We start from the raw sequence: 72,089 nt of genomic DNA, 5'->3' as shown, positions 1-72,089 counted from the left end.
ATATCACTATAGGCCTATGAAGTAACCAATACAAAATGCAAAATATTCTCCTAACATTTGTAAACGTTCACTTAGAAAAACTTTCTTGGCCGGGCGCGGTGGATCACGCCTGTAATCCCAGCACTCTGGGAAGCTGAGGTGGGTGGATCACGAGGTCAGGAGATCGAGACCATCCTGGCTAACATGGTGAAACCCCGTCTCTACTAAAAATACAAAAAATTAGCTGGGCGTGGTGGCGGGTGCCTGTAGTCCCAGCTACTCAGGAGGCTGAGGCAGGAGAATGGCATGAACCTGGGAGGCAGAGCTTGCAGTGAGTCGAGATCGTACCACTGCACTCCAGCCTGGGCAACAGAGCGAGACTCCGTCTCAAAAAAAAAAAAAAACAAAACAAAAAAAACCAACTTCTCATTCACTGAACTCTTTTCATACCCCGAGAAAAAATAATGGTAAATGTTTTTAAAAGCAAGTTTATATTTACTTTTTATAAGTGGATTTCTCTAGAAGTCTTAGTACATATCAGAGAAAAAAACATGTTCTAAAACTTCTCAATGTTTGCTAACAAATTCCTTTCTGCGTTAAACCCTTCCAATTACTAAAAAGAAAATAGTTTATAATCCTTTTGATCAAACTATAATTTCTTACAAGTGTTTTTCTGTGTAAAAATTTTTCACTCACTTTAATAAAAGTTAATGATATATTCTAAGAAAACTCTTTCTTACATTTGTCTTTTATTGCTGGATGTCTTTATTGGTAGATGAAGGCCAGAAGAAGTAAAAAGAAGTTCAAATTTTATATATATATGTGTGTATATATATGTGTATATATGTGTATATATATGTATATATGTATATATATGTGTATATATGTATATATGTATATATGTATATATATAATTGATTAGAAATTAGTTTTATTGTACAACTCATTCATGCACTGAAAGAAAACAGTTAATAACAAATTTTGATAAAAGCAAGCTTGACATTGACTATAGGTGGATTGCTCTATCGTCCTCCAGGCCAGGGGTCCCCAATCTCTGGGTCATGGACCAGTACTGCTCTGTGGCCTGTTAGGAACTGGGCTGCACAGCAAGAGGTGAGTGGAGGGTCAGTGAGCAAAGCTGAACTCCAACTCCTATTGTGAACTGCCCCTGCGAAGGTTCTAGGTTGCACACTTCTTATGAGATTCTAATACCTGATGGTCTGTCACTGTCTCCTATCACCCCCAGATGAGACCATCTAGTTGCAGAAAAACAATCTCAGGCCTCCCACTGATTCTATATTATGGTGAGTATGTAATGATAATAGAAATAAAGTGCACCATAAATGTAATGAGTTTGAATTATTCTGAAATTATCTCTCCACTATATGTGGAAAAACTTTCTTCCAAGAAACTGGTCCCTGGTGCGAAAAATTTGGGGACCACTGCTCTAGATAGCTATTAGCAAAAGGAATATGTTCTAATACACATTCCTCAATATTTGCTTACAAATGCCATTTTGGGACAAATTCTATTCACTGACAGGAAAGAGTATATGATGAATCCTAGGGGAGGATGATTTCAAATGTATTTTATATCTAAATATCTCTCTAGGTCTATAAGCACTGAATGAGAAAAAAATATATTCATATAACAAGTTCTAAATTTTCACTTTGTAAAACATCTTATTCATCCAACTTTTCCATTAACTGAAAGAAAAGTTAACGAAGAATCATGAAAACTGCAAGCTTACATTTACTTTGTATGCATAGATTTCTCTATTGGCCCCCTGACATAAATGGACAAGGATACATGTTCTAATAACCTATTTTCCAAATTTGCCTAAATATGCCTTTCTGTGTCAAACTCTTCTATGTACTAAAAAAAAAAATATTTTATGATGCATCCTTAAAGAAGCATAATTACATTTTCCTTTTATTGCTGGGTATCTGCGTTGGCTGATGAGGGCTCCAAAAACCCAGACATATATTAGAATACTGTATTAGTCCATTTTCACACTGCTGATAAAGAGTACCTGAGACTGGGAAAAAAGAAAGGTTTAATTGGACTTACAGTTCCACATGGCTGGGGAGGCCTCAGAATCGTGGCGGGAGGTGAAAGGTATTTCTTATATGGTGGTGGCAAGACAAAATGAGAAAGAAGCAAAAGTAGAAACCCCTGATAAACCCATCAAATCTCATGACACTTATTCGCGATCATGAGAATAGCATGGGAAAGACCGGCCCCCATGATTCAATTACCTCCCCCTGGGTCCCTCCTACACATGTAGGAATTCTGGGAGATACAATTCAAGTTGAGATTTGGGTGGGGACACAGCCACACCATATCATTCCACCCCTGGCCCCTCCAAATCTCATGTCCTCAAATTTCAAAACCAATCATGCCTTCTGAACAGTCCCCCAAAATCTTAACTCATTTCAGTACTAACTCGAAAGTCCACAGTCCAAAGTCTCATCGGAGAAAAGGCAAGTCCCTTATGCCTATGAACACATAAAATCAAAAGCAAGTTAGCTACTTCCTAGATACAATAGGGGTACAGGCATTGGGTAAATACAGCCATTCCAAATGAGAGAAATTGGTAAAAACAAAGGTGCTGCAGGCCCCATGCAAGTCCAAAATCCAGCAAGGCAGTCAAATCTTAAAGTTTCAAAATGATCTCCTTTGAATCCATGTCTCACATCCAGGTCAAGGTAGGTTTACATGGGCTTGGGCAGCTCCGCCCCTGTGGTTTGGCAGGATACAGCCTCCCTCCCAGCTGCTTTTATGGGCTGGTGTTGAGTGTCTGTGGCTTTTCCAGGTGCACGGTGCAAGCTGTCAGTGGATCTACCATTCTGGGGTCTGTAGGATGGTGGCTCTTTTCTCATAGCTCCACTAGGCAGGGCCCCAGTGGGGACTCTGTGTGGGGTTTCCCACCGCACATTTCCCTTCCTCACTGCCCTAGCAGAGGTTCTCCATGAGGGCCCCAGCCCTGCAGCAAACTTCTGACTGGACATCCAGGTATTTCCATACATCCTCTGAAACCTAGGTGAAGGTTCCCAAGCCTGAATTCTTGACTTCTGTGCACCAACAGGCTCAACACCACATGGAAGCTGCCAAGGCTTGAGGCTTGCACCCACTGAAGCCACAGCCTGAGCTCTACATTGGCCTCTTTCAGCCACAGCTGGAGTGGCTGGGACACAGGGCACCAAGTCCCTAGAATGCATACAGCATGGGGACCCTGGGCCTGGCCCAGGAAACCATCTTTTCCTCCTAGGCCTCTGAGCCTGTGATGGGAGAGGCTGCTGTGAAGACCTCTGACATGCCCTGGAGACATTTTCCCCATTGCCTTGGGTATTAACATTACTTATGCAAATTTCTGCAGCCCACTTGAATTTCTCCTCAGAAAATGGGTTTTTCTTTTCTACTGCATTGTCAGGCTGCAAATTTTAAAAAACTTTTATGCTCTGTTTCCCTTTTGAAACTGAATGCCTTTAATAGCACCCAAGTCACCTCTCGAATGCTTTGCTGCTTAGAAATGTCTTCTGCCAGATACCCCAAATCATTTCTCTCAAGTTCAAAGTTCCTCAAATCTCTAGAGCAGGAGAAAAATGCTGCCAGTCTCTTTGCTAAATTGTAACAAGGGACACTTTTACTCCAGTTCCCAACAAGTTATTCATCTCCATCTGAGACCACCTCAGCCTGGACTTTATTGTTCATATCACTATCAGCATTTTTGTCAAAGCTATTGAACAAGTCTCTAGGAAGTTCCAAACTTTCCCACATTTTCCTGGCTTCTTCTGAGACCTCCAAACTGTTCCAACATCTGCCTGTTACCCAGTTCCAAAGTCGCTTCCACATTTTCAGGTATCTTTTCAGCAACACCCACTCTGGGTACCAATTTACTGTATTAGTCTGTTTTCACACTGCTGATAAAGACATACCCGAGACTGGTGGAAAGAGAGGTTTAATCGGACTTACAGTTCCACATGGCTGGGGAGGCCTCAGAAACATGACGGGAGGTGAAAGGCATTTCTTATGCAGCAGGAGCAAGAGAAAAAGAGGAAGAAGCAAAAGCAGAAACCCTCAATAAACCCATTATATCGCATGAGACTTATTCACTATCACAAGAATAGCATGGGAAAGACCGGCCCCCATGATTCAATTTCCTCCCCCTGGGTCCCTCCCACAACACATGGGAATTCTGAGAGATACAGTTCAAGCTGAGATTTGGGTGGAGACACAGCCAAACAATATAAAATACCATAATTAAATTTTTAGTTAAAAATTATCTCATTCATCCAACTATTTTATTCACTGAGATAAAGCAGTTGATGATAAAGTTTGAAAAAAGTTAACTTACGTTTACTGTTTAAATTTATGAATATCTTTTCTGGCTGTTGGTGTCTATTGGAGAAAGAAGCATGTCCCAATAATGTCTTCTCAGTGTCTAATTACAAATTATTTTTGTGTTAAACTCCTCTATTCACTATCTTAAAAAGCAGTTCTTGATGCATCCTATGGAAAGCATGCTTACATTTGCCTTTGATTGCTTGACATCTCTCTAAGCCCATAAGAGCCCAACAGGGAATAAAAATGTTCAAATTATATAACACAAACCTTTGCTTAGAAAACGATCTTCTTCTTCAAGTTCTTTTATTCACTGAAAGAAAACAGTTAATTATGAATCTTAAAGAAAGCAAGCTTACATTTACTCTTTATAGGTGGATTTTCTGTTGGCCCCTTGCTTTCTACTAGAAAAAGAAACATAATAATTTCTTCTTTGTGTTTGCTTAAAGATGATTTTTTTTCAAACTCTCCCAGTTACTGAATGAAAAAATACTGTGATGCATCTTAAGGAAATTATAATTAAATTTGCTTTTTTTTTTTCTGGATAGCTCTACTGGCCAATGAAGGTCCAAAGAAGAAAGAAAAATGTTTCAATAGCATATTCTCAGTTTTTGCTTAGAAAATTATCTTACTCATAAAAACTTACACTGACTAAAAGAAACAGTGAACGATGAATCATAAAGAAATACGCTTACATTTACTTTTTATACGTGTATTTTTCTATTGGCTTATTGGTGCCTTTTGGAGACAGAAATATGTTCTAATAACTTCTCAACATTTGCTTACAAACACCTTTCTTTTTGAAACACTTCAATAAAAAAGGAGTTTATTATGCATTCTAAGAAAACCATAATTACACTACTCTTTTATTGCTAAAAATGTCTTTAGGCCTACATGGATACAATGGGCATAGAAAAATATTCAAATAACATGTTCTAAACTTTTGGTTAGAAATGCATCTCATTTATCAAATTCTTCTATTAACTGAAAGAAAACGGTTAATGATTAATCTTGCAGAAAACAACCTTACATTTTATAGTTGGATTTCTCTATCAGCCTCGGTGCTCATTGGAGAAAAACCATGTTCTAATAATTTCTTCTAAATGTTTACTTACAAATGCCTTTTAGTGTCAAACTCTTTTATTCACTGAATGAAAACAGTTTACAGTGTTTCTTATGGGAAGCATGATTACATTTGCCTTTTATTGCTGGATATTTCTGTATGTCTATGAAATCTCAGTGGAAAGAGAAAAATGTTCAATAACATGTTCTAAACTTCACTGAGAAAAGCATCACAGTCACCAAACATTTCAGTTCATTGAAATAAAACAGTAAATAATCAATCTTGCAGAAAGCAAGGGTACCTTTCCTTTCTATGGGTGGAGGTTTCTTTTTTCTTGGACTTGGCACCTGTTAGAGAAAGAAACATGACCTTCTCAACATTTGGTTATAAGCTCCCTTTTTGTCAAACTATCATTCATGGAAAGAAAAACAGGTTATAATGCTTTTTATGGAAAGTATGATTCCACTTGCCTCTTGTTACTGCATATCTCTATAGGCCTATGAGGTGTCAGTAGGAAGAATAACATTAAAATAATACGTTCTACAATGAGAACACATGGACACTGGGCAAGGAACATCACACACCGGGGCATGTTGGGGGGTTGGGGGCTGGGGGAGGGACAGCATTAGGAGAAATACCTAATGTAAATGATGAGTTGATGGGTGCAGCAAACCAACATGGCACATGTATACCTATGTAACAACCTGCATGTTATGCACAGGTACCCTAGGACTTAAAGTATTATATATATAATACTTTAAGTGATATATATCTATATATAGTCAAGTGCTTCCATTTGTTGAAAGAAAACAGTTAATGGTAAATCTTGAAGAAAGTAAGTTTACATTTACTGTTTTTTCGTAACTTTTTTTGCATCTTGGCATCTATTACAAAAGACACAAGTACTAATTTATTCTCAATGTTTGTTTACAAACTCCTTTTCTTTCAAGCTCTTTTATCCACTGGAAAAAAGAGTTAATCATGTACCCTTAAAAAAGCATTATTACTTTTTTTTTTTGGAGATGGAGTCTCACTCTGTTGCCCAGGCTGGAGTGCAGTAGCACTATCTCGGCTCACTGCAACCTCCGCCTCATGGGCCCAAGTGATTCTTCCACCTCAACCTCCCGAGTAGCTGGGACCACAGGCTCACAATGCCATGCCTGGCTAATTTTTTGTATTTTTTTTTAGTAGAGATGGGGGTTTCACCGTGTTGCCCAGGCTGGTCTCGAACTCCTGAACTCAGGCAATCTTTCCCCTTCGGCCTCCCAAAGTGCTAGGATTACAGGTGTGAGCCACCACACCCAACTGCATTATTACATTTTTTAAAAGCTAGATATATTCATAGGTCCACGAGGGCACAAATGGGAAAAAAAATGTTCAAATAACATGCCCAAAATTTTTTTAAAAAGACATTAGAGAGGAGAAAAACCAAGAGGAATGACCTGACACGGTGAGAAAGAACTTCTCACTGGGAGACCAGAGAATCAAGAAGACCAATACTCCAAGCAGATTGTCAGAAAGAACACATTGTGTGTGGAGGAGGGACACAGACATTGGGCTGAAGAGGGAGAAATGTGGAAACCCTGCAAAGGGTTGCCAAGCACCAGGATTTGTTCCTGGCGTTATGCAGCTCTTGGGGAAGGGGTGAGTTAAATAAGCATGGAGTGGTTCACTCTCACCATGGACCTCCAGAATCCTAGCTGCAGAAGATCCCATGACCCCCTGGACATTTGAGATGGCAGGGAGAGCTGTTTGAAGAGTTGGCAGAGAGGGGACTCCAGCCTTTGTGGAGCCCAAATGGTTTGACATGGGAACAACTGCAGTGCAGCATGGCCAGGGATGCCCATCCCCCAAGGCTCACCACACTCATTTAGGCAGCTTTGGCCTTTCTTGGCTGTTGGATCTGAGTAGAATAAAGTTACCTTGCCCACGGGATGGAGCGATTCTGATCTGAACACCCTCCTGTGTGCCAGTCTCTCCTATGGTCTCTGCCTGGCCACACCCACTAAAAGTGAAGCCTCAGATGCTCAAACAAGGTGCTTCCCAGTGGCCACCACCATAGGTCCTTCACTGGAAGATCACACCTAACTATCAGAGAGCATCTGTTTAAGGGACCCCACCAGCACACAACTGCCCACAGCCTCCCCCGACTGCTTCACTGGCACACACTTGCCTGCAGCATCCTCCCACCACTTTGATGGCATGCAATTGCCCCAAATTTCTGCCAACTGCTTTGCTGGTGCATGTGAGTCTGTGGGCCTCACCATCCTGGTGCCATCAGTGTAAATGTACGCACAGACCCTGCTGAGCCACCATCCTGCCACTGCTGGTGCACATGTGGACCCTGCTACACCACTGTCCTACTGCCACCAGTATGTGAACATGTGTGGACCCTGCCATGCTGCTGCCACTTGTGTACACACAGGCATGTACACAAATGCTGCCGTAGCATTGCCCTGTTCCTGCTGGAATGTACCAGTGCACACCCTGCTGCCATTACCCTGATGAAGCCCTTTTAACAGCACCTCCATCAAAGTGTTGTTGCCAGCAGACCCAGGATGCCTTGCTACCTCCAGTGAAGCAGATGCTTAACATTGAGGAGCTAGAAAACAAAGCCATGGGCCTGGTCCCAGGCCCCCAATGTTAGAATATACAGCCCAGGAGTACTGAGCTGAGCCTCAGCCCTCTGAAATTATCCAGCAAAATAGCCAGTCAACTGAACCCAACTGTTACCACAGTAAGGTCCTCAAGGATATCAAAGAATATAAAAGCAAAAAGCTCCATCCAAGGAATAGCAACTTCAAAAATTAAAGAAACATCACCCCACATAGAATAGAGAATCGGTGCCAAAACTCTGGCAACTGAAAGGGCAGACATGTCTTCCTACTTTCAAATCCTCAAACTAGCTCCTCATTAATGATCTTTCCCAGACAGAAATTACTGAAATGTCAGACATATAATGCAGAATCTTTATGGCAATGAAGATCATTGAGATTCAGGAGAAAGTTGAAACCCAGTTCAAGGAATCTAAGGAAATCAACAAAATGATACCAGAGCTGAGATACAAGATAAAGCCATTTTAAGGCAGAATCAAACTGATCTAATGGAACTGAAAAACTCACTATAAGAATTTTATAAATCATTAACAGCATAATATACCAAGCTGAGGAAAGAATTTCAGAGCTTCAGGACTGGTTCTTCGAACTGACTCTGTCAGACACAAATTTAAAAAAAGAACTTTAAAATAAACAAAATCTCTGAGAAATAATACAATTATGTGAAGAGACTAAATCTATAATGCATTGGTGTGCCTGAAATAGAGGGAGAGAAAGCAAGCAACCTGGAAAACATATTTGAGAATACTGTTGATGAAAAATTTCTCAACTTTGCTAGCAAAGTCACCATTCACAGTCAGAAAATTTAGAGAACCCCTTCAAGATACTAGACAAGAAGACCTTCCTCAAGACGCACAGTCAGCATATTCTCCAGGGTGAATGCAAAATAAAAAAATATTAAAGGCAAGTGGAGAGAAAGAGCAGGCCACAAACAAAGGGAATCTCATCAGCTTAACAGTTTACTTTTCAGCAGAAATCTATAAACCAGAAGAGATTGAGGGCCTATATTCTGTATCCTTAATAAAAATTCCAACCAAGCATTTCATATCCATCCAAACTAAGCTTCATAAGAAAAAAAAACCCTAATTCTTTTCAGATAAGTAAATCTTAAGGCAATGACCACCAGACCTTCCTTAAAAGAGATCCTTAGGAAGTGCTAAACATGGCAATGAGTGACTGTCACTAGCCACCAGAAAGCACATTTATGTATATAGACCAAGGACACTATAAAGCAGCTACAAAATTAAGTCTACATAAATGCCAGCTAACAAAATGATGACAGGATTAAATGCATACATATCAATAAATCTTGAATGTGAATGGAATAAATGCACCACTTAAAAGTCACAGAATGGCAAGTTGTATAAAAAAGCAAGACTCAACTGCATGCTGTATTAAAAATACCCATGTTAGTTGCTGTGACACTCATAGGCTCAAATTATAGGAATATAGAAAAATTTACCAACAAACAAAAAAAGCAGAATTTGCTATTCTTATTTCAGACAAAACAGACTTTAATCAACAGTAATGAGAAAGGACAAAGAAAGGCATTATATAATGATAAAGGGTTCCGTTCAAGAGGAAGACTTAACTATCTTAAATATGTATGCACTCAACACTGCAGCACCCAGATTCATAAAGCAAGTTGTTAGAAACCTACAAAGAGACTTAGGTAACGACACAACAATACCAAACAACTTTAACACCCCACTGACAGATCATCGAGACAGAAAAGTAAAAAAAAAGATATTCAGGACTAAAACTTGACACTTGGTAAAATAGACCAAACAGACATCTACAGAATACTCCACCAAAAAACCAACAGAATATATATTATTTTCATCTGCACATGAAACATAATCCAAAATCAACTGCATGCTCAATCATAAAGCAAATCTCAACAAATTCAAAAAGCTGAAATCATACCAACCACACTCTTGGACCACAGAAAAATATAATTGGAAATCAATATCAAGAAGATGTCTCAAAAAATAGTGAGAATCAGAGCTGAACTAAATAAAACTAAGATATGAAAAATCATATAAAACATCAAATGAAACCAAAAGTTGGTTCTTTGAAAGAATACATAAGATTGATAGACCACTAGCTAGACTAATGAAAAAGAAAAGAGAGAGAAGATCCAAACAAGCACAATCAGAAATGACAAATGGGATATTACCACTGGCCAAACAGAAATACAGAAAACCCTCAGAGACTATTACAAACACCTCTTTGAGCACCAATTAGAAAATCTAGAAGAAATGGATACACTCCTGGAAACATACAACCTCTTGTGATTAAACCAAAATGATTTTAAAACCCTGAACATATAATAATGAGTTCTGAAATTGAATAAATAATTTTTCAAAAGCCTACCAACCAGAAGAAGCACTGGATGAGACAGATTTACAGCTTGATTCTACCAGATGTATAATGAAGAGCTGGCACTAATTCTGCTGAAACTGTCTCAAGAAACTGAGGAGGAGGGGCTCCTCTCTAACTCATTCTATAAGAACAGCAACATTTATGATACCAAAACCTGACAAGGATACAATATAAAAAGAAAACTTCATGACAATATCCCTGGTGAACATACATACAAACATCCTTAACAAATACAAGCAAGCTGAATCCCAGGTAATAAGAAAAGTGAATCCACCACAATCACATAGTCTTTATTCCAGGGATGCAAGGTTGGTTCAACATACACAAATCAATAAAAGTGATGCATCAAATAAACAGAACTAAGAACAGAAACCACATGATCATCTCTATAAATGTAGAAAAAGTTTTTGATAAATTTCAACATCCCTTCATGTTAAAACTTTCAACAAACTAAGCATCAAAGAAACATACCTCAAAATAATAAGAGCCATCTATGACAAACCCACAGCAAACATCATACTGAATGAGCAAGAGCTGGAAGCATTCCCCTTGAAAACTGGAACAACACAAGGATGCCCATTTTCACCACTCCTGTTCAATATACTAGTAGTACTGAAAGTCCTAGCCAGTGCAATCAGGTAAAAGAAAGAAATAAAAGGTACCAGAATAGAAAGAGAAGAAGTCAAATTATATTTTTTTGCAGATAATATAATTCTACACCTATAAAATCCCGTATTATCTGCCCAAGGGCTGCTAGATCTAATACACTACTTCAGCAAAGTTTAAGCATAAAAAACCGTTGTACAAAAATCAATAGCATTTCTGTTTACCAATAATATCTAAGATGAGAGCCAAATCAAGAACACAATTTCATTCATAAAAGACATAAAAACAACAAAATATCTAAGACTACAGCTAACAAGAGAGTTGAAAGATCTCTACAAGAGGAATTACAAAACACTGCTGAAAGAAATCAGATTTTACACAAAAAAGTAGAAAAGTATTCCATGGTCATGAATAGGAAGAACCAATAGCATTAAAATGTCCATACAGCACAAAGCAATTTACAGATTCAATGCTATTCCTATCAAACTACCAAATGATTTGTCAAATAATTAGAAATAACTACTTTAAAATTCATCAACTGTTCACATGAAACCAAAGAACCAAAATACTAAAGCAATCTTAAACAAAAACAACAAAACTGAAGGAATCACAATACCTGTCAACTTATTATACTACAAGGCTCCAGTAACCAAAATAGCATAACACTGGTACAAAAAGAGACACATGGACAAATTAAACAGTTTTAGAGAACACAGAAATAAAGCTGCCCACCTACAACTTATATTTGAAAAATTTTTTAAGAAGCAATGGTGATAGGACTTCCTATTCAATAAATGTTGCTAAGGTAACAGGACACCCATATGCAGAAGACTAAAAATTGACACTTTCTTTACATCTTATATAGAAATCAATTCATGGTGGATTAAAGACTTAAATGTAAGACCTAAAATTATTTTTAAGAATCAATAAGAAATCTTAGGATACAGCATTCTGGACAGAGGCATCAGCAAAAATTTTATGGTGAAGTCTCCAAAAGCAATTACGATGACAACAAAAATAGACAAATGGTGCCTAATTAAACTACAGATCTTCTGCACAGCAAAAACAAAAACATTAACAGAGTAAACAGACAGCCTACAGAATTGTTAAAATATTTACAAAATGGTTGAAAATATCTGATAAACTCAATACCCAGAATCTATGAGAATTTTAAACAAATCAACAAGTAAAAAATGAACAACCCCATCAATAAATGGGCAAAGAACATGAACAGACACTTCTCAAAAGAAGACAACACGTGGCTAAAAAGTATGAAAAAAAAATTCAACATCACTAATCATTAGAGAAACACAAATTAAAACCACAATTAAGCACCATTTAGCAGCAGTCAGAATGGCTATAATTGAAAACACACACACACACACACACACACACAAAACACAAGTTGATGAGGATGTGGAGAAAAAGGAATGCTTATACATTGCCAGTGGAAATGTGAATTAGTTCAGCCACTGTGGGAAAATTTTAAGAATTTTCAAATAACTTAAAATAGAACTACCATTCAACCCAGCAATCCCATTTTTGGTTATATACCCAAATAAATAAAAATTATTTTCCCCAAAAGACACGTTTGTTTTTGTTCATTGCAGTGATATTCACAATGGCAAAGACATGCAATTAAACGTAGGTGCCCATCATCTGTAGCCTGGATAAGGAAAATGTGGTACATATACACTATGAAATACTATGCAGTCATAAAAAGGAATGAAATAATGTATTTTTCCTACCAACATGGATGCAGCTGGAGGCCATTACCCTAAGTGAATTAATTCAGGAACAGAAAAATCAAATACTGCATGTTCTCATGTATAAGTGTGAGCTAAACTTTGAGTACACATAAGCACAAAAAGGAAAATGATAAATGTCAGGGCGTACTTGATGGTAGAGGGGGAAAGGAGAGTTAGAATCAGAAAACTACCTATTGGGTACTACACTCACTACCTGTGTGATAAAATCATTTTTACACCAAACCCCAGTGACACACAATTTACTCAGGTAAGAAACATGTGCATGAACCCCTTAATTTAAAAGTTGAAAATAAAAATTTGATCTTCTCTTAAAATTACTGGGTTTCTTTTTGAGAGACTTACATATATAATGAGATTATAAAGGCTTTTTAAGTTTGTAGTACTAAGATTTTATTTATTTATTTATTTATTTTTGTATTGTTTTATTGTAAAAGCTTTAAATTCTAGGGTACATGAGCACAACATGTCAGTTTGTTACATATGTATACATGTGGCAGGTTGGTGTGCTGCACCATTAACTCGTCATTTACATAGGTATATCTCTAATGTATCTCCCCCACCCCCACAATACCTACCTACCACCACCTACCACCTACCCTCAGTGTGATGTTCCTTTCCTGTGTCCAGGTGATCTCATTGTTCAATTCCCACCTACAGTGAGAACATGCTGATGTTTGGTTTCTGTTCTTGTGATAGTTTGCTGAGAATGATGGTTCCAGCTGCATCCATGTCCCTACAAGGGCAGGGCTCATTCTTTTTGCCCAGCTGCATAGTATTCCACGGTGTATTATGTACTTACATTTTCTTAATCAGTCTGTCACTGATGGACATTTGAGTTGATTCCAAGTCTTTGCTTTATTGTTAATAGTGCTGCCAATAAACATACGGTGCATGTGTCTTTATAGCAGCATGATTTATAATCTGCTGGTATACCCAGTAATGGGATGGATGAGTCAAATGGTATTTCTAGTTCTAGATCCTTGAGAATCGCCTCACTGTTTTCCACAATGGTTGAACTAGTTTACAGTCCACAACAGTGTAAAAAGTGTTCTATTTCTCCACATCCTCTCAGCATCTGTTGTTTCGGACTTTTTGCAATGATTGCCATTCCTTTAGTTTGAGATGGTATCTCATTGTGGTTTTTGATTTTGCATTTCTCTGATGGCCAGTGATGATGAGCATGTTTTTCTATGTCTGTTGGCTGTGAATGTCTTCTTTGAGAAGTGTCTGTTCATATACTTTGCCCACTTTTTGATGGGGTTGTTTTTCTCTTGTAAATTTGTTTGAGTTCTTTATGAGTTCTGGATATTAGCCATTTGTCTGATGAGTAGATTGCAAAAATTTCTCCCATTCTGTAGGTTGCCTATTCACTCTGATGGTGGTTTCTTTTGCTGTGCAAGCTCTTTAGATTTAATTCGTCCCATTTGTCAATTTTGGCTTTTTGTTGCCGTTGCTTTTAGTGTTTTAGACATGAATTTCTTGCCCATGCCTATGTCTTATGGTATTACCTAGGTTTCTTCTAGGGTTTTTATGGTTTTAGGGCTAACATTTAGTCTCTAATCCATGCTTGAATCAATTTTTGTATAGGGAGTAAGGAAAAGGATCCAGTTTCAGCTTTCTACTTATGGCTAGCCAATTTTCCAGGCACCATTTATTAAGCAGAGAATCGCTTTCCCCATTCTTGTTTTTGTCAGGTTTGTCAAAGATCAGATGGCAACGACAGATGTGGTAGTGACATTATTATTTCTGGGGACTCTGTTCTGTTCCATTGGTCTATATCTCTGTTTTGGTACCAGTACCAGGCCTTTTGGGTTACTGTAGCCTTGTAGTATAGTTTGAAGTCAGGTAGCATGATGCCTCCAGCTTTGTTCTTTTGGCTTAGGATTGTCTTGGCAATGCGGGGTCATTGTTGGTTCCATATGAACTTTAAAGCAGATTTTTCCAATTCTGTGAAGAAAGTCATTGGTAGCTTAATGTGGATGGCATTGAACCTATAAATTACCTTGGGCTGTATGGCAATTTTCACAATACTGATTCTTCCTATCTATGAGCATGGTATGTTCTTCCATTTGTTTGTGTCCTCTTTTATTTCACTGAGCAGTGGTTTGTAGTTCTCCTTGAAGAGGTCCTTCACATCCCTTGTAAGTTGGATTCCTAGGTATTTTATTCTCTTTGAAGCAATTGTGAATAGGAGTTCATTCATGATTTGGCTCTCTGTTTGTCTGTTACTGGTGTATAAGAAAGCTTGTGATTTTTGCACATCATTTTGTATCCTGAGACTTTGCTGAAGTTGCTTATCGCTTAAGGAGATTTTGGGCTGAGACGATGGGTTTTCTAAATATACAATCATGTCATCTGCAGACAGGGACAATTTGACTTCTTCTTTTCCTAAGTGAATACCCTTTATTTCTTTCTCTTGCCTGATTGCCCTAGCCAGAACTTCCAACACTGTGTTGAATAGGAGTGGTGAGAGAAGGCATCCCTGTCTTGTGCCCGTTTTCAAAGGGAATGCTTCCAATTTTTCCCCATTCAGTATGATATTGGCTGTTGGTCTGTCATAAATAGCTCTTATTATTTTGAGATACGTTCCATCAATGCCGAATTTATTGAGAGTTTTTAGCATGAAGGGCTGTTGAATTTTGTCAAAGGCCTTTTCTGCATCCTATTCAGATAATCACGTGGTTTTTGTCTTTGGTTTCTGTTTATATACTTTTCGATTATGTTTATTGATTTGCGTAGTTGAACCAGCCTTGCATCCCAGGGATGAAGCCCACTTGATCATGGTGGATAAGCTTTTGATGTGCTGCTGGATTTCAGTTTGCCAGTATTTTGTGAAGTTTTTGCATGATGTTCATCAGGGATATTGGTCTAAAATTCTCTTTTTCAATTATTATTTCTGCCAGGCTTTGTTATCAGGATGATGTTGGCCTTATATAAAATGAGTTAGGAGATTCCTCATTTTCTAATGATTAGAATAGTTTGGAAGAATGGTACCAACTCCTCCCTTGTACCTGAAATTGGCTGTGAATCTGTCTTGTCCTGGACTTCTTTTTGGTTGGTAGAGCTGTGGTATTGCCTCAATTTCAGAGCCTACTATTGGTCTGTCAGAGGAGTTCAACTTCTTCCTGGTTTATTCTTGAGGTGTGTATGTGTCCAGGAATTTATCTATTTATTCTAGGTTTTACTAGTTTATTTGCGTAGAGTGTTTATAGTATTCTCTGATGAGTTTGTATTTCTGTGGGGTTGGTGGTGATATCCCTTTATCATTTTTATTGTATGTATTTGATTCTTCTCTCTTTTCTTGTTTATTAGTCTTGCTAGTGGTCTATCAATTTTGTTGATCTTTTTCTGCTCCAACTCACTTAGAATTCATTGATTTTTGAAGGGTTTTTGTGTCTCTATCTCCTTCAGTTCTGCTCTGATCTTAGTTATTTCTTGCCTTCTGCTAGCTTTTTGAATGTGTTTGCTCTTGTTCTCTAGTTCTTTTTAAATTGCTGATGCTCCAAGAGGTGTCAATTTTAGATCTTTTCCTGCTTTTTATGTGGGCATTTAGTGCTATACATTTCCCTCTACACACCTGCTTAAATGTGTCCCAGAGATTCTGGTATGTTGTATCTTTGTTCTCATTGGTTTCAAGGAACATCTTTATTTCTGCCTTCATTTCGTTGTGTACCCAGTAGTCATTCAAGACAGGCTGCTCAGTTTCAATAATAGTTGAGGGGTTTTTGATTGAGTTTCTCAGTCCTGAGTTCTAGTTTGAGGTGCACTGTGGTCTGAGAGACAGTTTGTTATAATTTCTGTTGTTGTACATTTTGCTGAGGTGCTTACTTCCAACTATTGTGGTCCAATTTTGGAATAATAACTGTGATGTGGTGCTGAGAATAATGTATATTCTGTTGATGTGAGATTGGAGAAGTTCTGTAGATGTCTATTAGGTCTGCTTGCAGAGTTGAGTTCAATTCCTGGATATCCTTGTTAACTTTCTGTCTCGTTGATCTGTCTAATGTTGACAGTGGGTATTAAAGTCTCCCATTATTATTGTATGGAGTCTAAATTGTCTTTAACAAGTCTCTAAGGACTTGCATTATGAATCTGGGTGCTCCTGTATTGGGTATATATTTAGGATAGTTAGCTCTTCTTGTTGAATTGATCCCTTTACCATTATATAAAATTCCTTCTTTGTCTCTTTTTGATGTTTTGTTGGTTTAAAGTCTCTTTTTATCAGAGACTAGGATTGCAACGCCTGCCTTTTTCTGTTGCTTGGTAGATCTTGCTCCATCCCTTTATTTTGAGCCTGTATTGTGTCTCTGCGTGTGAGATGGAGTGTCTCACAAAGATACAGCAAACTGATGGGTCTTGATTTTTATCAATTTGCAGTCTGTGTCTTTTAATTGGACCATTTTAGTCCATTTACATTGAAAAGATTAATATTGTTATGTGTAGACAGTCCTGTCATTATGATATTAGCTGGTTATTTTGCTCGTTAGTTGATGCAGTTTCTTCCTAGCATCAATGGTCTTTATTTTGGCATGTTTTTGCAATGGTTGGTACAGTTGTTCCTTTCCATGTTTGAGTGCTTCCTTCCAAGTTTCTTGTAGGAGCAGGCCTGGTGGTGACAAATCTCTAAGTGTTTGCTTGTCTGTAATTTTATTTCTCCTTCACTTATGAAACTTAGTTTGGCTGGATATGAAATTCTGGGTTTAAAATTCTTTTTCATTTTAAAATGTTGAATATTGGCCTTTACTCTCTTCTGGCTTGTAGAGTTTCTGCCAAGAGATCTGCTGTTAATCTGATGGGCTTCACTTTGTGGGTAACCCAACCTTTCTCTCTGGCTGCCCTTAACAGTTTTTCCTTCATTTCAACTTTGGTGAATCTGATAATTAGGTGTCTTAGAGTTGCTCTTCTCGAGGAGTATCTTTGCCTTCTGGTCCTGTGGTGCCTCCAATGCACTGGCTATATCAGCATTTATTATTAAGTTTAGTGAGGACGGGCGTAGGTTAGTGAGGGATTTAGGGTCATTTGATTATGAGGTGAGATGATCACATGGGGATGAAGTAATTCTCTAACATAACATCGGTATGCAGAAGTACAGTATACAGAGATAAGAATTTACAATATTGTGTGTGTGCCAGCAATTTCTAACACAGCCTTAAAACAGAAACACAGTCTATACATAACCTATGTTTAGTAAGATACTAATCAGCAGTAATAATTGCAGCAAAAGCTGGTGGCAAACAATGAAATAGAAACAGGACATGAAACTAGACAACCAGTTAGGCCACAAATTCTCAGAAGGGAGTATGCCTTAGCCCTAAAGAGACCTACAAGAGCCATGGCAAGATAAGGGCATTTATAACCCTATCTTATCCATATGAACAGGCGCCCTTCATGCATCTGTTTATAGGCTCTCCACAAGGGTCACATTCCATTTCCAGAGCTATGAACATTTGCTTTTCTGGGATAGGAATCTTGGTGATGCAAAACCTCCCTAACTGCAGGTCCGTTTATAGGCTCTCTGCAGGGGGAAGCACATCATGCACTGTTGGCTCATTCTGGCAGCCCAACCTTGCATTGTCTTTACACAATCCTGCATGCAATTTTGTATTTACAACAATCAGGAGCATTTCATCTTTTATTCCACAGCAATAGTTTCAGGGGGTCTCTCTAAAAGAACTTCTGCAATCAAAGACACCTTAAGGGAACTACAAAATTCAGTAGAAAATTTTAACAACAGACTAAACCAAATATAAGAGAGTTTCAGAACTTGAAGACAAAACTTTTAAATTAACCGAATAAGAAAAAAAATCAAAAATGATCAAATTCCCCAATGAATAGGAGATTATGTAAAATCGCCAAACCTAAGAACAAAACGTATTTCTGGGTGAGAAGAAAAAACAAAATTTTAGAATACCCATTTGAGAGAATTATTGATAAAACTTCCTTGGTGTTGCTAAAGATCTAGACATCCAAATACAAGAAGCTCAAAAAACTTCTGTGAGATTAATTCCAACAAGTATATCACCAAGGCCTAAGGTTAATGTGAAGGAAAGAATTCTAAGAGCAGTGAGACAAAAGCATCAGGTAACTTATGAATTAAAACCTATCAGGCTAACAGCAAACTTCTCAACAGAAACCTTCCAACCCAGAAGTGACCGGAATCCTATCTTTAGCCTTCTAAAAAAAAGATGATTGTCAACCAAGAATTTTATATCCAGTGAAGCTGTTTTATAAATGAAGGGGAAAAAGTATTTCTCAGATAAGCAAATGATGAGGAAATGCATCAGTACTAGACAAGTCCTACAGAAAATGCTAAAAAAAATTCAACTTTGAAACAAAAGGTTGATACACGCCACAACAGAAACTCTTAAAAGCATAAAACTCATGGGGCTTATAAAACAATAACACAACGGAGAAAACAAAGTCACTTGGTAACAATCAAACTGGAAAATTACCTCACATCTCAATACCAACATAGAATAAACTGGTCTAAGTGCTCTACTTAAAAAATACAGATAGGTAGGATAAAGTATATTAAAAAACAAATATCTGCCTTCTTCAAGAGACACACATAATACATAAAGATTCTTTAAAATTCAAGGTAAAGGGGTAAAAAAGGATATTTCATGAAAATGGAAACCAAAAGCAAATAGGAGTAGATATTCTTATATCAGAAAAACAGACTTTAAAGAAACAACAGTAAAAAAGACAAAGAACATTATATAATAATAAAATAATCAATTATATGATAACGTATAACAATACTAAATATATATGCATTTTACTCTGGAGCTCCCAGAATCATAAAAGTATTACTACTAGACTAATAAAAGAGATAGCAATACAGTAATAATGGGGAATTCAATATTCTACTGACAGCATTAGACAGATCATCAAGGCGAAAGTCAAAAAAGAAACCCTGGACTTACAATGTAGTCTAGAATAAATGGGCCTAACAGCTATTTAGAAAACATTCTACCCAAGACGTGCAGAATATACAATCTTCTCAGCAGCACATGAAACATTCTCCAACATAGACCATAAAATAACCCATAAAACAAGTATCAATATTTTTTTAATATTGAAATTATATCAAGTCACTTCACATACCATAGTGGAATAAAACTTAAAGTCAGTTCCAAAAGATCCCTTAAACCTACACATGTACATAGAAATTAAACAATCTGCTCCTGAATAATTTTTGGATTAACAATACAATCAATGATCAAATTTTAAAAATATTTGAAATGAATGATAACAAGGAAACAAGGTATCAGGACCTCTGGAATACAGCAAAACCAGTGCTAAAAAGAAAATTCACAATTCCAAATACCTACATCAAAAAGGCTGAAAAGAATCTGGATGGCAAGAAACATCATCGAGATTCAGGAGAAAGTTGAAACCCATTCCAAAGAATCTAAAGAGTCCAGTATAACAATTCAAAAAATGGAAGATAAAATAACCATTTTAACATAGAACCAAACTGAGCTAATAGAGCTGAAAAATTCACTATAAGAATTTTACACCACAAACAGAAGTATTTTTTATTTAAATTTTAATTGAAGTTCAGGAGTACATATACAGGTTTTATATAGGTAAATGTGTTATGGCAGTTTGTTGTACAGATTATTTCATCACCCAGGTATTAAGCCCAGTATCCATTATTTTTCCTGACCCTCTCCCTCCTCCAAACCTCCACTCTTTGATAGGTAGGGGGTGTTGTTCCCCTCTATGTGTCCATGTGTTCTCATCATTTAGCTCTCATTTATAAGTGAGAACATGCAGTATTTGTTTTTCTGTTTCTGCATTAGTTTTCTAAAGATAATAGCCTCCAGCTCCATCCTTGTTCCTGCAAAGGACATGATTTGTTCTTTTTCATAACTGCATGCTATTCCCTGGTGTATATGCACCATATTTTTTTAATCCCATCTATTACTGATAAACATTTAGGTTGATTCTGTGTTTGATATTGAGAATAATGCTGCATGCATGTTCTATATAATAGAACGCTTTCTCTTCCTTTGGGTGTAGACCCAGTAATGGGATTGCTGGGTTGAATGGCAATCCTATTTTTAGGTCTTTGAGGAATTGCCACACTGTCTTCCACAATTATTTAACTGATTTCCACTTCCATAGACAATGTATGTGTTCCTTTTTCTCTGAAGCTCTGCCAGCATCTGTTATTTTTTGACTTTTTAATAGTAACCATTCCAACTGATGTGAGATGGTATCTGATGGTGGTTTTGATTTGCATTTCCCGAATGGTCAGTGAAGTTGACCTTTTTAAAATGTGCTTGTTGGATCATGTTTGTCTTCTTTTGAAATGTGTCTGTTCATGTTAATTGCCCACTTTTTAATATGGCTGTTTGTTTTCTTCTTGTAAATTTGTTTAAGTTTCTTATAGATGCTGAACAGTAGACCTTTGTCAGATGCATAGTTTGCAGTATTTTTCTCCCATTCTGCAGGTTGTCTGTTTGCTCTGTTGATTGTTTCTTTTGCTGTGCAGAAATGCTTTGGTTTAATTAGATCCTATGTGTCAATTTTTGCTTTTGCTGCAATTGTTTTTGGCATCTTTGTCATAAAATCTTTGCTCCTGCTTATATCCTGAATGGTATTGTCTAGGTTGTTTTTCAGGGTTTTTATAATTCTGGGTTTTACATTTAAGTCTTTAATCCATCTTGTGTTAATTTTTGTATATGGTGTAAAGAAAAGGTCCGGTTTCAATCTTCTGCATATGGCTAGCTGGTTATCCCAGTACCTTTTATTAAATAGAGAGTCCTTTTCCTATTGCTTGTTTTTGTCAGGTTTGTCAAGGATCAGATAATTGTAGATGTGTGGCCTTATTTATGGGTTCTCTATTCTATTCCATTGGTTTATGTGTCTGTTTTTCTACCAGTACCATGCTGTTTTGGTTACTGTGGCCCTGTAGTATAGTTTGAAGTCAGGTAGTGTGATGCCTTCAGCTTTGTTCTTTATGCTTAGGATTGCCTTAGCTATTCAGGCTTTTTCTTGATTCCATATGAATTTTAAAATAGTTTTTTTTTCTCAATTATATGAAGAATCTCAGTGGTGGTTTAATAGAAATAACATTGAATCTACAAATTGCTTTGGCCAGCACAATCATTTTAACAATATTGATTCTTCCTATCTCTTGAGCATGGAATGTTTTTCCACTTGTTCATGTTATCTCTGATTTCTTTGAGCAATATTCCATATTTCTCCTTGTAGAGATCTTCCATCTCTCTGGTTAGCTGTATTCCTAGATATTTTATTTTATTTTTTCTGTGTGTGGCAATTGTGATAGCAACTGAATTTCTGATTTGGCTTTTGGCTTGACTGTTGTCAGTGTATAGGAATGTCAATACATTTTGCACATTGGTTTTACATTCTGAGACTTTGCTGAAATTGTTCAGGGTAAAGGAGCTTTTGGGCTGAGACTATTGAGTTTTTTGGATATAGAATCATGTCATCTGCGAACAGTGATATTTTGACTTCCTCTCTTCTTATTTGGATGCCTTTTATTTCTTTCTCTTGCCTGATTGCCCTGGCTGGGACTTCCAATACTATGTTGAATAGGAGTGGTGATAGACAGCATCCTTGCCATATGCCAGTTTTCAAGAGGAATGCTTCCAGCTTTTGCCCATTCAGTATGATGTTTGCTGTGGGTTCATCATAGATAGTTCTTATTATTTTGAGGTATGTTTCTGTAATACCTAGTTTATTGAGAGTTTTTAACAAGTACTGTTGAATTTTACCAAAAGCCATTTCTGCTTCTATTGAGAAAATCATGTGGCTTTTGTCTTTAGTTCTGTTTATGTGATGAATCATATTTATTGATATACATATGTTGAACCAAACTTGCCACCCAACGGGTAAAGCCTATTTGATCTTAGTGGATGAGCTTTTGGATGTGCTGCTGGATTCAGTTTGCCAGTGTTTTCTTGAGGACTTTTGCATTGATGTTCATCAAGATATTAACCTGAAGTTTTCTTTTTTTGTTGTGTCTCTACCAGGTTTTGGTATCAAGATGATACAGGTCTCACAGAATGAGCCAGGGAAGAGTCCCTTCTCCTCATTTTTTTTTTGGAAATAGTTTCAGCAGGAATTGTACCACCTCTTTGTACATCTTGTAGAATTCAGCAATAAATCTGTCTCATCCTGGGATTTGTTTTGTTTTTTAGGCAATTAATCACCAACTCAATTCCAGAGCTCATTATTGGTCTGCTCAGGTATGCAGTTTCTTCCTGGTTCAGTGTTGGGAGGGTGTACATGTCTATGTATTTATCCGTTTCTTCCAGATTTTCTAGTTTATATGCATAGAGGTGTTTATAATATTCTCTGATGACTGTCTATATTCCTATGGAGTGATTGGTAATACCGCCCTTGTTTCAGATTGTACTTTTCTGAATTTTTTTCTTCTTTATTAGTCTAGCTAGTGGTCTGTTTCATTATATTTTTTTCCAATAAGCTAGCTGCAGGATTCATTGATCTTTTGAATAAATTTTGATGTTTCAATCTCCTTCAGTTCAACTCTCATTTTGGTTATTTCTTGTCTTCTGCTAGCTTTAAGATTTGTTTACTCTTGATTATCTAGTTCTCTTAGTTGTGATGTCACATTGTTACCTTGAGATTTTTCTACCTCAAGTTAGAGGTAGAAACTTCTTTCTACTTCTATTGAGGTGAGAATTCAGTGTCCCAGAGATTCTGGTATGTTGTTTCTTTGTTCCCATTAGTTTCAAAAAACCTCTTGATATCTGCCTTAATTTCATTATTTACCCAAAAGTCATTCACGAGCAGGTTATTCAATTTCTATGTAATTGTATGATTTTGAGTAAATTTCCTAGTCTTGCTTTCTAATTTGATTTCACCATGGTCTGAATGATTGTTATGATTTCAGTTTTTTGCATTTGCGAAAGAGTGTTTTACTTCTGATTATGTGACTGATTTTAGAGTATGTGCCATGTGGCAATGAGAAGAACGTATATGCTATTGGTTTTGGGTGGAGAGTTCTGTAGATGCCTATCAGGACCATTTGATCCAATGGAGTTCAGGTCCTAAACATCTTTGTTAATTGTTTGTCTCAACGATCTAATATTGTCAGTGGAGTATTAGTCTCTCAATGTTATTGTGTGGAAGTCTAAGTCGCTTTAAAGGTCTCTAAGAACTTGCTTTATGAATCTGGGTGCTCCTGTATTTGGTGCTAATATTCAGAATGGTTAGAACTTTTTGTTGAACTTTTTACCATTATGTAATGTCCTTGTTTCTTTTTTAAAAAAATCTTTGTCATTTTAAAGTCTGTTTTATCTAAAACTAGGATTGCAACCCCTGCTTTTTTTTTTTCTTTTTTTCCATTTGCTTGGTAAATTTTTCTCCAGCTCTTTGTTTTGAGCCTATATGTGTTACTGCATGTGAGATGAGTCTTTTGAAGATAGCAGCCCAAGGGGTCTTGGTTCTTTTAATCGGGGGCATTTAGCCCATTTACATTCAAGGTTAGTATTGATATGTGTGTTTTGATCCTGTCATCATGATGTTACCTGATTTTTCAAACTTGCTTATTTGGTTGCTTTATATCGTGACTGGTCTGGGTACTTCAGTGTGTTTTTGTCAGGAGCTCTTGGAGGGCATGCCTGGTGGTAAAAAATTTCCTCAGCACTTACTTGTCTGAAAAGAATCTTATTTCTCCTTTGCTCATGAAGCTTAGTTTGACCAGATATAAAATATTGGGTGGGAATTTCTTTTCTTTAAAAATGTTGAATATCGGTCCCCAATCTCTTCTGGCTGGTAGAATTTCTGCTGAGAGATTTGCCATTAGTTTGATGGGGTTCCCTTTGTAGGTAACCTAACATTTCTCTCTAGCTGCCTTTAACATGTTTTTTCCATTTTGACCTTAGAGAATCTGATGATTACATGTCTTAGAGTTATCATTTTGTGAAGTATCTTACTGGGGCTCTCTGCATTTCCTGAATTTGAATGGTGGCCTCTCTAGCTAGGTTGGGGGAAATTCTTATGGATGATATCTTGAAATACGTTTTCCAAGTTGGTTCCATTCTCCCCCATCACTTTCATGAACACCAATGATTCACAGAGTTTATCTCTACATACTTCCATATTTCTCAGAGGTTTTGTTCATTTTTTTCTCATTCTTTTTTCTCTGTTTGTCTGACTGTCTTATTTATTTCAGCAAACCAGTCTTCAAGCTCTGAGATTCTTTCTTCCACTTGGTCTATTCTGCTTTCAATACTTGTGACAGCACTATGAAATTCTTGTAGTGTGATTTTTAGCTCTATCAGGTTGGTTATGTTCTTTACCATGTTGGCTGTTTAGACTGTCAGTTCCTGTATTATTTAATCATGATTTTTAGCTTCTCGGATTAAGTTTCAATGTACTTCTGTAGTTCAGTGATCTTTGTTCTATCTATGTTCTGAATTCTAATACTGTCATTTCAGCCATCTCAGCTTAGTTCAGAACCTTTGCTGGAGAGCTGATGTGTTCATTTGGAGGAAAGGAGTCTCTGTGGCTTTTTGAGTTTTCAGAGTTCCTGCACTGATTCTTTCATTTTTATGGGCTTATTACTTTCAATCTTTGAGGTTGCTGACCTACGGGTGAGTTTTTTTCTTTTATCCTAATTGATAACTTTGAGGGTTTGATTGTGGTATAAGGTGGATTCAGCTGACTGGCTTCATTTCTGGAAGATTTAAAGTGGCCAACACTCAACTCCCAGCTCCTGGACTGCATGCTCTAAATCTTGGTGACTTGTATTGGGTGCCAACTTTGTTCCCTTGCTCTTTGAAGTCAGGAACCCACTGTGCTGGGGCCCAGGGTAAAGAGAATATGATCCTAGTCTACTGGTCACTACACTCTGATAGGTGGTATCAGCCAATCTGTTCTGAAGAGCAGGGACAGTGGGATTCATCCTCCTTCACACATGCCAACAGCAATGGTAGTGGTAGCTGGCAGAGTGATAGCAGGTACTAAGGTACCTGCCTCCCTTCAAACCTCAGTCCTCACTAAAGCTTCTTATACCCTTAGTTGACTGCCAGGTTGTTGCAAGCCCCTAATAACAGGTACAATTTCAGAAAGACCCACAAGATGTGAAATTGGCTCAAACTACTGTGGTAAGTGTATCAGAAGTATTAACAGCAGAATAAACCAAGTTGAAGATAGAATCTCAGAGCTCAAAGATTGGTTCTTTAAATGAAGTCAGACAAAAATAAGGAAAAAAGGATTTTAAAAAATGAAAAAAATTAGAAATATAGGATTATGTAGACAGATCAAATCTATGACACATTGGCATTCCTGAAAAGAGAGAGAGAGCAATCATTTTGGAAAACATATATAAGAATATTGTCCATGAACATTTCTCCAACTTTCCTAGTTGAGATTTAGCTTGATATTTCACCAAATGGACTTAACAGACATCTCCATGATACTCCAAATAACAAACACAAACATGCAAATTCAAGAAATTCAGATAACCTCTGTGAGATACTCAAATGACTAAGAAACATAGTCATTAGATCCTCCAAGTTCAACATGAAACAATATTAACAGCAGCTAGAGAGAAGTGGCAGGTCACCTACAAAGGGAACCCAAAAGGCTAACAGCAAATCTTTCAGCAGAATTCTAAGCCATAAAACATTGGGGGGCTATATTCAAAATTCTTAAAGAAAATAAAGTTCAACCAAGAGTTTCATACCTGGCCAACCTAAGCTTTATATATAAGTGAATAAGAAATGACATCCTTTTCAGACAAGCAAATGCTAAGGGAATTTGTTACCACCAGGTCTGTCTTACAAAAGATCCTTAAGAGAGAGTGAAACATGGAAACAAATGTTCTTTTCCAATCACCACAAAACACACTCAAGTACCTAGGCCATGCACACTACAAAGTAATATTTAATCAAATCCACTTAACAATCAGCTAACAACATAATTACAGAGTCAAATCTGCAAATGTTAATATTAATCTTGAATGTAAATGAATTAAACTCCCCACTTAAAAGGCAAAGAGGGACAAGGTGTGTAAAGCAGAAGACTCAACTGTATGCTGTCTTCAAGAGACCCATCTCACATGCAAGAACACCCACAGGTCCAAAATAAATGGATGGAGAAAGACCAATCAAGCAAACAGAAGACCAAAAAGAGCAGGGGTTGCTATTTTTACTTCAGACAAAATTAACTTTAAACAAACAACAATAAAAAAAGATAAATAAGGGCATTACATAATAATAACGTGTTCAATTCAGCCAGAAGATTTAACTATTCTAAATCTCCCTCCCTATATATATGTGTGTGTGTGTGTGTATACATATGTATGTGTGTGTATATATGTGTATACATATATAGTATGTGTATATATATACATACATATGTGTGTGTATATATATACACATACATATATATATCTCTCTAACACTGGAGCACCCATATTTATAAAATAGCTCTTAGAAACATACAAAGAGACTTAGATAACATCACAAAAGAAGTGGGAGACTTCAACACCCAAGTGACTTTTGGACACATAATAAAGGCAGAATACTAATAAAGATATTTGAGACTTAACATTTCACCAAATGGACATAACAGACATCTCCATAACACTCCACATAACAAAAACAAAATATTCCTTCTTCTCACATTCACGTGGCACTTCCTCTAAAATAGACACCATCTTTGGCCAAAAACAATTCTTAACAAATTTTAAAAAAATCATATCAACCACACTCTTGGACCACAGCAAAACAAGAATAGAAACCAATACCAAGTAGATCTCTCAAAACCATACATTAAATGGAAATGAAACAATCTGTTCCTGAATGACTTTTAAGAAAGAAATTAAGGCAAAAATTAAGAAATTCTGGGAAACTAATAAAAGCAAAGAAACAATGCACCAGAATCTGAGACATAACTAAAGAGGAAAGTATGTAGTGCAAAACACCCACATCAGAAACATCTCAAATTAATATAGAAACTTGAAAAAAACAAGAGAAAATCAACCTCAAAATTTGCATAAGAAAAGAAATAGGCCAGGTGCAGTGGCTCCAGCCTGTAATCCCAGCACTTTGGGAGGCCGAGGTAGGCAGATCACCTGAGGTCGGGAGTTCCGGACCAGCCTAACCAACATGGAGAAACCCCGTCTCTACTAAAAATACAAAATTGGCCAGGCGTGGTGGTGCATGCCTGTAATCCCAGCCACTCAGGAAGCTGGGGCAGGAGAATCACTTGAACTTGGGAGGCAGAGTTTGTGGTGAGCTGAGATGGCACCATTGCACTCCAGCCTGGGCAACAAGAGCGAAACTCCATCTCAAAAAACAAAAACAAACCAACAAAAAATAAATAACCAAAGTCAGAGCTGAATTAAATGAAATGGAGATGAAGAAAACCATACAAAAAAATGAATGAAACAAAAATTGTTTTTTCTAAGGATAAAGAAGACTGATAGACTTCTAGTTATACTAATAAAGGAAACAAAGGAGAAAATTCAAAAACCTACAATCAAAAATGAACAAGGAGACATTACTACTGACCTTACAGAAATACAAAAAAAACCCCTCAGAGACTATTATGAACAACTCTATGCACAAAAACTAGAAAATCTAGAAAAATTGATAAATTCCTGCAAACATGCAACTCCCCAAAACTGAACTAAGAAGAAATTGTAACGCTGAACAGACCAACAATCAGTTCCAAAATTGCACAGTAGCCACACACAGTGGCTCATTCTTTAATCCCTGCACTTTGAAGACTGAGGCAGCTGGATCACTTGAGGCTAGGAGTTTGAGACCAGCCTGGCCAATATAGCAAAACCTGTCTCTACTAAAAATACAAAAATTAGCCAGGCACGATGGCACATGCCTGTGATCCCAGCAACTTGGTAATCTGGAGCACAAGAGTCACTTGAGCCTGGGACACAGAAGTTGAAGTGAGCCAAGATCATGCCACTGCACTCCAGCCTGGGCAAAAAAGTGATACTCTGTTTCAAAAAACAATAATTGAAATAAATAAAAATGATAAAAAATTTACACCAGCAATATAAAATCTACCAACCAGAAAAAGCCCTTGAACACACAGATCTACAGTCAAATTCTACCATATGTATATAGAAGAGCTGGGACCAATCCTACTGAAACTATTTCAAAAAAATTTGAACTCATTCTATGAGACCAGAATCATTCTGATACCAAACTTCTGCAGAGACACAATGCAAAAAGCAAACTTCAGGCCATGACTCAGAATATCTGGAACAGCTCAGAAATCTGGTTGCAGAAAGCTAAGGACAAGCCTAGCCAGTCAAGTTGCCTCCGGGGCAGATGCCAGAGGCAGATTTACTGGGCTGGGAGAGTGCAAGCTGAATAGACCCCACAACCATCTGCTGAGCTGAGCATATCATTGGGTATCACTGCCCTGCCAGAAACTCCTCCACTCCTTGACCCACTGCACCAGTAGACATACCCTACAACCCACTCGGACTCTCTCAAGCACAGAACTGGCAAGTCCCTGGGGAGTTGTGAATCTACTGGTGACCCAACACTCAGCTGGTACCACCCCTAAGGAAAGAGACAGTGCGTCCTGCCAAATCTCCTGCTGGGGCAAAGAAAACACAGGCGCGGCGCCAGTTTCTGAAGGGGATGGCACCAAGTCCTGGGAATGAGATTGGAGAGGAAGTCATCTCTTGCCCCTGCCTTCTTTCACTCCAGGAGTATCAAACTGCTGCATGGAAGCACTGAACAACAGACTAGACGCAAGCACAGTTAAGAGTTTATCTGCCGGCCCTTACTCTTATGCACCATCTCGTGGACTAAATCCTAAATTATACCACCAAACACAAGTACATTCCTCCAAGAGGCAATGTCTCTGAAACCCATCAGAGTATGTATATACAACCTTGGAACCCATACGTACAGCGCCTTGGCCTTCTCAGAAAGACACTCAGAAAGTGTAAGCAACTGGAAAACTTATTTGAAGATGTAATTCATAACCATGTTCAAACATCTCACTAGAGAGGTCAGCAAGCAATTTACAAAAAATTGAAAAGTCCCATCCAAATGACAGCAAACTAAAAAAAAAAGATCATGCTCAAGTCATATAGATGAGAAAAAATCTGAGGTCAACACAGAACTCTCACAATCGAAAATGTCAGAATGTTTTGTCACCTCCAGAAGATCACACTGACTCCCTAGCAATTAATCCTAGCCAGATTGAAATATCTGAAGTTAAAGACATGTAATTCAGAATGTGGGTGTCAAAAGATTCATCTCATACTTAACTACATACATAAACTGAAAGTAAAAGGATGGAGAGAAAACTATTATGCCAATGGAAGCCAGAAAAAGACCAGTGCATCCAATGATTTGATAAGACAACATAGAGCACATTCAAGAACAGTACCAAACTGAGACTTCTGGTAATTAAAAAATTCACTACAGGTCTGGGCGCGGTGGCTCAAGCCTGTAAATTCCCAGCACTTTGGGAGGCCGAGACGGGCTTGGATCACGAGAGTCAGGAGATCGAGACCATCCTGGCTACACACGGTGAAACCTCCGTCTCCTGGACTCAAAAAATACAAAAAACTCAGCCGGGCGAGGTAGGCGGGCGTCTAGGTAGTGCACCAGCTACACCCAGCTAACTTTTTTTGTATTTTTAGTAGAGACTGGGTTTTGGCGTGTTGGCCTGGCTGGTCTCAAAATCCTGCCTTCAAGTGATCTGCCTGCCTCAGCTCTCAATGTGCTGGGATTACAGTTGTGAGCCACTGTGCCTGGCCTTCTGCTTTCTTCTCTTGCTCAAGATTGCCCTATTCGGGGTCTTTTGTGATTCCATATGAAGGCTAGGATTGTTCTTCTGTATTTGTGAAAAATTCCATTGGAATTTTGATAAAGATTAGATTCAATCTATAGATCACCTTGGGTAGCATAGACATCTTAACAATAATAAATCTTCTAATCTGGAAACACAAGTTACACAACATTTATATTTTTCTCAAGTTTTTAAATCTTTGCTTGAGGAGTTTTGCATCGTTGTTCATCAAGGATGTTGGTCTGTAGTTTTTTATTATTATGTTCTTGCCTGATGTTGATATCACAATACTGGTTGCATAGAATGAGTTAAGGAAGAATCTTTCTTGCTAAATTTCCTGAAATACTTTTAGTAATACGTACCAGCTCCACTTTGTATGTCTAGTAAAATTTGGCTGTGAATCTGTCTGGTCTTGTCTTTTTGCTGTTGTTTTTGTTGGGAAATGTATTATTTCTGCTTAAATCGCATGACTTATTATTGGTCTGTTCAGGATTTCTATTTCTTCCTGGTTTATTCTCGTGAGGTTGTATGCTTCCAGAATTTATTCACTTCCTCTAGGTTTTCCAGTTTGTGTGCTTAGAGATGCTTACAGTAGTCTCTGGTAGTTTTGTGTATTTCTGTGGCACCAGGTGTAATGCCACCTTTATAATTTCTGATTGTGTTGATTTGAATTTTCTCTTTCTTTAGTGTAGCTAGCAATCAATTTTATCTTTTCCATAAACTTGTCATTTTGTTTATTCTTTAATCTCTTTTTGTTCTCAATCCCATTGGTTTTGGTCTGATCTTTGTTCTTTCTTTTCATCTGCTAGGTTTCAGCTTAGTTTGTTTTTGTTTTTCTAATTCCTTGTAGTGCAACATTAGGTTATTAATTTGAGATATTTTCTACTTTTTTATGTAGGTATTTGACACTATACACTTTTCACTTAGCACTGCTTTTGCTGTATCCCAGAGGTTTTGGCATGCTGTGTCTCTATTTTGTTTGAAAATTGTTTTTAAATTTTCTGCCTTGATTTTGTCAGGTAGCTAAAGGTCATTTAGGAGCAAGTTGTTCAGTTTCTATGTATTTGCATATTTTTGAGAGTTCCTCTTGGTATTGATTTCTAATTTTATTCCACTATGATCCAAGGAGACACTTAATTTGTTTTTGGTGTTTTTAATTTATTAAGATTTGCTTTATGTCCAAATATATGCTTTATTTTGGAGAATATTTCATGTGCAGATGAGAATAATGTATATCCTACCATTGTGTAAAATGTTCTGAAAATGCCAGTTGGGTCGATTTGGTCTGAAGTCTAATTTAACTGCAATGTTTCTGTGCTGATTTTCTGCCTCAGCGTTGTCAACAGTGTTAATACCCCATTATTACTGCTGTCTATCTGTTCTCTGAGGTCTATCAGTATTTGTTTTATGAATATGGGTGCTCCAGCATTGGGTGCATATACATTTAGATAGTTATGTCTTCTTGTTGAATTGAGCCCTTTGTTATTATGTAATAACCTTCTTTCTTTTTTTAATGCTGTTGATGAAGTCTGTTTTATTTCGTATAAGTATGGCTATTTCAGCTCATTTTGGTTTTCCATTTGTGTGGTATATCTTTTCCCACTGGTTTTCTTTGAGGCTTGGCTTTTTACCATTAAAGTATGTCTCTTGTAGGCAGCAAATGTTTGTATCTTACTTTTCCTATTTAATATGCCAGTCTGTATCTTGTAAGTGGAATATTTAGGCCAATTACATTCAGGGGTAATATTGAAATGCAATGTTTTTATTGCTGTCATAATGTTGTCACTTGGTTGTTTTGTAGCAACAATTGTATAACTGCTTTATAGATTATGTGATCTTTTTACTTATGTGTGCTTTTATGATGGCAAATTTTGTCCTTTCATTTCCATCTTTAGAAGTATTCTGAGCATTTCTTGTAAGTCCAGTCAAGAGGTGACAAATTCCCTGAGCATTTGCTTGTCTGAGAAATACTTTATTTCTCCTTCATTTATGAAGCTTAATTTAGCCAAAGCCAAAGGTTTTGGCTGGCAGTTCTTTGCTTTAAGGAGACGGAAAATAGAAGCCTGATCTCTTCTGGGTGGTACAGTTTTTGGCAAGAAGTCCACTGTGGTTCTGATGGGACTATCTTTATAGGTGCTTTGATACTTCTCTCTAGCTGATTTCAGCATTTGTTACTTTATGTTAACTTTGGTTTGTCTGATGAATATATGCCCTGGTGAGATCCATCTTGCAAAAAATCTTTCAGGTGTTATTTGCACTTCTTATATCTGAATGTCCAATTCTCTATCTAGATCAGAAAAGTTTCTTAACTAATTAGATACATTTCCCATGCTTTTTACTGTTTCTTCTTCTCACTCAGAAATGCCTATAGCTTGCAGGTTTGATTACTTTACATAATCCCATATTTCTTGAGGGTTTTAAAATTTTTTTATGTTTTTTCCCTAATTTTCTTATGATTGGGTTAATTCAAAGGACTGAGCTTTAAGGTCTGAAACTTCCTTCTGCTTGTCTGGTTTATTGTTAAAACCTTCAACTACATTTTATAATTCCTTCAATGAGTTTTTTATTTCCAATAAGTTCTGTTTGTTTTTTAAATATCTCTTTAGTAAATTTTGTACTAATATCCTGAATTGTTATTCTGATTTCTTTATGTTGGTTTTCAACTTTCTCTTGGATCTCACTGAGCTTCCTTACAATTAGTATTTTGAATTTTTTTAATGTGTCACTTTAGTTTTATTTCTGTTACAATCCATTGCTTCAGAACTAGTGTGATCCTTTGTGGGTGTCAAAACACTGTCTTTCTCTACTGCTGAAGTTTTCACATTATTGCTCATTTACAGAAGCTGTCACTTAGTTATTTTTTATTTGCTTTCATTTGAATAACATTTTCAATTTTCGATTCTTTTCCTTTTTGTGGGTGTGATTACATGCTGTGTGTAATCATTTGGCTTCAATTCTGGGTGCTTTCAGGGCGCTAAGGCTCTAGATGAGTTTCTTGGTTATAGACAGTTTTTGTGCAGTGGCTTTCTCAAATGCTGATTGTTGTAGCAATATAACAGGTATATAATCTGACTCACTATCTTTTGCAGGGCTGGGAGTGCAGAGGCCTCAGGAAGATTATCTCATTCCCTAGTATTATGCCCTTCTGCCAACAGGTTTTGTATATGGTTACACAGTTCAGTTTACTGTTTAGTAGTTGGCACTTACTAGCAGACGCTGGCTTGTTGTTTGACAATTTGATGACTAGCAAAAGCCCCTTCCTTGAAGGGGGTGGTGGGAAAGCTCACTGTGGGATGCACACGGGTCTCCGCCAGGTGGTAGAGGTGTAGAGGGTGTTGCACTAGCTCCTCATCCTAGGGATGTAACTCACATCCTTATCTACTCCTGTTCAAGGGCTCACAACCTTCAGTTCAGAAAGAGAATGTCCTTTATCTCCAGGCTGCAATAAAACTAGATTTCATAGAAAACATTCATCCTGTGGCTACAGCTGAAATGACCTCTGGAAAAAACCTCTTCCCACAGCTTGAAATAGACAGCTGTAGCTGGTCCATACTCTGTAGCTGGTTCATTCTATGGTGCAGAAATGCTGCTGCTTTGTATAGGGAGGAAGAGATAAGTCCCACCCTTTGAGTAAGTCCAGATTGGTGGGGACACTTTCAACTGGGGTGCAGCTGTCCCAAAGTGTACTGAAAGCCTGTTTCCAAGTGCACCCACACAAAACCCCAGCAGAAAACATCATGACTGTGTCTGCAGCAGTGATGGAGAGAGCCGAAGATGCCTTTTGCATTTCAGCTCCCAGCCACTGGTTTCACCTGTCCACTTTGACAGAACAATACTGATTTTCAAAGATCAGCATTGCACCTGTGTCTCTGCTGGGAGAAATACAGCCATTTTCTGGTTATAAGTGGGGAGGGGGGCTCTCCCTCAGGGAAGAATGTACATTCCAGTTTCCTTTGTCCCAAAATGTGCTTTGGTGTACTAATCCCCCTTCCCTAGTGAAGGCCTGTATCAAAGGCTAGGTCTCTAAGGATCTTGCCTCTCCCCAAGGTTCTGCTGGTCCCCTGCAGTTGCCAGAGGCAGAGAAGGTTCTGGGAAACATTTGTGTGGGATCTAGTGATGCAGACAGACACAAGGGTTAAAATTCTCTGGACAGAATAGAGGCCCCAAAGAGATGTACAGTCTGTATGGTGCTCACCACCTCAGCTCAGGTTTCAAGGGGAGAGCAAGCAAACCTATGTGAACTCACCACCCAGTGCTCTGCCCTCCAGAAGTTCCCCAATCATTGCCAACAGTGGTGCCTGGGTTTGCAAGGGCAGAGGGGCTCTCAGACAAATTGGTGGTAAGCAGTAGGGTACAAGGGTGAGGAAAAAAAGACACACTCCCATCTACACTTTCCATGGGATTCAAGTTCCTCATGGGTCAGTCTCTGGCAGACATCTATGCCCCTTTTTTTTCTTGTACTCCCAGCTTCTTCCTGTGGGTTCTCCAAAAGGTTCTGACACTTTTCTCTCAGCATTTCACTTAAGCCATGATTATTCACCTGTAACGTTAAATATTCTTTCAAAGAAGAACTGGTATCTGATGTCTCTAGTAGGCCATCTTGAAAAAAAATCACCACATGATTTTCATTCTTTATTCCGTTAATGTGATTTATCACAATTATTTTTATGTAGTTTATTTAGCTTTATTGAGGTGAAGAAATATGAAAAATAAAATTGCGTGTATTTAAAAAGTACAACACAATGATTTGAAGTAAGTATATATTATGAACTGATTGCTGCAGTCAGGTTAATTATCATATTCACTACCTCAGGGACTTAAATTTTTCTTTCATTTTGATGAGAATGCTTAGGGTAGTCACCATGCTTTACATTATATCCTCACAACTTACTTATCTTAGAATGGAACGTTTGTATACTTTGGCCTACATCTCCCAATTTGACCCACTCCTAGATCTTGTCAACCACCATTCTACTCTATTTCTAAGAACTCAATGTTATTGTTTTATATTCTACATTCACTTTTTTTGCTTTAAAATGTTTATGTAAATTACAGCACAGAGAAAAGAGACAGAAAAAAGGCTAAAGGGTCTTACACTACTTAATCTTGGGATTGGGGTAAAAACTATGACCTGTGGGTCAAATGCAGTCCTTTACTTGCTTATGTAAATAAAGCTTTACTGGAATACAGCTATACTCATTCATTTACATAATATCTCTATCTGTTTTCACACTTCAACAGCAGAAGTAAGAAGAAAGACAGTATGGCTCAGATAACCTAAAATATTTACTATCTGCCCTTTGCAGAAAAGCTCTCTGACTGGTTGTAAATTAAAAAGAGAATCTTCATCATAATCTGAATGAGCTGAAGTAACAAAATCATCTTCACCAATGTTCTTGAGCCAGAATAAGTGGATTAATATATTTCCCTATCATATGTGGTTTGTATTAGCCAATATTGTGTTGTTATAAAGGAATACTTCAGACTGGGTAATTTATTTTACTTTACTTGTATTTATTTGTTGTTTTTCGAAGACAGGGTCTCACTCTATCACCACTGGAATGCAGTGGCACGATCTTGGCTCACTGCAGCTGCCACCTTCCAGGTCAAGTGATTCTCCCACCTCAGTCTCCCGTTTGCTAGAACTACAGGAGCACACCACCGTGTCTGGCTATTTTTGTATTTTTAGTAGAGGCGGGGTTTCACAATATTGGCCAGGCTCAAACTCCTGACCTCAAGTGATCTGCCTGCCTAGGCCTCCCAAAGTGCTGGGATTACAGGCATGAGCCACCAGGCCCGAACCCTATTTTTAAAAACAGGTTAATTTGCCCCACAGTTCTGCATAGTGCCACTATCTGCTTTAGTCCAGGACCTCAGGGAGCTTCCAGTCATGGCAGATGGCAAAAGGGAACAGGTTTGTCACACGGTGAGAGAGGGAGCCAGGGAGATGCCATGCTCCTTTAAGCCACCAGCTGTCATGTGAACTAACAGAACAAGGGCTTGCTCATTACCATGGGGAAGGCACCAAGCCATTCATGAGGGATCCACACCATCACTCAAACACCTTCCACCAGGCCCCACATCTGACACTAAGGATCACATTCCAACACGAGATTTGGAGGAGAGAAATATCCCAACCATACCAGGTTACTCAAACATTCCGCTTATAATTTGTGCAGCCCAAACTAGTTACCAACTGTGTTTGTTAACTAAAATATAGTATTCAAATTTTTTGTGTTTAACTTAAAAATTATACAGATAGATAGATCTAGAGAAAGAGGGAGAGGAGAGAAAGAAAGAGGGAGAGAGACAAAGAGAGAGAGAGAGATAGGAGCTATCCAATTTGAGTGTGAGGAAATCTAAAAATAAATAAATAAGAACTCAAAATCCTATTACTAGAAACAGCTTTTTGAAACCTAAAAATATTTTTTTTTCTTTATATTTAACAGTATGGGACTGTTTAGTAGAACCCATACCAAAGACAATTTACAACTCCAAGTTTTACCCACGAATGATGTGACAAAAGCTTTTTGAATTCAAACTAACCAGCACTTCTATAAAACATTGATTTTGATAATTGAAGTGATATAGCAAACTAAAAGTGTTTTTATTTCTAAAGTAAATATTTTAGTCAAAGTTGCATCAAAAATCAACTGTTTCTTTGACATTTTTCATTACTTTAATTTTAGCTACAATTATAGTTAGTGATATAGTACATATTATTTAAAATGTATTATAAACCTTTTCTCTTTAATTTATATGAAATATAAAATTTAAAATGTTGTAACACGATTCATATTGAAAAACATGTAAAATTGTATAAACTGCTCTCATACAGAAAGTGCCACTGGAATCACATAAAACGTTCAAATGCTTCAAGGTGCCAGGCACAGTGCTTGGCACATATTACATACTTCATAAATGTTTGTTCACTCATTCTCTCATTTACTCATGCACTCGAAGAAATATGGGCTTAAGGGGAAACTGCATTATAATGAGAACTGAAAGCACAATCTTTTATCAACAAACTTGGAGTTTTGACAAAGATTTTGACGGACAGTGGAGCAGATGCGAGGATGATAATCAAGATTTCAAACTCCTTGGTTAAAATCTACTAAGTAAAGCCCTGGGTTCACAAGATGACATAATAGAGAATCCGAGTCAATACTCCACAAAAAGAATGCATTCTTTCAATACCGAGGTTGGACTTTTATATATAATCATCTGCTTGAAGCTGGTTATAAGTTGTGTTAGAAGTAAAACACACAGTCCACCGGAAGGTAAGAACCACCTGATGGGGGACTTGTTTTTCTGCACTGAGACTTCTTTTCAGGTAGGGCCTCATTCTCTTGGTTTTGACAACTTAATACAAGTTGAATTAAAAAAAAAAAAAAAAACTAGCTTAAACCAAAGAGTTTTATTCTAAAATAAAGATAAATACATGTAGAAGGTAGAGGGGTGTTTAACACTCCTAATTTTTTTCTGTTATACATGAACCAATTCATCTATTCTGCACATTTGTGCCAAAGTCATAAGGTGAGGTGTCAACTCTTTGAGGGGCATTTCTGGGCTATTTGCAGAGGGCTGATAAATGCAGTATTTTACCAGAGTAATAAGGTCTACAAAATGTAAAAAGCTATAAAAAAGAGAAGAAAGTATGGGTACTAAGCAGAATATAAGATAAAAATTGATCTTGGAGGAAATTTACTCATTTTCTGTTTGCCCCAAGAATACTGTGCTGGCAGGAAGATGCACTTTTTTTTTTTTTTTTTTTTCCTAAGTGGGAAATGGGTTAAAAATCTGTGACAAAAATAAAACATAATGCTGGCAAGTTATTTGCAGCTGGCCTGAATTGTCTTTGGTATTGAGAGAAGAAAAAAGAAAAAAAATGGAGGGCCGGGAGTGGTGACTTAGCCTGGAATCCCAGCACTCTGGGAGGCTGAGGTGGGCAGATCACAAGGTCAAGAGTTCAAGACCAGCCTGACCAACATGGTGAAACCCTGTCTCTACTAAAAATACAAAAATTAGCCAGGCATGGTGGAACATGCCTGTACTCCCAGCTACTCAGGAGGCTGAGGCAGGAGAATTGCTTGAACCCGGGAGGCAGAGGTTGCAGTGAGCCGAGATTGCACCACTGCACTCCAGCCTGGGCAGCAGAGCAAAACTCTGTCTCAATAAAAAAATAAAGGAAGTACTGTTGTAGGTCCAGTCTTGTCATTCCACAGAAGGTATGGAGAGGTGTAGAAGACCCTCTCAAATTCTTTGCTTGTGAACTGACTCTGCTTGAATACTTCTCTGTCTTCTCTTAACTCCAGTCATCTGACTAATACAATGAGAGCCCTTGGAGATACAGGTTGTGTCTCCTCATCCCTTGAGAATTTCCTGGAAGACCAAGAAGGCCTCCTTACTCTGCATTCTTCCAAACAAAATAAGAGTTTGGAGACTCCACCGCTATCTGCACAGCTTCTCTGGGTCTTTGACAATTAAATTTTCTTGCCTTTTTTTTTCAGTGATTTGTTAAGTGGGATTGTGCTATTTTTAGCAAGAAGGCTTTTTCAAGAACCAAGTACATTCCCTTTTCTCTTCTAAAGTTATAGTAATCTACCTTTATCATTTAAAAATTTTAAAGGTTCAAGTAGTAAAAAATATTAAAATCTCAAAGTATGTCCTAAAATTTAACTCTCTTAAAAACTCAATTATAACTGGCTCTACATCCTTATTTTCTATGTTTATTGAAAACTTTTGTAGTGGCTGCCATTTATGGATTATTGGCTGGGCTGTGAGAACTATTTAATAATTTTTGGTATAAGATGAACTACCTTGGAAAACATTTAATTATATTCATTCATTAAATCTTTTCCCAACTTAAATCTAAAAGCTAAGTTTAAAAGACATGCTATCAAATAAGAAAATAAACCTTCAGAATTCCAAGGTGGATTTCTTGTATGAACTTTGTTTCATAAAATCTTAAAATTCAGAGTAAATATCATACTAGTTATACTGTTTGCAATTTTATTAATGTCAATGGAAGATGCCTAAATTAAATTAAAACAATAAAAACAACCCTTCAGTTTGTGACAGAAAATTTGTAAGCATTAGATATTTATCTTACACCATAGTTACTGATAAATTTTTTTGCCAAAATATAAAGAATTAGTAATTTATTTAAAAAGAAATAACAATGCAAAACCTACTGATAGAGAAAATCTCTGAGATACTTCGATGCTTTTATCACTGAAAACTATTTTGAAGCTATTCAAATTATTCTGATTTCTATACACATCAATAGAAAAAATTTTAAAACATAAAATATCTGTGAATGGCACACTCACCTGGTAAGATAATAAAGGGTATCATCCCAGATAGAATATTTAAGAAAGTTGCATTGTGTTTTGTTTTTGCTTTAATGAGTTGTAAAAGTAATTTAGCTTATCAAGGCAAATTCAGAGCTACATAATAGTACAGTGAATTTTGCCAAGTCACACAAATAAAGTTGTGAGTTGGATGACTCTCCTAATGTTATTATGAGATTAAAGTAGATAAAACTTAATTGGTAGATTTATTAGTTCAGAAAAATAATCTCCTACCAGCAAAACGAAGAATTTCTTTTAGAACAGATTTCATTGCAACCAATTGTGGCATTTTCCGCACTTTTTGTCATGCTACCACCACTGACAGAACCACATGAACAAAGTCTCAAACTCAGGCTTATAAGTAGTAGTTATGATAAACAGAAGTTTTAATGATTTCATATGAAGACAAAGACTGGAAGAGTATTTTTTGTGAGATCATGCCCCTGGAGGAAACTAAATTTAGCCATGAAATTTAAATACAAGAGATTTTATTTAAACCTATTAAATAGGATTTGAAATGACTGCCAGTCTGGTCATCCAATACGGAACTTGAAAATTCAGACATGGACTGCACTTCTGTTTGTTTTTTGAGTCTTCTTGTCACTGATGCAGTTATACTATCTTTTTTCTTTACCTTAGTTCATTACATTATTAAAATGGAGAAAAATGAAACAATGTGGAATATTTGAGAGTTGCTCCACTGTAGGAATACATAATTGGTTCCAAAGGCCATCCTTAACTCCTGCAAGGTGCTCTATATTCTTGGGTTTCTCTTAGGAAGTCTTGTCTCCAGACTCCAGAACTCTACAAACCATATATGTATGTGTGTGTGTGTGTGTACAAATATATATAACTCTCTCTATATATAAAACCCTATATAACTCTATATATACATATAGTTTTATATAAAGCTATATATACATATATAATATACATTATTTATATATATACAAAATATATATGGTTTGTAGAGTACCAGGTGATGCAAAAGTAATTGTGATCTTTGCTATAACACACATCATTCTTATATGACCACTATCATGTTGACTTAGAAGTCTAGGTTTTCAGACTAATTTCTGTAGTGGTCCACGTAAACAAAACAGGTGAGACTGGTCCTGGTCCTTGAAACTGCTTTTATCCAACAGCAGAATTACCTAAGTGTGGTGCTGGCTAAATGTAACACAGGAAGAGGGTGAGCCTCTGTATTGAACACCTGGTAGTCTAAAGGTAAAAGGTCAACACTGGAGAACAGCACATACAAATATTTTAGTGTTTCGGCAATAAAGACACCCCACTGTACATCATCATGTGTAGGAGTAGAGAAATGTACATTTTTAACTCCAGAAAATCCACCACTGATTCAGCAATACTTGTCAATGGCCAGTTTTGTTCCCAGCCCCACTGCCTGTATTTTGGATTGTAAGAGAATCACCATAGGTACCAATAGGTTTCAGTTACTTCTGGACAGAGGATATAATACTTTTCAGCCTGACAGCCACAACCTCCACTGCACCATCAAACTTGAATGACTCAGGACCTAGCTTTAATGCGGTCTGTCATGTGACTCATGACATGTATGCGCAATTTCAACCCCAGCTCTAAACAATGATAGACGTTATCCATTCTGGAACTATCTTCTCCCAGTGCAAACATTACCCCAGCAAAGCAGGTCAGATGCCCATCTTGTTTTCCAAATGCCCACTGATCCATTCTTTACTAAAGATAAGACATCCATGGGAGTTTTTGGTTTTTTACAGCCTCAAGGGCGTCGTCACACATCTTTCTCCATTCATAGTCTGTTTTATCTGACATCAACCACACTCTCAGTAAGTATTCATAAAAACTGTCTCCAAGATCACCAAGTGATGTGTGATACCGACCCCAGTGCCCTGTTCTGGGGTTCAAACAATTTAGATAAAGACCGTTTGGACAATCCATTTTCTGAAGCAGTTTCCGCATGTACATGACCTTGTTGTAGTAAACCAGGTCTGCTGTCAAGTAGCTGAGGTGGATGAACTCCATATGCAGTGTACCAGATTCAGCCAGAATGCTGCTACATGGAGGCCCCTAGCCTCAGTTACACCCTACTCCACTCTGTAAATGTACCATTGTCCAGGGAATCCCAGTAGATGTGTGAAAGGCAGGAAAGTTTCTTAGCCAGTTGCACAGCTTTAATCTTGAATATCTCCTTTCCTGAAAGGTGATATGCTGCAAGTAGGCCTTCAATAAACTGAATGCTGACTTCAAACACAAACATCTCTGAATTCACACTGACCTCAAGGTTGTCTTAAACAATCTTTGCACATCTAGGAATTCAGCATGGAGCCCTATGATATAAGGGGTATCCAAAGCATCTACAATGGTAGCACCCATTTGTGAACTTTCAAATGTTAGTGGTACAACCTTTCCTTTTAATAGGTCTGAGTTCATTATGTCCCCAACTGTATGTCCTATAATTATCCTAGGCATGTTTCATGCTTTAATTTTTTTTTTCCGTTTTCTTATGTTGTCTTCCGGGTCTCCACCTTTCATGCCTAAAAAGTTTGGAATAGGAACTGGTGGCAGTGGCTTGTTCTCTGTCTTCATTTCTTGGACCTTATTTTTCTCTGTCTGAATTTCTGCTTGGATTTCCTTGCTTGACTTTTCTTTTCTTTCTTTCTTTTTTTGAGATGTGGTCTCACTCTGTCACCCAGGCTGAGTGTTGCAGTGTCATCAGGACTCACTGCAGCCTCCACCTCCCAGGCTCAAGCAATCCTCCCACCTTAGACTCCAGAATAGCTGGGATTACAAGAGGGCACTACCACACCTGGCTAGTTGTTGATTTTTTGTGGAGACATGGTCTCATCATGTTGCCCAGGCCGGTCTCAAACTCCTAGATGAAAGCCATCCTCCGGACTTGGGCTCCCAAAGTGTTGGGATTACAGGTGTGAGCCACAGCCCAGGCCGCTTGACTTTCTCAACTTTTCTTTTGTCTCTTCCAGGGCCTTCTCATGATCAGCTCGAATTTTACGTCTCAGAGGTTCTTCTTCTTCTTCCCTGTGTGTATGTTAATTGAGTGTATAGATCAGGGAGACTTCAGGGTTTTTAGTCCCTTTGACAGCTACTACATGAGGAATTAACACATCGTCTAAACCCAGATCAAAGTGTTTGAGTTTTGAGAAGCCTAGAAGAAAAAAGAATGCCCCCAAACACCGAGTGATGAAGGCACTAAAAATAAATGTCTTCGCAGAAAGTCTCAAGGTAGCGCTGTGATGTCGGGAGGACGGCCCCAGGTTCAGAGGTGGGATCCCACGTCTGGAGAGGGCAGCAGGGCTGGGGTAGTCATCGTTTATGCTCTTGAAGACAATACTCCATAAAGTTCTCATCTTATAGCAAATGCACGATACACTGAACTGTCTTCAAAATATTGGCAAAAATGGAAAAACTCAATTTTGCTCAACTTAAAGGACTGCCACGCTTCTTCACAGGCACCGACCGCTTTGACGCTCCTCCAATTCCATTCAGAAACGTGAGTGACCCCCCACCTCAAACGATCACAAATTTATGTCCTACGAGATCTCGTTTGCCCTTTGACTTTCAGGGCCCTATCAGGTTATCAGAAGACTCTTCATTCCTAGGGGTAGATCAAAGAAGTCACACTGCTAAGGAGCTACCCCTTGGGGAGGTGCTCAAGGGTGGTCTTCTGCCTCAAAAGGGAGTCTGGCTAAATCCGAGGAATTGCAGAAGGTTCCCCATCTCCTCTGGTACTTCTATTCCAGAATCTCTTAACCTTAGTGGTGGAAAAAGTAAGGGTCTCCACCGAAGCCTGAAAACCGGGAGGAAGGTTTCCCGCTTCCGGGAGGCCAAGACAAAGGCGCTGAGGGAAGGAGCAGGAAGGGACCGGCCGCCCGCGCTTCCCGACGCTGCCAGGCAGTCTCCCGGGCCGGGCAGAGCTCCGAGGCTGCCTCCAGGCAGTCACATCCAACGTACCTGAGCCCGGCCAGCCGCTGTCGCTGTCGCTGTCGTCGCCGCCGCACGGGCCTGTCCGGACGGACCTTCCTCCTCCTCCGCGGCCCCCGAGAAGCTCGGCGCGCAGGCAGGGAAGGCGCGGCGGCCCCTGCGGTCGGTCAGTTCACCAGGTGCCTGCTCCCGAGCGAGTTGCCACCGACCCCGCCGCGCCCGGCCGAGCCCCGCGCTCCGCAGCGTGCAAAGGAGCCGAGCAGCTACCCTTGCTCCGAGAGCCCGGGGCCCGCGCCTGCCCATTCTTCGCGCAGCCGTGGGGCAGTGAGTGGCCTCGGGCGGGCAGAGGCCGGCTCCTTGTCCTTGGCCAGCCGCCGTGGGGGCCTCCTCCGCGCCGCCTAGCGTGGCGCCCGGTTCGGCCTGGCTGCTGCTGCTGAGAGACGGCGCCCACGAGCAGGGCTGCGGCCCGGCCTTTGCCTCGCCAGGCCTGGTGCGCGCGGAACAGCTGCCGGGCGACACGCGCCGGGCGCACGCAATGAGGAGATGGACGGCGGGGCCGATGAGGCACCTCCCGAACCCGCCCCGACACGCTAGTGGGCGGCACCAGCGATTGAGCGTGGGGCGCGCTTCCTGGAGTCCACAGTTAAGTGACACCATCCTGGGTTTGCCTTTCTCTGTCGGGATCATTTCTCTCAGCATGAAGTCCTCCAGGTCAGACACAAGGTCACAGACGGCGGTTTCTGCCTTCCTCTGGCTGAGTATATTTCATTAAATATATATCCTGCGTTTTCTGTATCCAGTCATCCCTCTGTGGACTGATAGGTTGTTTCTGTGTCTTGGCTGGTTTAAATAACGCCATAATAAACATAAAGTGCAGATTATCTCTTTAAGATATTGATTTCCTTTCTTTCAGTACATACCCAGAAGTGAGTTGTATTTCTAACTTTTTAAGGAACATCTATATGTTAGTTCATATGTCTGCACCAATTTACATTCCCACCAACAGTGTACAAGGACTTCCCTTTTTCTACACGCTCTGCAACAGTTGTTCTCTCTTGTGAGGTTCTGGTGACTATTTTTAGTAATAGTCATTGTAGCAGAAGTGAGGTGGTATCTCATTGTGGTTTTGATTTGAATTTCCCTGATAGTGATGTCAAGCACCTTTGTGTATTTATACCTGTTAGTAACTTTTTTATTTTTTTGAAAAAAAAAATGCCTATTCGGAAGATATACCTGTTTTTATTTGGGTGGTTCTTTTTTTTTTTTTTTTTTTTTTTGCTATTAGATTGAGTACCATATATATTTTGAATACTAACCTCTCATTAGATTATGGTTTGCAAACATTTCTCCTATTCTGTGGGTTACCTTTTCATCTTGTTGATTGCGTCCTTTGCTGTGCAGAAGCTTTTTAGTTTGATGTAATACCATTTGTCTATTTTTTATTTTTTTGCCCGTGCTTTGTGGTATATCCAAAAAATCTTTGCTAAGACAAATGTCAAGGAGCTTTTCCCTGTTTTCTTCTAGGAGTTTTGTAGTTTCAGATCCTACACTTAAACCTTTAATCCATTTCAAATTGATTTTTGTATGTGGTGTAAAATAAAGAGTCTAATTTCTTTTCCTTTCTCCTACCTTCCTTTTTTCCTTTTATTTCTTCTTCTATTTTTTTTTCTTGCATGTGAATATCCAGTTTTCCAAACATCATTTATTGAAGAGACTATCCTTTTTCCATTATGTCTCCTAGGCAACTTTGTCTAAAATAAATTGACCTTAAATGTGTGGATTTATTTATGGGCTCTTTATTCTGTTCGATTGATTGCTATGTCTTTTCTTATGTCAGTATCATGCTGGTTTGATAAATATGTCTTAATAATATAATCTAAAAACAGGAAGAGTGATGCTTCCAACTTTGTTCTCTCTCAAGAGTGCTTTGGCTGTTTAGAGCTTTTTGTGGTTCCACACAAATTTTAGAATTATTTTTATTTATTCAGAAAAAGGTGATTGCAATTTTGACAGGAATTGTATTGAATGTGTAGTTTGCTGTAGGTAGTATGGTAATTTTAACAATATTGATCATGAATGTGATATATATTTTCTATTATTTTTGTCTTCAATTTCTTTCATCAATATTTTATAGTGTTGAGTGTCTAGATCCTTCAAACCCTTGGTTAAATATCTTCCTAAGTGTTTTTTTTTTTTTTAATACTATTTAAATTGGATAGTTTTCTTGACTTCTTTTCAGGTAGGTCATTATGATGTAAAGAAGTGCAACTGATTTTTGTGGTGATTTTGTACCTAAAACTACTGAATTTATTCCTTAGTTCTAACATTTTTCGTGGAATTTGTAGAGTTTTCTATGTATGGGACCTTGCTATTTGCAGGGATAATTTTACTGCTTGTCCTCTCATGTGAATGTCTTTTGTTTCTTTCTTTTTTTTCCTTGCCTAATTGCTCTTGCTGGTAGTTCCAGTACTGTGTTGAAAACAAGTGGTGACAGTGGGCATTCTTGTCTTGTTCCTGATTTTGGAGGAAAAGCTTTCAGTTTTCCCTGATTATTACGTTAACTGTGAGTTTCTCATAGATGGCCTGTACTATATTGAGGAAATTTTCTTCTATTTCTAATTTGCCAGGAGTGTTAGATTGTTTTCAAATTTTGTTTCTGTATCTACTGAGATAACCATGTAGTTTTTATCTTTCTGTTAATGGGCTGTATCATTTAATTGATTTGTCTATGCTGAAATTTTTGCTATAGGGATGGAAAGTTATCAAAAGATTTTTATAAGGGATATTTTGGATGAGTCCCCTCAGACCACTGCTAGGGAATGGGTTCTCGAAAAATAAATATGGAGAAAAGAAAGTTTGGCATGTTGCTGTAGGGATGATGTTGGCTTGTAGGAGAGCCTATGGGTTCGGAGACAAAGGGATGGATTTAAAAATTATTGGAATGATAACCTAGCCTCAAGGAGAGGAGAATTCTCCATGCTCCTTTCTTTTCATGTCTTTGATTTTTGCCCCCTTGAAAGTTAATATGATTGGTTAGATTTCAGGACAGAATAAAGGAATTATTTCTAGAGGTTAATATTTTAAAGTATTACAATTATACCTGAGTCTGGTTTTCCCCTCTCCTCCTCCTCCTCTCTCTCTTCCTTTTTTCCTTTTTCTTTTTGTTTCATTGTTTTTCTTCCTTTTCTCTATGCATTAACTCCACCAAAGAGTCTTGGAGAGTTAGTCTTGTTCTCACCCTCATACTCTGTGTCTTTTCCTATGTCATTTTCCCTATGGCACTGTTGAGTGCAAACATGAGGTTGATTATATTCAAGAATCATGCTTGGGGAAGGGAGGAGAGACAGGATAAAGGGGCTTTGACTCAGGACTCCTTCAGTCTACTATCATAAGAAAAAGGAGATTTCCGAACAATTCAGACCAGATATCTAGTTTATTCAACCTGAGTCAAAGTCTCATCTAATAATAAAGTTACTTTTCTCTCTTTCTCTTTTTTACCTTTTCGTACCTACATCTCCTTTAAATTAATTTTACAGAGAAATAATTGGTTTGAAAAATAATTCAGATATTTTTGTGTCCTTTGAAACATTATTACCTTAAGAACACCTACATATTCTTTGCAGCATTAAGTTAAATAACGCATGCCTTATTCATAACATGTTACAAAACAGCTGTTTAAATAAGATTTATATGCATTGAATTGTAAAAGGACCCATAAGATATTGTCATTTGACTAAAAATTGTAAAGTAAAAGAAGTATAAGCATTATAAAAATTCACAAACCTTCACACCAAACTTTGAATGGTCAATAATATTCACTTAGGGGTGAGTGTGGAAACAGTGATGGATTTTGACAAAGATAATTTTATATTTTACTTTATGGAATTATTTTGTTTAAGTTATTTTGAGATATTGAAAAAATATTTTATATATAAATATTTTATGAGAAATGTTAATATGATTAATTATTAAATAATGTAATATTAATATTAATATATTTCTAATATACAATATGGGAAATAAATATTGATATAGTAATATATTTCTCATATATAAATGTTATTATTTGCTTTTATGCATAAGAAATATATAGATTTTTATAAAATTCATATATTTCTATGCATATATGTATAAATATATAAATTTCCATTTTTATTTTAGATTCAGTGGATACATGTGCAGGTTTGCTACAAGGGTAAACTGTATGATGCTGAGGATTTGGATTCTATTGATCTGATCATCCAGACAGTGAACATAGTACCCAATAGGAAGTTTTTCAGTTCTTGTCCTCATCCCTCCCTCCCTCCTTTTGGAGTCTTCAGGGTGGGTTATTCCTATCTTTATGTCCATCTGTATCCGAGATTTGGCTCCCACTTATGAATGAGAACATGCAATGTTTGATTTTTTTTTCTGTGTCAATTTGCTTAAGATACTAGCCTCCAGCTTCATCCATATTGCTGCAAATGACATTATTTCATTTTTTATGGCTGTGTAGTATTTCCTGATGAATATGTACCACATTTGTTTATTTCAATGGGTTTTGGGGTGCAGGTAGTTTTTGGTTACATAGATAAGTTCTTTACTGGTGATTTCTGAAATTTCAGTGCACATGTCACCTAAGCAGTGTACACTCTACCCAATATGTAGTCTTTTATCCATCACCTCCCTGTCAACATTCCCCACCAAAGTTCATTATATCACTCTATGCCTTTGCATCCTCATAGCTTAACTCCCACTTTTACGTGAGAATATATATTTGTTTTTTCATTCCTGAGCTACTTCACTTGAAATAATGGCCTCCGGCTCCATCCAAGTTGCTGCAAAAGACATTATTTTGTTTATTTTCATGACTGAGTAGTATTTCATGCTCTCTCTCTCTCTCTCTCTCTGTGTATATATGTGTACACACACACACATATGTATATATATACACACACATATGTAGACACACACACGTATAATATATATATATACACACACCCATACACACACACACACCACATTTTCTTTACTCATTGATAAGCTGATACGTAGGTTGGTTCCTTATCTTTGCAATTGTGGATATTGATATTTCCCACACATACTAAAGAACACAACTGCAAATGCAATGATGCACAAAGGAGCCATGCATCTGAGAAAGAACCTGTCTACCACCCATGGCTCTCAAGTGCCAAATAATGCAAAATAGCCCAAACTACAACACCAAAAATAACTTTTACTCACTCACCCCCTCTGTAAACCAAAATCAGGAATTCAACAACAAACATTCTGTGTACAGCCTTATCCCTCTGAAATTTTCCAAGAGTGAAGCAAACTGACTATACTAAACTTGCACCACAGTTAAAGTAATAGCAGCTCTCCTAGATGAGAAAGAATAAGCACAAGAACTCTGGCAGTTAAAAAAAAAAAAAAAGACTGTCTTTTTACCTCAAAACAAGCCCACTAGCTCCCAGCAATGCTTCTTAACTAATCAATTGTCTGAAGTAACAGACATGGAATTCAGAATCTGGACAGCAAGAGAGCTCATTGAGATCAAGGAAGAAGTCAAAACTCAATTCAAGGAAGACAGGCAATTCAGTAAAAATGATTAAAGAGCTAAAAGACAAAATAGCCCTCTTAAGAGAGATCCAAACTGAACTATTTGGGGTGAAAAATTAACTACAAGAATTTTATAATACAGTTGGAAGTAGTAACAGTGGAACTGATCATGCTGAGGAAAGAATCTCAGAGCTTGAAGACCAGTTCTTCAAATTAACTCAGTCAGACAAAAATAAAGAAAGAAGAATTGAGAAAAATGAACAAAGTCTTCAAAAACTATAGGATTATGTAAAGAGATCAAATCTGTGACTCACTGGCATTCCTGAGAGAGGAGAGAGAATAAGCAACTTGGAAAATGTGTTTAAGGTAATAGTTCATGAAAATTTTCCCTAATCTTGCTAGAGATGTTGACATGCAAATTCGAGAAATACAGAGAAGTCCCACCACATACTATGCAAGATGACCATCCCCAAGGCACATAGTCATTAGAGTCATCAAGTTCAATGAAAAAAACAAAACAAAACAAACTCAAAAAGCCAAAAATGTAAAAGCAGCTAAAGAGAAGGGGCAGGGGCAATTCCTGATCAGGCTAGCATCAGACCAATCAGAAGAAACCTTATAAGCCGGAAGAGATTGAGGGTCTATTTCTAGTGTACTTAAAAAAAAATTCCAACCAAGAATTTCATATCCTGACAAGCTAAGCTTCATAAATGACAGAGAAATAAGGTCTTCCTCAGATAAGCAAATGCTGAGGGAATATATTTCAACTAGACTAGCCTTACAAGAGGTTCTTAACAGAAGTGTTAAAAAACATAGATTAGAAAGAACAATACCTATTACCACAAAAGCACATTGAAGTGCACAGCTACAGGCACTATAAAACAACTACACAATCACGTCTACACCACAACCAGCTAACAACAGCATCACAGAATCAAAATCACACACATCAGGACTAAACTTGAATATACATGGGCTGAACACCCCATTTAAAAGACATTAAGTGGCAGCCTGAATAAAAAGACGAGATCCAGCCATCTGTTGTCTACAAAAGACCCGTTTCACATGTGATAACACCTACAGGCTCAAAGTAAAATGATAGAGTAAGACCTACCATGCAAACAGAAAACAAAAAAGAGCCAGAGTTTCTATTCTTGTGTCAGATAAAATAGACTTTAAGCCAATAAAAAATAAGAGGGACAGTGAATGGCATTATACAATGATAACAATAAATATATTCAACATTGGAGCACCCAGATTCATAAAACAACTTCTTCTTGACCTATGAACAGACTTAGACAACCACACAATAACAGTGGAGACTTCAACACCCCACTGACAGTGTTAGCCAGATCGTATGAATAAAAAACTAACAAAGAATCTCTGGAATTAAGATTGACAGTTGACAAATTGGACTTAATAGACATCCACAGAACACTCCACTCAACAACTACAGAATTATTCTTATCTGCACACGCAGTGTATTCTAAGTTCAACCACATGCTCAGTCATAAGGCAAGTTTCAATAAATTTTAAAGAAATTGAAATTATACGAAGCATAACCTCTAACCACAGTGCAATAAGTATAGAAATGGAAACCGAAAGATCTCTCCAATCTACACAAATACATGGAAATTAAACAATTTACTTCAAATAACTCCTGAGTAGATGCTGAAATTAAGGCAGAAATAAAAATTATTTGAAATTAGTAAAAATGGAACACAACTTACCAAAATCTCTGATATACAGCCAAAGCAGTGTTAAGAGGAAAGTAACCTTCAGTGCCTTCAACAAAAAGTCAGAAAGATTTGAAGTTAATAAGCTAACTTTGTACTTAAAGGAACTAGAAAAGAAGAACAAACTACTCCAAAGCTAGCAGAAGAAAAGAATTAATGAAAATCCGAGAAGATCTGAAAAAACCTTGAGACCAGAAAATCCATGCAAAGGTGCAACAAAACCAAAAGCTGGTTGTTTGAAAGGATAAATAAGTTTGATAGACTACAGGTAGATTAACAAAGAAAAAAAAGGAAAGGGGATTCAAATAAACACAGTACACCATCAGAAATGACACAGGTAATGTTAAAACTGATCCCAAAGAGATATAAAAGATCATCAAAGACTGTGATGAACACCTTTATGCACACAAACTGGAAAATCTAAAGGAAACGGATAATCCCTGGAAATGCACAACTTCCCAAGACTAAGTCAGGAAGAAATAAAAATCCCAAATAGACTAATATCAATTTTTGAAATTAAATCAGTAATAAAGAACATACCAACCAAAAATAGCCCTGGATCAAATGGATTTGCAACTGAATTCTACCAGATATAGGAAGAACTGACATCAACCCTACTGAAACCATTTCAAAAAAAATTCAAGGAGGATGGACTTTTTCTGTGAAGCCAGTATCAGCCTGATACCAATATCTGGCAGAGACTCAATGAAAAAAGAAAACTTCAGACCAATATCGTTTATGAACATAGACACAAAACTTCTCAACAAAATAGTAACAAATCAAATCCAGCAGAATATCAAAGAGTTAAAACACCATGAACAAGTAAGCTTTATTCCTGAAATGTAAGCCTGGCTTAACATGTGCAAATTGATAAATGTGATGAACCACATAAATAGAATAAAAAGCAAAAACCATATGGCTATCTCAATATATGCATAAAAGCTTTTGATAAAATCCAACATCCATTTATGATAAAACCCTCAACAAAGTAGGCATTGAAAGAATACACCTCAAAATAATAAGCCGTTTATGACAAACACAGCCAACATCTTACTGAATGAGCTTGAACCACCCACTTTGAGAACTGGAAAAAGACAGAGATGCCCACTCTCACCGCTCCTATTCAACATAGTACTAGAAGATCTTGCCAGGGCAGTCAGGCAAGGGAAAGGAACAAAAGACACCCAAATAAGAAAAGAATAAGTCAAAGTATCTATCTTCACTGATATTATCATTTGACACCCAGAAAATCCTAAAGACTCTGCCAAAAGGCTCCTAGAACTGATAAATGACTTTAGTAAAGTTTTAGGATACAGAAATCAATGTACAAAGAATTAGTATATATCAAAAATATCCAGGCTGAGAGTCAAATCAAGAACACAACCCCACTTAAGACAATAGCCAGACACAAACACACAAATGGTCAGGAATGTGTGCATTCTGAGATGAAAGATCCCTGTAAGGAGAAATACAAAACACTGCTGAAAGAAATCAGAGATGACAAAAATAAATAGAAAGACATTCCATGCTCATGGATAAAAAGAATCATTATCATAAAAGTGGCCATATTGCCCAAAGCAATTTACAGATTCATATGCTGGTTCTATCAAACTACTGATGTCATTCTTTACAGAATTAGAAAAAGTACTATTCTAAAATTCAGATAGAACCAAAAAAGGAGCCCCAAGAACCAAAGCAATCCCAAGCAAAAAGAACAAAATCAGTAGCATCACACTACTCAACTTCAAACTCTACTATAAAGCCATAGTAACCAAAGCAGCTTAGTATTGCTACAAAAACAGACATATAGACCAATGTAACAGAATAGAAAACTCAGAAATAAAAACACATGGCTAAAAACCATCTAATATTCAGAAAGGCCAACAAAAGCAAACAATGAAGAAAGGGTCCCCTATCCAATAAATGATGCTAGGTAACTGACTAGCCATATGCAAAAGATTAATGGTGGACTCCTACCATTCACCATGTACAAAAGTTAACTAATGGATTAAAGATTTAAATGTAAGACCTCAAGTTATAAAAGTCCTAGAAAAAAAACCTAAGAAACACTCTTCTTGACTTGACCTTGGCAGAAAATTGTTTGACTAAGTCCCCAAAAGCAATTGCAACAAAACCAAAAATAGACAAGTGGGACCTAATTAAACTAAAGAGCTTCTGCACAGCAAAAGAAAATATAAACAGAATGAGCAGACAGCCTACACAATGGGAGAAGATATCCTCAAATTATGCATCTAACAAAGGCCTAATTTCCAGAATTTATAGGGAACTTAAATCAACAAGCAAAAATGAATTCCATTAAAAAGTGGGCAAAGGACATGAGCATATTACTTTTGAAAAGACACACAAGTGTCCAAAAACATGAAAACATGCTCGGCATTACTAATCATCAGAGAAATGAAAATCCAAACCACAATTAGATACCATCTCACACCAGTCAAAATGGCTATTTATAAAATGTCAGAAAACAACATGCTGGCAAGGCTGTAGAGAAAAGGAAATGCTTATACACTGTTGCTGTGAATGTAAATTAATCCAGCTACTGTGGAAAGCAGTGAGGAGATTTCTCAGATAACTTACAACATAGCTGCCATTTCACCTGGCAATCTCATTATTGGGTTTATATAGAAAAGAAAATAAATTATTCCACTAAAAAGACACATGTACTTGTATGTTCATCGCTATGCTATTCACAATTGCAAAGACATGGAGTCAACTCAGGTGCCCATTAATTTTATGTTGGATAAGGAAAATATGATACATATTCTCTATGGAATACTATATAGACATAAAAAATGAGATCATGTCCTTTGAAGCAACATAGATGGAACTGAAGATCATAATCCTAAACAAATTAACACAGAAACAGAAAACCAGATACTACATGTTGTCCCTTATAAGTGGGAGCTAACCCTTTAGCATGCACAGACATCAATGTGGAGACAATAGACACTGTGGACTACTAGAGGTGGAGGAAGTGGGGGTGGGTTAAAAAACTACCTATTGGGTACTATGCTCACTACCTGGGTGATGAGATCCACACTCCAAACCACAGCATTACTCAATATTCCCATGTAACAACACACTTGCACATTTGCCCTCTGTATCTAAAAGTTTAAATTTTAAAAAGACAAATATAAGCATGCTTTCTTTTTTATTTTTAAAGATTTAGTGAGTAGAAGTGCAGATTTCTTACACATATATATTGGATAGTGATAGTCTCGGCTTTTAGTGTATGCATCACCTGAATACTGAACATTGTATCTATTAGGTAACTTCTCAGCTTTTGCCCACCTCTCATGTTCCTGCCTTCCGTAGTCTCCAGTGTCTGTTATTCCACTCTATATGTCCATGTGTGCTCTTCACTTGGCTTCCACTTATAAGCGAGAACATGCAGTATTTTATTTTCTGTTTCTGAGTTATTTTACTTAGGATATATAGCCTCCAGTGCCATTCATGTTGCTGCAGAAAACATGAATTCATTCTTATTTATGACTGAGTACTATTATGTGGTGTGTGTGTGTATATATGTGTGTATGTATATACATATATGTGTGCTGTGACCATACATACACACATACATATATGTATATATACATGCATATATGTATACATTCACATATATATACCTATGTATATATACACACACCTATATACATGTATATGTGTATATACACATAGGTATATATATACACGTATACCCAATCTGATTATTTTTCAGCAATGTTTTGTATTTCTCCTTGTAGAGATCTTTCATCTACTAGGCTAGCTGTATTCCCGGGCATTTTTTGTGTGTATGTATATATGTATATATGTATACATTCACAAATATATACATATGTATAGTTACACATACAACAATACACATGTATGTGTGTATATACACATATGTATGTGTGTATATACACAAATGTATATAGGTGTGTGTGTATATATATACATGTATACCCACTCTGATTATTTTTCAGCAGTGTTTTGTATTTCTCCTTGTAGAGATCTTTTGTCTACTAGGCTAACTGTATTCCTGGACATACACATTTAAACACACGCAACATATATACATTTTCTTTATTCAATCGTCTTTTGATCGACACTTAGATTCATTTCACATCTTTGCTATTGAGAATAGTGCTGTGATAAACGTACAAGTGCAGGTATCTTTTAGATATAATAATTTATTTTTAAAATCTTATTGTAGCTTTATTTTTAGTTTATTTAGTTTATTGAGAAATCTCCAAAGTGTTTTCAGCAAAATTGATACTAATTTATAATCCAACAAATGATGTATAAGGGTTCCCGTTTCTCCACATTCTCATCAACATCTACTGGCTTTTTAATAGCTGTTTTAACTGGTGTAAGATGGTATCTCATAGTGGTTTTAATTTGCATTTTTCAGATGATTAGTGATGTTGAGTATTTTTTCATATGTCTGTTGGCCACTTGTATGTTTTCGTTTTCTTTTATTTTTCTTTTTTTTTTTTTGAGACGGAGTCTCGCTCTGTCACCCAGCCTGGAGAGCAGTGGCGCTATCTTGGCTCACTGCAAGCTCCACCTCCCGGGTTCACGCCATTCTCCTGCCTCAGCCTCTTGAGTAGGTGGGATTACAGGCGCCTGCCACCACGCCCGACTAATTTTTTGTATTTTTAGTAGAGATGGGGTTTCACCATGTTGGCCAGGATGGTCTCGATCTCTTGACCTTGTGATCTGTCCGCCTCAGCCTTCCAAAGTGCTGGGATTACAGACATGAGCCACCGTGCCTGCCTGGCCATTAAATTTAGAATTAAGACCAGAAATCAGGACAAATGTCCACTAATTAAAGCTCAGATGGAGCATTCAGGTAAGGCATTATGAAAAGTTAGGGCACAGGTGATAAGAGATTTTGATCTAATTATTTATCCTCAGAATCTTCTGTCACAGATATAAAATAATTACAACCTATTGTAATTATTTTGTGATGTAAACTCATTACATCCAATGAGTAGGGTCATAACTATTTCATTACTCTTCCCCTCTGTTTCCATAATTTCAATTCCCAGAAATAAAGCAGAAAATAAGAAAAAAACAGATTTGGGGGATTGGCAGACAGGAAGATTAGAACCATGGATGTAAGGAGAGATGCTGGAGAGACTGAACTGGAAAATACCATGGAAATAATGCAGTCTAGGCTTAGAGTGTGTTTTCTCTTTCTAGCAATAAAAACCACAGTTTTGGTGGCTCACGCCTGTAATCCCAGCTCTCTGGGAGGCCGAGGATGGTGGATCACCTAAGATCAGGAGTTCAAGAGGAGCCTGACCAATATAGTGAAACCCCATCTCTACTAAAAATACAAAAATTAGCCGGGTGTGGTGGCACATGCCTGTAGTCCCAGCTACTTGGGAGGCTGAGGCAGGAAAATTGCTTGAACTGGGGAGGCAGAGGTTGCAGTGAGCCGAGATCACGCCAATGCCCTCCAGCATAGGTGACAGAGCAAGATTCTGTCTCAAATAAATAAATAAAATAAAATAACCACAATTTTAGTGAAGAGCATGCCCATTATTATAAATTTTCCTTTAAAGCAAGAAAATGTATACCTATTAGAGGATTTCAATTGCTAGAAAACTACCTAGAGATTACACACATTAACCCAGTTATTCTTGTCATAAAACACTTAAAAAGTGATCACGTTTGTTTATCACTCCAGAGTAAGTTTTGGAAAATACTTGAGAGCAGAGGCAATGCCCACATCTCCCTAGCCAAGGTAAAAGCTCTTCTAGACAATTTTTTATTCAAGTAGGAAATAACTGTGTTGCTGGTTTATTTCGAAAGTGACAAAAATGTAAGCACTATGCATATAATTCTATGTATTATAAGGAATTAGTTACATAGCTAGGACTTTCCTCAAGGGAAAACTTGGCATATTTTCAACACTTAATAATTATACGAATATACATGAAAAATTTTTAAATATTAACAAATAAAACATCAGTATATTAAAAGAATAGCATGTTATTCTCCAAATCAGAACCATTTTATAATAATAATATGATAAATACTAGTTATTATGCTAAATTTTTTTCTTACACATGCTGGACACTTGTATATGTACCTCACTTGTATTAATTCATTTAAAATTTAAAAGATTGGCCAGACATAGTGACTCACACTTGTAATCCCAGAACTTTGGGAAACGGAGGCGAGAGGGTCACTTGAGGCCAGGAGTTTGAGACCAGCCTGGGCAATATAGCAAGATCCTGTCTCTAAAAATGCTTTTTAAAAAAAGAAAAATATTTTAATGTTAAAGATTCCTAAGTGGAGTTGATGTTATCTCTAATGAACAATGAAATGAACAGAGATACAAGAGATACAGAAAATTTTAATAACTTGTCCACAGGTGCACAGTCCAGAAGTTGTGAACATCAGTAATGTAATAAACATTATATAAATTCAATAACTGCCCAAAAAGCTCTTAAAAAAATTTTGGTAACTATTTGCAGTGCACTTTATGAGACCACTGTTAGAGGGGCACTTTTATAGAAAATACTATAACTTCACACCAAACACCCCGTGTGTTTTCTATACCTTCCACTTCCCCTGTGCTTAGTCCCAGTTAATGCGATTAAGTATAAGTAATTTTTAAAAATCCCTTCCAGATTTGGCCCTTAAAATAACCCACACGTAGGATTCTCTAACTTCTCTAACTTCTTCACTGCCTGATAACCTTTGAGAAGTTGTGTTCCAGGTGGTGTAGCTACATGATGGTGAGGAGCTGCCGGACTGACCTTGGACTGTTTTTGGGTGGGAAATAAGCCTTTATTGTGTTAAACCACTGAAATTTCATAAGCCTTTTTTTTTTTTTTTTTTTTGAGACAAAGTCTCGCTCTGTTGCCCAGGCTAAAGTACAGTGGCGCGATCTCGGCTCACTGCAACCTACCCCTCCTGGATTCAAGGAATTCTCTGCCTCAGCCTCCCGAGTAGCTGGGATTACAGGCACCCGCAATTACTCCCAGCTAATTTTTGTATTTTTAGTAGAGACGGGGTTTCACCATCTTGGCCAGGCTGGTCTTGAACTCCTGACCTTGTGATCTACCCTCCTCGGCCTCCCAAAGTGCTGGAATTACAGGCGTAAGCCAGCGCGCCCAGCCTCAGAAGCCTTTTTATTTCAGCAGTTAGAGCTAATTTCTTGGACAAATACAGTGAAAAACTACATCAATAAAACAAATATAGGAAAAAATAATGACTATCTCAAACTCTGATATTCAGTAACATTATTAATGAGAATCACAAGATATATTACTTGACTGGCAGTAACAAAACAGAAATGCCAGCTGTTTTTCAGGATGCAAAGTAAAATAAACAGAAACATCTCTAAAGATTTATTTTGCAATACTAATAACCATTTAGGAAATACAAAGGAAGAAGAATCCCAACATATTAACAGTAACATGCGTATAGAATATTTAGGAATAAGCTAACAAAAATGTTCATGTTGAAGATGGAAAATAATATGACAAAATGTTATTATACTGAATATAGGTGAAAGTGGGAAGAAAGAGGCATACTATATTAGTCAGAGTCCCAGAGGAAAACAGGCGTCTACACTAATGGGATAATTAAGAATTTAATGAAAAGACTAATTAAAGTATGGGAAAGTAAGGGGCACAAACACAAGTGTGAGAAACAGTGATGCACTCTGGGATTTGCAACACCAGGAAGCTGTTACCAGCTCTAGGTCTGAGGAGCATGGAAAAACAAACAAACAAAAAAACAATTTACAAAACAAGGGGAGCACTGAGAAAAGTGGCCAACAAAATGACCTGTTATCTCAGGGGTTCAACACCAGCTTGGCCAACATGGCAAAACCCCGTCTCTATTAAAAATACAAAAATTAGCCGGGTGTGGTGGCTTGCACCTATAATCCCAGCTACTCTGGAGGCTGAGTCAGGAGAATTGCTTCAACCCAGGAGGCAGTGGTTGCAGTGAGCCAAGACTGCACCACTGCACTTCAGCCTGGGCAACAGAGCAAGACTACATCTCAAAAAAAAAAAAAAAAAAAAAAAATCGTTATCAGGAAAACCGGGATATAAAGCTCACTTCCCTCCCACCTCCCAGTCCTTGTCAGACCTACCTGCACATGGGCTGCACCTAATTAAGAGTTGGAGGGCAAGGGAACTTGTGAGTGTATTAATAAAAACTAGCTTCCTGGACATATAGCAGAATGCAAAAGGGTAAAAAATAAATCTGGATGGGTAAATGCGATGAAATACTACACTGTTTCCCTAAATTGGAAGTTGAATGAAAAAAATGTCAGTAGTCCCACCATCATTTATAGATTTAATATGATTCCTGTCATAATACTAATAAGAATTGGGGACACATTATGAAACAATCCTAAAGTTCATCTGGAAAAATAAAGAGGTTAAAAAGTGATAATAATAAAATAAAAGACTGGCAATAATGGGGGAATTATTTTTACATATATCTACATATAATAATAAAAGTCATTTGTACAAGTTTATACACACACATGTAAATTAATAAGATCAAATGAATGACTTCATCTCTGACATAATCATTTGCATGCCTGGATATCTACATTTGCGTGTATGAAACGAGTGCTAACCTAGAGACACTAGGGAAGGCTAGATGCTTGTCAGATTGTTTTTCAGACCTACATACTTATCTTAGTCTGATTCTGTTGCTCTAATAGAATGTTACACACTGAGTAGTATTTAAATATATATATATTTTGTATAGTTCTAGAAGCTGGGAAGTCCAAGGTCAAGGGTCCACATCTGGTGAGGGCCTTCTTACAGCATCATAACATGGTGAAGGCATCACATTTTCAGAGGGCGAGAGCAGGCACACTAGTTCAGCGCTCTCTCTCTCTCTCTCTCTCTTTTTTTTTTTTTTTTTTGAGATGGAGTCTCTCTGTCTCCCAGGCTGGAGTGCAGTGGCACAATCTTTGCTCACTTCAACCCCTGCCTCCCGGGCTCAAGTGATTCTCCTACCTCAGCCTCCCGAGTACTTGGGATTACAGGTGTGTGCCACTACACTCAGCTAAGTTTTGTATTTTTAGTAGAGATGAGGTTTCGCCATGTTGGCCAGGCTGGTCTCAAACTCCTGACCTCAGGTGAGCTGCCCACCTCGGCCTCCCACAGTGCTCAGATTACAGGCATGTGCCACCGTGCCCAGCCCCTCTCTCCTCTTCTTATAAAGCCACTATGCCATCATGAGGGCCCCACACACATGACCTTCATTCTAATTACCTCCGAAAGCCCCCACCTCCAAATACCATTAACGTATGCATTTGGGGATGAAGTTTCCAGCACATGAACTTTGGGAGGACACATTCACACCGTAGCAGTCTGCCTCTGGCCCCCAAAATCCATGTCTTTCTCACATGCAGAAGGCATTCATTTCATACCAATAGCCCCAAAGTCTTAACTCATTCCAGCACCAACTCAGAAGTCCAAAGTCTCACCTGAATCATGTATGAGTGAGTCTGAAAGCACAATTTATTCTGAGATGAATTTCCTTCAGCTGTGAGCCTGGGAAGTCAAACTAATTATGCTCAAAATAAATTAGTGGGACAGGCAGGGGATAGAAATTTCCATGCAAAAAGGGAGAAATAAGAAATGAGTAACAGGCTCCAAGTAAGTCCAAAACCCAACAGGGTGAACAATGTTAAATCTCATACCACTTCCTGGTTGGAGTGGGGATGGGCCCCCACTGCCTCAGACAGCCCTGCCCCTGTGACTTTTCTGGATTCAACCCATGCTTCTGCTTTCCCAGAGTGGATTTATATGCTGGTAGCTCTACACTTCTTGGGTTCTGGTGGTGGTCCCACTCCAATGGCTTCATTTGCCATTGCCCTGGTAGGAACTTAGCATGGCAGCTCTGCCCCTGCAGCAGGTTTCTGCCTGGGCCTGCAGGCTCTCTATGACTGGAATCTAGGTGGAGGAAACTGTGCCTCTGCAGCTCTTGCATTCTGCACTCCTGCAGTATTAGTCCCACATGGACGCTGCTAAGGCTTATGGCTTATGCCTTCTGGAATCGTGGCCAGAACTGCAACTGGGGCTGCCTGAGCCACAGCTGGGACTAAAAAGTGCTGCACCAGAATGCAGTGAGCAGAGCTCTGAGGTGGCACAGGGCAGCAAGACATGGAGGGATCCCTTGGCCAGTCCCTCAAAACCATTTTGCCCTCCTAGAGCCCTGGGCCTGTGATGGGTGGGGTAGCGCCAATGATCTCAGAAATGCCTTCAGGACCGTTTCCCCTTTTTCTCGATGATTAGCACCTGGTCCCTTCTATTGCTGCTTGTCTCTAGTGACTAGTCACTCAGCCACACCCTTGCCGTGTTCTCCTTAACTTGCTTTTCTGTTCTTTACATGGCCAAACTATGAATTTTGCAAATTTTTATACTTGGCTTCCGTTTTAATTATAATTCTGCTTGAAATCATCTCTTTGCTCCCATACCTCACTGTAAGCATTCAAGAAAAACCATGCAGTATCTAGAACACTTTGCTGCTTAATTTTTTTTTTCCTAGCTCACCACTCTTAGGTTCCACCTTCCATAATGTCCTAGGACATGGACATAATGCAACCAAGTTCTTTGCTGCTTTATAACAAGGATGACCTTTATTTCTATCTGAGACCTTGTTAGAATGGCCTTTCCTGTACGCATTTCTACCAGCATTCTGGTCATGACCACTTAAGTGCTCTCTAATAAGTTCCTGACTTTCCCTCATTTTCTTGTCTCTTATGAATCCTCACAAGAATTACCCCTAATCCTCTGTTCCTGCCACTATGCAACATGCTTTTTTGAGCCTCTTGCTTCACATTCTTCCAATTTCTACCCATTACCCAATACCAAGCCACCTCCAAATATTCAGGAATTTTTATAGCAACAATCCCACATCTCAGTATCAATTTTCTGTCTCAGTCTATTTTCTATTGCTATAACTGAATACCACAGATTGGGTAGTTTATTTTCAAAAATAGATGTTTATTTAGCTCATAGTCTTGTGGTCACCAAGTTCAAGAGCATGGCACCAGCATCTGGCAAGAGTGTCCATCCTGCACCATACTATAGCATAAGGTGTTCACATGGCAGGCAGGCATGGGTGTGTCTGCTCACGACTCAGACTTTATTCCTCTTCTTATAAAGCCACTAGTCTCATCCTGGGGTCTCAGCCTAATGACTTTATGTTATCCTAATTGTTGCCCAAAGGCCTCATTTGGTCCCACCTCTTAATACTGTCCCAAAGACAACTGAATTCCAACATGAATTTTGGAGGAGGCATTCAAACCACAGCAGTACTCATACACTCATACCCTTTCATCATATGTAAGAATATTGCAATTATTTCATCTTTAAATCTGATTGTGGGGAAGATCTATTTCTGACACATGGAAAATCTATGCCCCAGTCTCTAAGATGAGAAGCAAGTCCCAGGGATTTTCCTTTAAGTCAGCATCTCTGCTCATATTATAATTGCATTCAGTGGATGTGTATTCTTAAATCTACTTTTCATTTAACTGATCTTCTCCCCAAGATGGATTCAGATAAAAAAGCTGAGCCTTATAGGACAGGATTCCTTCATGAATTCAGCACTAATTTTCTCCTCCTGTCACATCTTCTGCAGATATAAGGAGAGAGCTTTAATATGGCATCCTCCATGCTACCATCTGGGGAAATTCTTAATTAACACACCCTCCCAGACAAATGGAGCATCAAGTTTTTCACAGATGGATGGGACAGTCAGGCCACCCCGAATTACTGGGCTTGGCTTATCTGTTTTTCTCTCTATTATTTCAATTGCCCTTTTTGCAGTCTCTTTGCTCTAATTGAATTATGCTTATAATTCACGTCTTTTATGAGCATAGCTCAAACACACCTTACTGAGGACAAAGCTGCTAGTACTCAGCATGAATAGGTGTTTTGAAACCAAAGAAGCACGTATTTCTGTCCTTAAAAATTCTCACATTGCTATTCTGATGGGGAGACAGTCTGAACTATATATAGGTAGGCCAGATTTCAAGAGAGGAGATAGAGAAATTTGGAAACTTAAGCATTTTGGTGCCTCTCTGAAAGGGACAAGGATGCCATTCTATGCAACTCTGGAGGGCACAGCAACATTGCATTCTATGCCCCTAGCAAACTTAGAACATGGTGCCCTAGAGAGGCTCCCATTCACTTTGAAAAAAATACAATAATGAGCATACTTTTAAAATACTCTTTTTATAAGATTCAACATATACTCGTAAAAATTCCAGTTGGGATCTGCTGAAGAGAGAAAGTTTCTGAAAAATTGGAGAAAATGTGTAGCACAGTACTGTCACTATGTGTGTGGAAGTGAAATGTAAGTGCTTTAGTAAAGTTCTTAAGCTCACCCTCCTCTATGCCTACCTCCAGGACTCAGCCATCTCTGAGCGTGTTTAGAAAATATATGCTAAGTCCTGTGAAATTCCACATGCATATTTGAGAGTGGCTTCCACTCTCAAAAATTCCACATTTCTATGGCTGGGTGTGGTGGCTCATGCCTATAATCCCAGCACTTTGATAGGCTGAGGCAGAAGAATGGCTTGAGGCCAGGTGTTCCAGACCAGCCTGGGCAACATAGCAAGGTCTTGTCTCTACTAAAAATAAAACTAAAACTAAAATTACCTGCAAGTGGTGGCTTGCGCCTCAAGTCCCAGCTGCTCTGGAGGCTGATGTGAAAGAATCACCTGAACAAGGGAGCTCAAGGCTGTATTAAGCTATGATTGTGCCACTGTACTCCAGCCTGGGTGTTTTCAAAGAACAAAAATAAAAAAGAGTTTTCTGGGAAGGAGGAGGTCCTAAACGAAGGCATCGGAAACAACCAGCTTGACTCAGCTGCAAAGGGTTTGCTCATGCAAGTGAGAAATAATTCTGAATACAGAATGAAGTCCAACTCCTGGGAAATTCTTTGGATTCTAGCGAGAGGGCAAGAGACACAGGTAAACAGAAGTCAATGCCATGAGGGTCATGTGAGATACAGGCATGCAAGCAGGATTAAGATGGGGGCTAGAGAGGACCACAAAGGAGATGAATCCATCCATTTATTCACACACCACCCCAAGCTGCCTCAGAGACCCAACCTCCCAGTGATGCAGCTGGGAAGTAGACCACAGTGCCTGCTGAAACTGCAGTAACCCTTAGTGAGAGAAGGAAGCAGCAGGCAAGATAATGTTGGTGTATTCAAAGTAGACAACCTGTCAAAACTCCAAGGACTATGAGGGGAACTTTTCAAGGAGCTGGGCCATATGAGCATCTGGCTACATGAGCTGGGAAGTCCATGCTATTACTGTCATTGTGACCCAGTCTGTACCAACTAGCTGGTCTGACCTTGCAAACACAGGGGATATACTACACAAAGCATTCCTCTTTTTATTGAGCCTCAAAAGAAACTGGAAGCTGGTGTCTAGATCTCAGTGGTGTGGAGGCGACAGCCAGATGAGTCCACGTCTCCCATCTCTTAGTCAGCACTGTGCGTCTTGGAGTGTTAGGCTGCAAGGGCAAATGATACCTTACTGTGGTCTTCTGACCCAGTATTCCACACCATATTTAAATATTGTCAGTGCCAGGCATGCAAAAATGAGAGCCTTCAAATACAGAGAACAAACATGCTGTATGTAATGCATTTCAGAGACATTTATTACAATTCTCATAGCAGGATCCTGATGGAGAACAAATAAATTTAAGCTCATAGCTACTTGAGCGCTCTTCTCTTAAGAAACAGAGGATCTCCTACTTCCTGATGTCACTTGTTCTCTCTTCAGCTTCTTGACCACTGCGTAGCCTTAATCTGGTTGCCTGACACTTGTTAGATTCAGAGCTTCCTGCTAGCCACTGTGCAAAAAGAGAGGAACAATCCACACCAAGACAAGAAAACCTTGCTTAGGAGGAGAATGGAATGGTTGCAAACACTATGAGAATAAAGGCTACACCTTTTATATTTGTTGAAGTATTCCCACCATGTGGTCCAGTGCTGAAACATGACAGGCACTCAATGAGTTTTTAGTTTTTCACTCAAAATTAAATTAAAATAATGAGATCACCTTTATATCAAGAGGTGAAAGGCTTAGTGAGTCTAGAGGAGGGAGAAACTAACTGTCTAGGGTGAGTGCATTGATAGAGAGTGGAAGACAGTGGCAACTGAGTGGCAGACCTGGGGTGGAGCAAGGTGTCCTGACTCCTAACCAGTTGTCCTTTCCCATGCACTGCACCACCCTGACTATGAACTTGGGCATGGAGGGCGTGGGTAATGATGGTTCCCCTCCGGGTATCTCAGGGCTCTCTGCCCTCTGTGCTGGCAGTCCTGACTATGAACTCAAGCATGGAGGGCATGGGTAATGGTGGCTCCCCTCTGGGTATCTCAAGGCTGTCTGCCCTCCATGCTGGCAGTATTTGCCAGTGCAGGTGAGGGCATGCTGAATGAAGCCCCTCATGTCGGAGTTTGACTTCAGATGGTGGATTTCGTGTGAATGATACATCAGGCACACATTTTACTCATTTTAATTTTTTCAAGCTTTACTGAGGCATAATTCATAAATATAAATTATATATATTTAATGTGTACAGAGGGATGTTTTGATATATGTATATACTGTGAAATGATTACTGTCATCAAGCTAATTAACATAACCATCACCACATAGTGTGTGTGTGTGTGTGTGTGTGTGTGTGTGTGTGGTGAGAACACAAGATCTACTCTCTTAGCAAATTTCCAGGATGCAATACACTGTTATACACTGTAGTCACCAAGTTAGCTATACATAAGACCTCCAGAACGTATTCATCTCATAGCTGTAAGTATGCACCCTTCCACCCAAATCCCCCAATTTCCCTCAACCCCCCAGTCCCTGTCAACCTATTTTCTACTCTTTGTTCCTATGAGTTGGACTTCTTTAAATTTTACATATAAGTGAGATCATGCAGTATTTGTCTTTCTGGGGAACAGGTTTTAAAACCAACAACCTGTTCCAGTGACACCCCTCCTTTGAGTGTGATGGTGACACCTTGCATCAGTGACGGTCCTCACAGGGAGGCTGAGGACGGGCCATCTGGAAAGTGATAGTCAGTGAGGCACTGGGTGGGACTTCCTGAAACTGATACAACAGTTTCTTACAGTTTCAACAGTACATACACACCTAGAGCTGCCACCAGATTCTCTTCCAGAACTGTGGCCCCCTTGTGGGGGTGGGTGGTAAAGTCTCCTGGTCATTAAGCCCCTGCAGCTCCAGGGCAAGCTCCCCTCTGCGTGAAGATGGAGACTCAAGACTCAGTAGGGCAGAAATACATCTCCATTCCCAGGTTCTTGCAGCAAGCTTTCCCTCCTGGAAATGAGTTTGGGCTTCACCACTTCACTATCCAGCCAGCCAGGCTCCCTTGATATCTAACACATTCTCATCACAATGACTGAAGTGACAGTGGGACTAAATGTTTTCATCTTCCATGCCCTTGTGACTGACAGTCATAAAAATGTTCATTCAAAGAAACTAGCCATGTCCTGTACCTGGGGCACCATGAGGCCTTCCAAGCCCCACCCAGGCATCACTGACTCCTTCCAGCTTCCCTTGCTCCCCAGGCTGAGCCCAGCCTCCGCCTGTCCTGTATTGCAGAGCACCTTGTCATTCCTCCTTCAGGTAGCCTAGGTCTACCTATTGGGGGCTAGAATTTTCTGGTCCTTGTTATCTTTCTTCTTAGTCATAATCCTATGACCAAGGTGAAAAAAGTGGTAGGAGAAGTTGAAAATTGAGTACGCTGAAGCCTTGATGAGCTGGTAAACAGATTCTGTCTTCCTTGATGCAGAAGCAATGACCTACAACTTTAGCCAAGTTTCTCAGGACAGCCTGCTCTGGGACCCATCTCTGTCCCCTGAAAATTTCAGAGTGTTCTATCTTCTAGCCCAACTGAATCTGTGTGTGTGCTTTGCAGCTATTAGGGCCATTGCCATCAACACCTACCTGTGAAGGAGGAGTAATGCTGTTCCTTCCATCCTCATGGCCCCAGAATGTTTTCCCATTGGGCTGAGTTGAACCCAGTTGAGTGGAACCACTTCTTTTATTCAAGCATCTTGGAATAAAGGTCTCAGGAATCCAGACTCTCTTTACTCGGCTCTGGGCTGCCTCCTCAGGGCTATTAGTCAGCCAAATTACTGGCACATCTATAACTGGCACGGCAGCTTGTGTCTGGGTTCTGGAATATTTATCCAGTAAATGTTCTGTAAAATCATATTATGAAATTAAAACAAGATGTTAATAAATCACAGTGTATGAGATTTACCAACAGGATTAGGAAGACATTTCTGGAGGTAGGAATTGTGCTTGTTTCCCAAAGGTATGCCTTGCTTGGCACCGCTAAATACTGCTCTGGAGTCTCTGGAGTGGCCAAGAGCCCTGTGGCTCTATAGCTCAGCAAGGGTGTCCTGGGGTTGATCCAAGTTGTGAAATGTTCCTTACATCTCCTTGGTGGTAAAGCTGTCACTCCTCTCCACAGCTCAGCAAGGGTGTCCTGGGGTTGATCCAAGCTGTGAAGTGTTCCTTACATCCCCTTGGTTGTCAGGCTCTCACTTCTCTCTGAAATACACCCAGCTCTTGACCACTTCTCCACCTGGTGCTCATGCTTTAGTTCAGGTCCTCAAAATGGATGATTACAGCAGCCTCTTTACTCGTCACCTGTCACCACATCACACGCGCTCTGATTTATCGTACACTCAGCCCTGTCATGATGTGCTTCCCCACAGTGCACCCCAGCACCCCCGAGCCAGACACCTTCCAATCAGCCTTCTACCCCTACACTCACCTCCATGTTTCTCTCTGTTGCTGGAGCACATGAGGCACATCAGAGGTCGCCCTTGTCCTCTGGCTGTGGATTGGATTTAACTAACGGGGGATTTGAGAGATGCGAGGAGACCAGAATGAGAAAGGAGGATGAATTCGGTATTTATTTTGCCACAGCTTTTCCGTGGGGCCATCTCAGCCTGGTTGTTTCCCTCCAACAAAGGTCAAAGCTCCTCTTAAAGAGGCCTGCTCTCCATGATGCTGTCCTTCTGTTGCTAGAAATAACTTTCTCCAAATCCCTTTGGGCCTGATACGGTCACTAGAACCGTGTTACTGCCCTACCTATGGGCTTGCTGAACACTCCTTGTTAATAAGTGATAAAAGAAAACCTTCAGCTAAATTAAATTTAAAAGAGTTTATTTGAACAATGAACAACTCGTGAATCAGGCAGCCTCCTGAGCCAGAGTAGGCTCTGATACTCCAGAGCAACCACGTGGTGGAAGATTAATGGGTAGCAAAGGAAAGTGATGTAGAGAAAACAGAAGTGAGGTACAGAGACATTTGGACTGGTTACAGGTGGTTTGTTTCATTTGATCGCAGTTTGAACACTCAGCAATGTGTGAGTGGTTGAACTATGGCTGCTGGGATTGGCAGAGACTCAGCTATTGTTACAGGCACATACTCCTAAATTAGGTTTTCAATCTCATCTACCTATTAAGTTAGGTTACGGTTGGTCCACAAGGACTCAAATATGGAAGTAGAGAGTCCTTCTCAGGCCATATTTAGTTCACTTTCACTATAATAGTCTGTTTATTAAACTGTCCCCTTCTTATTCTAAGTAGAGTTGACCATCCTTTTCCTGACCAGCCTTCAACTAGCACACTTATTTTTCTAAAACCATTCAGGGTTTCACATTAAACTCACAAATATTTTTCTCAAAGAGCAGAGCCAGTCCAGGGAGACTCCCCAGGAAGGGAACCTCACTCTTCTGGTTCCTGCAAATTTTCTGCCATCGTTCTTTGTTGGTTGAACCCAATTAGATGTTGGAAAACGGGGGGTTTGTCGATGTCATAGACACAACATCCTTCCTCCTGGAGCAGGGGCAGGGAGGAGAAGAGTGGAGAGGGGGCATGAAGGTGGGAATGAAAGGTAGCATAGAATGGTTCCTGACAGAGGCTCAACCTCTGGGTGAGGCTGAGGAATCCCCTCTGGGTGTGTCACATAGAGCTGCAGAGGGAGGACATGTCTGGCAAGAGGAAGACCTCTGGGATGCCGGACTTGGAGCAGTTATGTGCATGCTGCAGGGAAGATTCACAGAGATTCCATATTCAGTGTGAGGGGTTCCTTGACATCTGAGAGAGGAGGACAGGTAGGTTCAGAGGGAGAAACCTCAGCTCACACTTTCATCAACTCGTGAGCTCCCACTTTCATCAACTCGTGAGCTCCCAGTGCCTGGAGGCAGAGTGCGTCTTCCCCATTAGTCATCAGCATTCAGGAGCAGAAAATCAGAGCTCGCCTCCCTCCTAGGTGTGTGATCAGCTGCCAGACCCTGAGAGGAGCATTTCTTACCCAGGCCTTTTCTCCACAGGTGAGCCTCCTTCCTTCTCTTTCTTACCTTCCTTTTCTCTTTCCCTTTCTCCTACTGCGTTTCTTTGTTTTCATTCTTCCCCCACTTAGTCTGACTGCTGGGATAGTGATCTTTCCCAAACACAGGTCGCTTGGGCCCCTTCCCACTTCTACTGTCACTCCGTTCTGAAGAGCAATTCCGAAGCATCAAGCATGTTCAAATGCAAATTGCACATCCTAAGAGCTCACTTTTGTCCCTAAGGAATGAGCCCAACACCTCGGGGAGACCCTGAAGGCCCTTCTCTCCCTGGCTCCAGTTCTTCTTTCCAATCTCCTCCTCACCTCCCTATCTCCCTATGCACATTACACACACCCAAGCAGCCTGTAGGCCCCAGGGATGCCCTGTATTTCCACCCCGAATGCTTTCACCAGGAGATTCCTTCCATAGAACGTCTCTTCCCATTCTTTCTCCTAGGCCAAACGCCATTTCCTCTATGTAATTTTCACTTCTCTCCTTCACTGGTGTTTTCTCAGCATTTTGTATTAATCATTTTCTCCTCCATAATTTATTATTTCTTCTGTATTCCCTTTATTGGTCGGGAGTGGCACCATCTTCACAGGATTCTAAGGGGAAAGTGAAAACAGAAAACTGCCTTTGCCTGGTCTCTCCTCCCCCCTCACTGCTAATCAGCCATCCAGATCTCACTGATTTAGCCTCTAAAGATTTCTCAAATCAATTCCTGTCTCCCTTCCTACCACCATTGCCCTACTTCAGATGCTTGTCATTTCTCTACTGGACCATCACAACAGCCTTAAAATTGGCTTCCATGCCTTTGGTCTTTCTCCTCTCCAATCTATTTTCCATTCTTCAGTCACTCTGTACTCTTCCAATCTGTCTGAAACACACATCTGATCTTGTCCCTCCCCAGCTTAAGACACCTTCACCTGAGGAAGACAGTCTAAGTTCCCCAGCTCAGATATGGCCAGAGCCCCACTCTCCAGCCTCATGGTTGACACCTGTGCTTCCACTGCTCCCTCCTGAGCACGTGGTGTCCAGTGCAGCCCAGGACATACCACTCCCATCTGTCCTCTTGGCATATGAGGCCCCTGTGCAGGAAATGCCTCTCACTATCCAACACACACACACACACACACACACACACATGCACATTCACACACATGGGCACATTCACACACGTTCACTCACACACAGTCTTGTCAGCTTGGTGAACTCCTTCTTGGCCTTCAAAACTCACTTCCATTCTTGCTCCACAATCTACTCCTAACTGGCCATATTTAACATAGGGATCTCCAAACTACAGCCCCCCCGGTCAAGTCTAGGCAAACTGCTTGTTGTTGTTTTTGTAAATAAAATTTTACTGAAGCCAGGCGCAGTGCCTCACCCTTGTAATCCCAGTTTTTGGGGAGGCCAAGGCAGGAGGATCATTTGAGCCCAGGAGTTTGAGACCAGCTTGGGCAAAAGAACAAGATCCATTTCTACAAAATTAAATAAATAGATAAAAGAATTAGCTGGGCATGTTGGTGTGCACCTGTAGTCCCAGCTACTCGGGAGGCAGAGGCGAGAGGATCGCTCGAGCTCAGAAGTTCAAGGCTGCAGTGAGCTATGATCGCACCATTTCACTCCAGCCTTGGTGACAGAATGATTCTGTCTCTTAAAAAAGAAAGTTTTATTGAAACACAGCATGGCATTCATTGATATATTAACTGCAGCTGCTTTTGCACTACCCTGGCAGAGCTGAAGAGTCGAGACAGAGACCATAAATATTTATTCTATAGCCCTTTAAGGAAACTTCTCTTTATATAAATATATTTAACCTTTATATATATATACACACACACACACATATATATATACACACACACATATATTTGAATAGTTGAAGAAATCTGAGAAATAATTTTGAGTGAAAAACAAAGTTCACAGTGATAGTCACAGCACGCACACAGCTTTTGCATTTGTGAAAGCGAAATCAGCACTTGTAAATAAAAACATACATATAATACAAAAATTTACAAATAGACTGAAAGATACACATTAAATATATGGCAATTATTTTCTCTGAAGAGAAGAAAGGAAAAAATTTAGGCTGGTTGCCAAAGGGCTTTAGTTTTATTTTTGATCTATTTATTTTGAAAAGACTGGATGTAAATATGACAACCTATTAAAAACTGATCATTTGGAGCTGGGCGCAGTGGCTAACGCCTGTAATCCCAGCACTTTGGGAGGCCGAGGTGGTGGATCACGAGGTCAGGAATTCGAGACCAGCCTGGCCAATATGGTAAAACCCCATCTCTACTAAAAAATATAAAAATTAGCCGGGCGTGGTGGCATGTACCTGTAGTCCCAGCTACTCAGGACACTGAGGCAGAAGAATTGCTTAACTCGGGAGGTGAAGGTTGCAGTGAGCCAAGATCACAACACTGCACTCCAGCCTGGGCGACAGAGTGAGACCCCGTCTCAAAAACAACAACAACAACAACAACAACAACAACAACAACAAAAACCTGATCATTTGAGATAGTGGAAATAAGGGCACTTATTGTTTTAGTTTTTTGCTTTCGTATTTTCAGAGTTCTCAACATA

At 38.7% G+C, this 72,089-nt stretch overlaps 1 pseudogene; it reads right to left on the bottom strand.

The window, feature by feature from the left end:
- Positions 1 to 40,865: 40,865 nt before the first annotated feature.
- Positions 40,866 to 44,580, bottom strand: LOC100999196 (annotated as a pseudogene).
- Positions 44,581 to 72,089: the final 27,509 nt, after the last annotated feature.

This window comes from Papio anubis, chromosome 20 (genome assembly GCF_008728515.1).
Source record: "Papio anubis isolate 15944 chromosome 20, Panubis1.0, whole genome shotgun sequence".
NCBI lineage: Eukaryota > Metazoa > Chordata > Mammalia > Primates > Cercopithecidae > Papio > Papio anubis.
This window is presented reverse-complemented; position numbering and strand designations above follow the sequence as displayed.